General features: G+C 38.3%; 2 protein-coding genes across 7 annotated transcripts; one reads left to right on the top strand and one right to left on the bottom strand.

The window, feature by feature from the left end:
* The first annotated feature begins 583 nt into the window (after nt 1-583).
* Nucleotides 584-20,175, top strand: CCDC66 (coiled-coil domain containing 66). The gene is given in 18 exon segments (XM_051627174.1): nt 584-666; nt 1,506-1,570; nt 2,198-2,220; nt 2,998-3,415; nt 4,211-4,343; nt 4,507-4,610; nt 5,588-5,712; nt 6,875-7,006; nt 9,599-9,852; nt 10,221-10,305; nt 11,037-11,198; nt 11,882-12,029; nt 12,473-12,595; nt 13,206-13,684; nt 14,924-14,961; nt 15,224-15,510; nt 16,212-16,339; nt 19,780-20,175. Coding segments are annotated over 18 exon segments (2,799 nt in total). The 5' UTR covers nt 584-655; the 3' UTR covers nt 19,864-20,175.
* Nucleotides 20,176-21,608: 1,433 nt separating this feature from the next.
* TASOR (transcription activation suppressor) lies at nt 21,609-51,759 on the bottom strand. 6 transcript variants are annotated; one of them, XM_051627167.1, is made up of 23 exons: nt 51,167-51,707; nt 44,051-44,196; nt 41,896-41,991; nt 41,466-41,538; nt 39,996-40,087; nt 39,500-39,658; nt 38,047-38,174; nt 37,345-37,376; nt 36,544-36,649; nt 36,016-36,122; nt 35,800-35,903; nt 35,484-35,556; nt 35,272-35,346; nt 32,915-33,631; nt 30,705-31,156; nt 29,471-29,615; nt 26,292-27,232; nt 25,426-25,548; nt 24,736-24,895; nt 24,008-24,116; nt 23,656-23,834; nt 23,412-23,570; nt 21,609-22,759 (listed from the first exon to the last, which is right to left on the bottom strand). In XM_051627167.1, the coding sequence occupies exons 1-23, from the start codon at nt 51,546-51,548 to the stop codon at nt 22,197-22,199; spliced, it is 5,121 nt and encodes a 1,706-aa protein (XP_051483127.1). In that variant the 5' UTR covers nt 51,549-51,707; the 3' UTR covers nt 21,609-22,196. The 6 variants fall into 6 exon arrangements, with proteins under 6 accessions (XP_051483127.1, XP_051483128.1, XP_051483132.1 ...); XM_051627168.1 differs by having other exon boundaries at nt 26,292-27,109; nt 51,167-51,706; XM_051627169.1 differs by having other exon boundaries at nt 22,280-23,038; nt 51,167-51,711.
* Nucleotides 51,760-52,635: the final 876 nt, after the last annotated feature.

Below are 52,635 nucleotides of genomic sequence, written 5' to 3'. Positions count from 1 at the left end.
CCCGCAGGATCCCCCGGACACCGGAGAGCTGCTGCCAGCCGGGCTGTCCCGCCCGGGTTTTCCCTGCTTTCCGCTCTCCATCTCGCCCCTCCGAGGAGATTCGGAGGCCGCCGCCCCCGGCACCACGCCAGGACACCCGGAGGGCCGGCGCAGCCCCTCTCCGGCCCCAGCCCCTGCTTCCCTACCTTGGTGGTTTTGCCAAAAAACACCACCACAACAAAATAATTGAAAGCAAGCAAGAAAAGGGAAAGAAGAAAAGAAAGAAGGCGAACGAGACGCAGCCACCCTGCCGAGAAGAGAGCCCTGCAGAGGAGGCCGCCGGGTCAGGCGCCGGGCCCGCCCTTCCCCCACCCGCTGCAGCGCACCCATCGCCTCTCCCTCCCCGCTCGGCCTCTGCCCACGCCCCCTCATCCCTCCGCAGCCGCTGGAGCTCCGGGGATAATCCCCCTGTGGTTGCTTTGCACCCTCGGCGAGGCCATCGGCAGCCGCGGCCGGATTTGCGCGCATCCCGCCGGACCCCGCCGTGCGCGGGGAGCCCATTGGCGCAGCCGGCCGGGCGGGCAGCCTGTGGCCTCGCCGCTTCTTGGGCGGAGCAGCCGCGGAACGGCCGTGCTGCTCGTCGCGCCCGGCTCCCAAGCCGCCGCCAGCAGCAGCCATGGATCTGGGGTAAGAGGGGGGGACAGGAGCAAGAGCCGATCCCGGCGGCACGGCCCGGGAGCTTGCCCGGCCTCACGCTGCGCGGCTCTGAGGGGACGGGCGCGGCCCGCCCGCCCCGCGGCCCCGGGCGCTGCCGCCCGCCCGGTGGGGCCTTAACGGCCCCGGTGCAGCCCCGGGCACTCGGGGGAAAGTTGCCTGCGAGGGTTAGAGTTAGGTTTTGGGGTGTTGCTTTTCTTTGTTGTTGTTGTTTTTGTTTTTTAATGAAAGGCAGTTTTAAGGTAAGCGTTATTTTGAACACTAACTTCGTGTTAGGTTTTCTGAACGCATACAAGTGTTTGAGTGCTACACTCGTACATCCGAACAGTGCCAACTGGCCTTAAAAATTCTCACAGTAACATTTGTTCCGCTTCAAAATGCAGTCTGATTTGCATGGAAGCGTAAGTCAAGACTTTCCAGAAGACAGCCCCTCTTTATGATCAGCTCTGGCATTCAGGGAGACTGTTTAACATATTTTTGTAGCACAGTTTGTATTGTTGGATTATTAAGTTCTTGATGGAAGCTTTGTGTAACAATATAAAGTGGCACTGTCAGTGTGAAGATCTACTTTGTAACATCAAAGTCCAAATTTTCCAGTATCAAAAGTATATTCTCTTCAGGACCTGTTGATTCTTTCATATTAATTAGCTTCTCACAAGTGTAGAAAGCAGGAGGTATGAAAGGCCATCTGGCCAACAATAAAGTGTTATAATTAAATGCAGAGGTCCTTGTTATTAATGTAAAAATCTTAACATGATCAGATTACTTAATATTTCAGATTCCACAATCTCTCTCTCCCTCTTATTTTGCAGAGATGGTCTGAAGCTTGAAATGGAAGTTTTGGATGGAAAGCCTAGGCTAATTTTAGCTTCTTCTGGTATTTTTTTAAATCATGTATCTCAAGTAATCTGTAAAGCTATATTTCAAATTAGGAAGAATAGTTGTGCATTGTTACTTACACGTCCTCTTACCCAACAGCTTATTACTGATCTAAGTTGATACTGAACTTATGAGTAGTCTGTCTACTGGTGAACAGCAGGCAAATAGTCTTGGCTTTTTACAACTTGTCTCTCCATTGATAAAAAAAGTTAAGTAGTATTATGTATTGATTGATAGAACTTGATTTGCATTAAAAGACTATTTAAATAGGTATATAGACTATTTAAATTAAAAGATTATTTAAATAGGTAAGGGACACAATAATGGATGGTGTGAGGGGGAGGATCAGATTTGCACAATTATTTCTCAATCTATATAAAGCTGGAAATAGTTACTGCAATATATATCTTTTTTTTCCAACATACTTTTGAAGTGTGTGTACTGAATTAAAAAAAAAAAACTCAAGTAAAATAATGTAATTGAGGCAGATGTTATGGGGAAAGTACTTGGCCCCTTGCCTTAGAAAAATCAGATAAATGTAACAGTTTATTAAATTTCTCAGGATTGTTTTTTAGGAAGTTTGATTAAATACTTCTCTCATATTTTTGCATTTGTTTCCCAAAAGATACATCAAGGCCTGCAACGAAGGTAAGTGAAAATTACTTTAGTGGTGAGAGCACACAAATTAACTAGTTAATTTGTTAAGACAGAAATTGGATAACACATTTGAACTGTCTAAATGCTTGTAATCAGTGATATTTATGCAAAATAAATACGTATTTCTTAGGTTCATAATAGCTGTTAGAAAGGATGAATTAAAAGTTCTATGACTACTTCTACCTTTGCAAAGTGCTTTAGTTTACTTTGCCTAGAAGTTAGTGCAGCACAGAGAATCATCTAAATCAGAATTTTCAGAGACCTTAAGGGGATTCTGGTAAATAGGAATCTGAAGTGCATTTAAATTCCAAATTAGTCATACAGGTTGTCTCTCTCTCTCTCTGAGTAAACTGGAATGCAGAAGGTTGGGGAAGGAAGGAGGGCAGAAAAAGGTCTCAGTATGTAGAAAATAATTAGAAGTGTACATCAAGGACTTTGAAAAGGATAAAACTGTAGTTCAGAATGGAAAAAATCAAGACTGAAATAATACTGGCTGTATGGTGAGAACTGGCTGTACGATTGAAGCCAGGCTTCAGAAGTGTCAAAGAAAAGCAGAATTAATGTTTATTAGTTTTTTTAAATGTTATGAAACATGAAGTTATTTTTCATACTGTCATTTTAAAATATTCAGATTTAGGTGCTGTATTCTCTTCCAAAGCATTCCTGATACTCATGAGGATTTTTACTTGTTGCTTCCATGTTGTTTTTGTTACCCATGCAAATTTATTTCCTTATTTAATATATGTTGAAACCTTATTGCTTTGACAGATGGGTATTAAAACCAGAGCACCAAAACAGCCATTAAGAACAAGGCACGCTGGGCATGTTCTGAAGTCAACACAAAATGCTTGTATCAAGCAGGAAAACTTAAACCCAAGGAGTCAGTCAAGCTTGTCAGTGACAAAAGGTGAAAAACCGCAAGTAATTAAACACTCCTCACATGAAACTGCAACTAAAGATCACTCTTTGATTTTCCAAAGTGATGGCACAAACAGATATCCTGATTCCAAGAATCCCAATGGTTTTAAAAAAAGTGAACAGAAACCTCAAATTGCATGTGTATCAGCTGAAGACCTACGAAGTCTATTGGGTTTAACACAAGAACAGCTTCAAAAACTTTTGATGACTGTAAAAGAAGAAACTAGATGCATCTCTGAGACTTGTAATGAAAAACAAGCAGAAGTGGGTAAGATACTGTCAGTTGAATAAGGTAGTTTCACGGAAACAAAGTGTGAAAGCTTTAATCTAAGTTTATTTCCAGGTTGCAGAGATCTTACTCTTATGAGTTAATGGTCTCAGAAAAAATACTATTTGCTATTATGGATGTGAAATTGCTTGTTGCTGTTAGGAACCACATATTTTAAAAAAAAAAAAAAAATCAACAGTATTCCAGTACTTGGAAGACCAAAACAGCATGCAAAAAAGGAAACATTTTCACATGGGGGAAAAAACATAGTAGGACTGCACTGTATGAGTTTGAAAAAATATTATAGAGGTAGGCCTTTCTGGTTTTATGATGGGTTCAGGTCTTGCTGTGCTTTTCAAGAGCTGTAGTGCCATTTTCCTCTCACCCAAAGATGTACATATGTCTTTCTGCCTAACTGTAATACTACTGTTGAGTAGTATTTTTTCAGTTCTTGTACTTGGAAGCATAAGAACTATTATGTATCTTCCTGTGTTACATTCTTACTCCTGTTTGTAGCCCTATGGAAGTGGTCAGCTCTTTGTCACCAAGAACAGAACACTGCGATTAAGTAATTTGAGACCCACTGTCCAAGCTCTTTGCCAAGAATCGTGTTTGCTGTAAGTCTAGCATTCTAAAAATACCCTTACATGCCTTGACCACACAAGCAGGGCTGAAAAGAGTTTTGTTAAATAGGGGAAAATAGGCAAATTTCTGCTGTTATTAAGGGACTTAATACTGAGAAAAGTTTTGTGGACTTGTAGATATATTTATTTTTTTATATATATTCTACTACAGTTGCTAATGAGACATCAGAGGAAAACACAGTGCTGCTCCAAAAAGCTTGTGAAGTTTCATCTGTTCCAGATGAAGCTGACTCCAATTCAAGCAGGAAACAAGAAGCAAATCTGCAGCCAGGACAGAAAGTTACGTATGTAGATGTGTTTCTGTCTACAAAAATTGTATTCCAATAAGGATTTATATTGTAATTCTTAATGACAATAAGAATCTTTATGAATACTAATTTAAAAGTTACCTTTAAAATTAATGGATTAGATTTTTAGTTAATTCTTCCCCCCCTTTCTTTTCTCTAGAAAGGATTTATGGAAACCTGCCAACATGTTTAGTACCTTGGGTGAAAGAGAAGAGCAGAAAGCCTTATTAGAATTTCAAAAGACCCAATGGAAGAAGGCATTAGGTACTTATGAAATACAAAATATATTTTCAGTCACTTTGTCATACTCAGGATGCCAAGAAACTTTGTGTTCCTTATTATCTTTAAATGTACTTCTATCAGCTCAGTTTCTACAAGTTTCTAACATAGTTTGATTAGTCTCCAACACAGATTAAGATTCTTGTATTTCAGAATTTTATGCAAAGATTATCTATAACTTCTTGCAAAAATACCTTTTAATCAAATAAATATAACAAATACATATATTCAGTTATGCTTCATATTTTAGGAGTTACAATTTTGTCACATTCTTCCAGTAGCTGACAGCCATTAGCATTAACAAATTCATTTGTTTTTTAATGGAAACAGCATCACCCTAATCTACAAGCATGACTGAATATATAAAATTGCAATTTGAATTTGAAACAGTTTGCAGTCCTACCCCATCACCAACTAAGAGGAGTCTCTATAGAAAAATAAAAGTGTTGAATGCAGTAGTAAATTCTGATAAAATAAGCTTTTTTATGGTTCATATATGCAGAAGTGCTGTGTTTTGTTTTCACCTTGGGTGTAGGCCATTTGGTTCAGGATTTGATGCTGCATTGTCATGAGCTTCCCTGTATAGCTCCATTTGTTTTAATATTACATGAGTCCACAACTGGTATGATGAAAAGGGAGAGAATTTACATACTTGGTTATTTCTGTTAGTTTTATCTCTTCCCCTGGGACATTATTAGTCCTTCGGTGTTTTGTAGTTGCCTCAGACATTCCCCAACTACCTCCACATCTCTGGGCATAGACTAAGCCACCATCCTCTTACAAGCAAAGTCATTTTTTAGACTGATCAAATAGGCAATACTGACATACTCTTGTAGTCCATTTTACAATCAAAATTACAGGCTAGACATGTATTGCTGCTTTCTTTAAAAACAAACCAAACAACCTGCTGTATGTCTGTATTGGGAGCTCTTACTAGAGTTTGTTGTTTTTTTTTTTTTAAGATTAACAAGTAGCACTGAAAAAGAAACTGAAAGAAACTTTGGAAGGAGAGGTGGGTTGTTTCTGGGCAACACCTAGCAATAGTAAAGCCCATCAAGCAAAAATAGAAACAGCTGACCAGAATAAGGTAAGGTTGTTCTTCAGCTCTCACCTACATTTGATTGCTTAGGTAATGAGCATTGCAATTTGACTTTTATTCTAACCTGCCTTTTAAAAAGTCAGCTGTCACTCTGAAAATGCTGTGTCAGATAAATATACTGAGACAAGACTGCTTCTCCAGAGAAACTGAATGCTGTTGAACAGAAGTTAGGGTTGTAAAATGCTTTTTTTGGTGGCATATTCTGTATTCCTAGAGAAGTTAGCACTCTGCCCCTTAAGAATGTGTTGCAATCTACATAATTAAGAAGTGATGACAGCTGGGCAGTCTCCTGATTTCAGTCAACTTTACCAGCTGTCAATCAGTCTGCATTTGTTTTACAGGTAAGATTTTAAATTGCATGTGGTATTTATTATTTATTGACAGCAGGTGTATCTCTTCAGTGGATCTTTTAAGCCAGCAGAAGTCAACAGGCCTTTTTGCTCTGTTTACAGAATTGTATCTGAATAAATATTTAACCACAGTATTGATGCTTTGAAGAATAAACATTTTTAAGGCTGATATAAGGAACAGTACTAGAGGTGTGATATGAAGTGCTACTTAGCTTTTAAGTATGCATTAAAGAAATAGAGAAGTAGAAATCACAAATAGAAGGCATAAACATATTCATGGCAGAAGGTTCAAGAAGTAGTTTTTGAGTTATTGCTGGTAGGCACTGATTGAAGAGTGTTTTTTGTTAGATTGCATTGAAAGTTCTCAGTGCCAGTGGAGTTAGTTAAATAATACAGGTATCCATTAAGAAGCAGGAACAGAAGATTGTATCAAGAATTTACTTAAGAGAGATCACAGTGCTGAATCTGTCTGGAACACAGGCTGAGCAGTGAACCGTAGGAGGAAGGAAGGGATTTTTATTAATGATACCTATAAGTAAGGTTTTTTGGAGTGAGAGGCTCGTGATTCAAGTTACAGTAGTATTCAAGTACTGGTTTATTTAACATCTTTTTAACAACTGAATCATTTTTAGGAAGCAGTTGGGCACTTGCTACAGTTAGAAACTTTTTTTTTAATGCAGAAGAGCAGCATGGTTACTCTAACAATTGAAGGCAGTTTTCTGTCAAGTCTTTATTATGTGGCTAGACAAGGTACTGACTTTTTTTATATAAGGAAGTGACTAGCACTTCTCTGATTTCAGGAAGCTGTGCCACAGGAACAACCTTTCAGTGCTTTGAAGCATGAGCAACAGAAGAAGTGGCTTGAAGAGCTGGACAAACAAAAGGAAGAAGCTAAGCTACGAAAACTAGAAGAAAAACTTGAATTATCAAAGGTATCTGTGGCTTAGAGAGACTTCTGGGAGTAAGAGAGGTTTTACTCTCCATTTTTGTTCTAAGAAATAAAAGATTAAATTGTAGATGTACTGAGGTAGCAACAATGATTTAGCAACCTGCAGCATGTCCAGGTTTTCACAGTAAGTCCACAGGACAGTCTAACTAAACATTCAGCCAGTAGCTGTTCCAGTATTTTAGTGGCAGAAAACAGACTACTGTGCCTGGTGTGATGTGTTAAGCATACCTGCTGCAGAGATTAAAACAGTGGTATTGCTATACTGTTTCTTCCCATAATTGTGTGAAAGCACTAGAGTTTGGAAGGTGTTGTAGAGATACTGACCAGACACTTCGTAACAACTCTTTTCCATAGGCTACAAAAGGAAATGAGGAAGGAGGAGAAAACGTACAGACAACTGCAGTGTATCACAGTAGTGTTCAAATCCTTTTTCTAGGAATATTATTTTGATACATATATATACACACACTTACAAAACTTTTTTAAATGCTTGTACACAAAGTATGGAAGAAAATAGCCTTACCTTTTTTACCTTACCTGGTTTTTACAGGCTGTTGAATGTAGGTCTTTTATGCTGGATCTGGAAGGCAAGTGTGGCCAGTATAATTGTTCTGCAGGTGGAATACCCAAAGAGACTTTAATATTGTCACTTCTGGTCAATTTGGTCAATATATCTTTTAGCCCTGGAGGTTCTTCACATAGAAGCTGAATTATTTTCTTTACATGTTAGTATTTCTACTATATTAGTAGTTTTAAGGTCAGTGGAATACTCTGCATTCTTATACAGCCTGATACTGACAAACTCGTGTCTTTTGAAGTGAAGACACATGCAGTGAGACTACTGTCGCTAGAATCCAGATTTCCAATTGACTGTACAATTTAACACCAGGATTATATCTTTCACGATGCATAAGATGTATTCACATCATTATTTCTGAACAAGAATGTTGGTTACCAACACTTGACTGATATGAATGTTCACAGTCTGTGGCCTTCTGGATTCAGAGGCTACAGTTTTTACTCTCAACTGAAGCAATTACACAATTCCTATACAGAAATTCTTTATTTTAATTCCAATTTGTAGTACTAGAAGAGCTTTCCTGCTTCTCACCCCCCCCCCCCCCCCCCCCCAAATGACACTTGTTGCCAAGGTTGGTTACATACCTGCACACAATACAAGTCTTTTACACTTGCTGAGTTGCTGAAGGAATGAAATTTCCTCTGCAAATTGAACTTTATAACTGTGAAGGGAACACAGCTGTGAGCAGTTTCTTCATTAGTTGCCTTGTTTTTTAATTTGATAGCTGTGCTGTGGGAAGATGGTTGCAGTCACCACTGAGTAACCAAGCAGTAATCTCACCTCCAGCCTCTTTTTAAAAGGAAGTTAATGTGCACTTCATCTCATTTTCTTCAACATCTTTTTTTTCAGGTCTTGTGTTATACTCTCATATTGCTTCTCATATACTTCTCATATACTCTGATATACTTCTGCATATTGCACCACAAACTTGCATAAGAATCAAGTAGATTTTCCAACTACTCTGATCTACATCACAGAGTATTCAAAGGGAACAAAATGCAGGGAACAGGAGGAAGAAGAATTTGGATTCTTCTTACTTGGACTATGATTATCTTTTTTGCTTCTTTTAAGTTAGGTGTGAAATGTTTCTGACACAAGGGAAATTTTGTTTTAAGGATAGGATGCCCAGAAAGTTTAATAGATTAGGTTGTTAGGTTTTTCCCCAGCAGAATGCAGGTTTTGAGGTAGCCATTCTCCAGTCCTTCCAGAGATATAGTTGGTTTAGTCAGAAGAGAAAACCTCAGTACCTGTAGCAAAAACAAAGGCCCCTTAGGTAGTGATAAATTGGAGTGTCCCAGTTGCCAAACCAGTATGTCACCTCTCCAGAAGTTGCAGGTATTTGCTAGGATGGCAGAAGTGGCTGGAACTAATACTACGGGTGGAAGAGACTTTTCAATTAGGCTTATTTTATAATGGGCCTGTCTAGCTGAAAATAGGAAGTCAGAGATTAATATCTTTGCCCAAAGCACATTAGTTCTGCTGCCATCCAGAATTAAAATTGAGGGGTAAATGTAGGACAGTGTAAAAGATGCCACTTGTTCATGTTACTAGAGAGAGTATGTACACAACAGGAGGAGAGTATGGCAGAGTGGGCAATGTACTGACCTCTCAATCAAGCCATTCCTGGAACTAATAGAAAAATTATGGAATGGAATAGTAATATAATTTTAAAAAAATGAAAAAGCCTGACTCCATGTTAACTTTTTATTTTTCACTTTCTAGTTTTTAATTTTTTCCTGAAAATAGAGTAGCAATGTGGTTTTGCTGACTAAGTGTATGGATCAGCAGTTTAAGTTCTGATCTGACTTGCATTTTAAGCAACACAGAGACTTGTGTTTTCCCATTTAGGGGATTAATGACTGTACTGTAGCCTCCTATCAGAGTGTTTCCAATGTTGCTGTTTTACAACGTATGTTGCTTGTTTTGTTAACCATAATTTATAGGAACAGTAATTGAGCACATTTCTGGTTTTTTTGTTGCTTTGTATTTATTTAGGCTGAAGAACATGACAGATGGGCAATGCATTTTGATTCTTTAAAGAACCACCTTAACGCTAATGCACAACACACCTTAAATGGAATGTACAAAAAGCAGCCTGAAAATCTTTGCCTGTCACCTGATCCTCAGGAGCTGACTGCTTTTATTCACCCTTTCTCACCTGCAGCTTTAGGCAACCTCATGCCCTCAAAGGTGGGAAATCCAGAAAAAGCTGCTAAAACCAGTACTTTGGAACAGAGTGAGAAAGTGAGGTGAGTGAGCTTTGTAAAGATAAACATCTCCCCAGCTAGTACATCTCTGATGCCTCCTTAGAAATAAAATGGAATATGGTTCTTGAAATCTGAGCTTTGGATCTTACTCATTTTGCTTTTGCCTTTTTTCAGAAATAGCTGTTGTTCCAGTTTAGAAAGACACAAGTGCCTCCTTTGTTCATTAATAAAATGCACTGCAAATAATCTTGCTTTGGTCCTTAGTAACATGTATTTCCTAATTGCAAAATAATAAAATGGGGTAATTCAAACATTAAAATATTACTTTAAATCTAACTGATTCTAATTAAGAAATGCTTAAGGATTATTTTCTTATGATTAAAAACATGTACATGTGTCTTTGTTCACAGTTTTCTCCGGTCAATGACAGCTCTCCTGGACCCTGCACAGATTGAAGAGAGAAACCGGCGGCGGCAGAAACAGTTAGAACATCAGGTAGACACATCCTGTTTTACCAACACTGTTATCATGAGAAGATGAAAGGTAGTGTTGTTCCATGAACAAAACTTGAGATTTAATACCAGAATCCAGTGAGGTACTTGGCTTATATCCCTCATATTACATGTTTACAGTTGCTATTGGTCTTTCACTCAGTTAGACTCTACCGTTTTGTTTTAGCATTTGTGCAGAGACAATTGCATTCCCATAACTGCATTCTTGCCTCAAAAACACACAGTGGTGTCTTTAGAGCTCTAGTAGGTCTATGTGTATTTTTCTTTAGTCTCCACTGTCATCACGAGGACTGGTATTTACAAGTACCCACTCCATGAATCTTTAAATTTTTATCTACTGTCATTTACATTTCTTCTGTGGCATTCTTAATGGAATGAATGTCTGCATGATGATGTCTCTAGCAGAGTGTGAAGAAGTCTTAGTGTAAATGTAATGAGCCTGTTCTGATTAAAATACTAGCTTACAGTACATAAGATAAAAATCAGACCATTTCCTTACAAGAAAAATAGGAGCATTTTTGAAAACAAAAAGAGCTACTTTGCTTTGTCTCTTGAGTATTTAAAAATGCTTCACTGGGCTGGTGGTTCTCTCCCCTGAAAAAATCAAATTCCAAATCAAATTATTCTACATTCATATGGAAGTGTATTAATAAATAGCTTATAATACCTTTAACGTTACGTCTTTTAACTTTCCTTTTTTTCTGATATTTTCAGAAAGCAATAATGGCTCAGGTAGAAGAAAACCGGAAGAAGAAACAACTGAAGGAAGAGCAGAGAAAGCGGGAAGAACAAAAGGAGGAAGAGCGTCTAGCTCGAGAAAAAGAACAAATGAAGAAACAATTTGAAGAAGATATGCTGAAACAAAAACAAAAGAAGGTGGGGGTTTACATTTTCTTTACTCCAGATAGTCTTTAGTAATACTGAGTTTGAGGAAGATGGTTCTTGTTCTTCACCTTCTTAAATGATGTCACCTCATCATTTTGAAAATTAAAACTATCTGAAATTTAGACATTTTAAACCAAAATCTGTTTCCTCAAGTAATAAACTTATAACACCATACAAGTTTAAGGCAAGTTTCTTTTTTTGGACTAAGGCCATTTCAGGAGAAGAAATTATGAGAAGTGGCAAAAATGGAACTGTCATTTTAAATAATGCAGAAACATGCATTTTTTAATGCAAATTTTAAATAAAAAAATACCTCAAAGTGTGTGATCCAATTATTGTTCTTGGTTAGTTGATGCTTTTAAAATGCTTCAGTGCCATGGACTTCATCTGATTGGATGTGTTTTCTCTCTGGATTAAAGACTTTTTGGAATATATTCTAGAAAAGTAATTCTAATAGTCATTCATGTTCTGTAGCTTTCTCCCCTATAATTTTTGCTGAGCTTTACCTTCTCCTTTCACACAGAAGTTAAACCAAAACATTTTGACCTTTGCTTACTGCAAGTTTTGCATTTGCATACATTCTTGCCTGTTAGAGAAGATTCTATAGAAGGTTAAAAGCCTATTAATTTTATTCTAAAAAGAAATTACCATATATATTTACTTTTTTAAAAAAGGAATTCCTGACTCAGAAAACAAATGAGCTTTATCAGACAATGCAGAAAGCTCAAGAGTTTGCACGGAGATTAAAACAAGAACAGCGCATTCAAGACTTGGCTCAGAAAGGACATGATGTTTCAAACCTTCAGAAGAACCTTGGTGGTGGCAAGTACAAGTCTTTTCATACTCAGTTTGCCTTTTCCGTGGGTGTTTTTTGTGCAAGTTGGTGCACGCAATGTTTTTGTTTTAATTTTTCCCCCCTTCTTCATTTAGGTCAGAAATTTCTCCTTTGTTTCACAAACCAAATTTCATTTTATCTTATTTAAAGAGCCTTTCAACCAAGTATTGGTGTTAATTAATACAGAGAATATTGTATTTTAGTAAGCTTCAAATACTATATTACATCAAGGAAGATATATAAAGATATCAGGAATGCATAGGGAATATTTAGACGTTTGTGCTTTTGATTAGATTTCCAGTGAAGAAGGGAGAGTATTAGGATCTGAAGGATAGTTCTGTCTTGCTTTGAATTCTAAACCACAGTAGTCTGGTAACTTGAAAGTGTGGTTAAATGGAACGTTACTAAACTGAACAATTTCACTTCTTAGCGGATCCCAATTTTGAAAATCTTAATACTGACATTTCACATCAAAGTCATAATTCTTCTAATGACATCAAGAGCCACATTGATCAGCAGACTTCTCCTCGGAAGGACGCTGCTGTACAGACAGGTATGCAGCCCTGAAATTCAGTTACTCTGATGTTCCTTTAGACAGACAATAGAACAGCATATTTAATGGAATAAAACTAGAAAGAAGTTTTACTATGAATTTGGAGAGTTTACAAATTAAAGAACGTTTTTGTATATGCCCCTTAGTAAAGAAAGAAACTGGATTGTCAGTAACTTAAAAATTCAACAAAATATTTCCATTGGAAGACAAGGATTAGGAAGGTTATTCCTAGCAGAGCTGTGACTACGACAAAACAATCAGCATGCTGAAAAACTGAAGAGAAGCTGTGTTTTCCTCTTCATCTTTGCTCTTCACTTGTACCATGACAAAATAGAATTCTACACTTTTAATAATATCGTTTCATTTTACATAAATGTTGCTTTATGGTGACTTGATTTCATTTTCCAGTCTTTTTTTACTCTCCTCCTTATTGTGTTTGTTTCTGCTGGTCCTGTCTTTCTTGCATATCAAAAGAATAATAAACATTATAAAACTGTACCAACCAATTTTTGAATAAAATCAGTAGTGGTAGATTGATACGCATACAGAACTTAAGCAAGTAATTTTAATATCTTAGACTCTGAGTTAAAATATTATTATTTTCTTTTAGATTACATTAATACTTCATTATACACTGAGACAGCTGAGGAAAAAACTGTGGGTTGCGGATCGCCTGATATTTCCATACAATGTAAAGAAACCTCTAACAGCAAAAAAAACCAGAAGGAAATGCAGAATATAGATAAAAATATAAATTCAGGAAAAGAGACTGGTGGCATTTATGGTGATCTGCATGAACAGTATGCCAGAAGAGAAAGACAAATTAAACCTTCAGAAAAAGACAGCAAAAGATCCCACTGGAACATAAACAATACTGGGAAAAGATACATTCCAGCATCTGAAAGATACCCTAAACAGCTACAAAAACAAAGGAGAGAAAACAAATTAAGACGACAAATGGAGCTGCTTCAGTTGGTAGAAAGAAATACGTCTGGGAATCTCTGCCCCAAAAAAGGTGGATATTCAGACAGGTCTCCTTCACCTTACAAAAAAATAAACGTGAAGAATAAGGGACATAGAGTCAGTAAGGTAACTATTTGGTCTTTAACAACAATGATGTCTGCTTTTAAAACTCTTGTTCCAGATGGTTTTGCCTGGATGGGAATTCAGTTACATAACTAAAGCATTGAGAATTTTCCTATCACTACCCTTTATGTAAAGAAAGGCATTACAGGGCTGTCTGGTTCTTTGTGATTGGTAGGATATATTCAGATTTTTTGTAAACATGGAACTGGATTGAAAGCAGTGTGCAGGTTAAACTGACATTACTGACTTGTTCTTTTTTATCCAGTCATTGTGGTAGGCTGATGGTTGAGGTACAGGAGGACCCATTCAAAACAATTTTATATTTTTGCAAAGAATTACTGAGGATGTACTGTATTGTCACAGAAAGACAGCCTTTTTAGTGGAGTAGTTTCATCTCCATTTGCAGTGAGCATTTTTCAGTAAAGCTTATGGCTGGGAAAAAAAACAATTTTAATTTAAAGAAACTACTATCAAATATATTAGTGCCTTGTCTCTCCTGCTTGTTCACTGCCTGTATAGGTATATATACAGATGTATGGTTAAAAACCTCATTTTCTCACACCTTCCAGTATTAAAAATCTGTTGGACACTGCAGTTCTGTTGAGCCATTTGCTTACTGTGGCTACGTACACATATCTTAAAAGCTGTCGGTATTAAAAAAAGTATGTGAAAATAACACAGCTGTTCACATAGGTGTCTTTAAAGATTTATTAATTTGTTAAACTGGGTTTTTTGGTTTATTTGAGGTTAATGTTAAATCTAAATTTTGCCCTTATATTATTGAAAGGTAAATATTCAATAATTTTATACATGAGAAATGGGGCAATTAATTTAAACTACATTCTTAATATTAGTAAGCATTTAATTTAAATATAAAACATTTACTGACTGTATCTAGAAACATGACCTTTCCTATAATAATCATTATCTCGAACTGAACCTTTCAGGTTTATAAATGCAGCTTTTGAAGGTCATTGGAAAATACATATTTTTGATAGTGCTTAGAGCTGCCAAAGACACAGACAATTGGAGCAAATTGGCCTGTAATTTATTTCACTTAGTTCAAGTACAAGTAGTACCAGTCTCTTTAATGCAAGTCTTTGATCATTACCTTTCTCCTGAACTCGGGTCAAACAGCCCTTAAGGAATTTCAGAAACAACTTGTCTTGAAAAACGAAAGCTTTTAATATAAAAAACGTGGAGCTTTTTCTTTTACTTTTGACTTTCTTGGTTTTCTTGTAGGAAGAAACATTACATAAGAATCATTTGAATAAAGAAAGGTATGTCAATGCTCTGCATTAATACATGTATAAATACATTAATAGTGAAATATATACATGCTTTTCTTTCCTGATTTTTTTGAAGAGTTTATATGCATCTAATTTTCTACTATTAAAAATAGCCAAGACCAGACAAATGGCAGGTATAAAAGCAGAGTAAACGAGCACAAGTCCAGTCCTCTGAGGATTCTGTGTACTATTTGAGAAAATTACTAACATTATTAAGTACTATGGATTTCTTATATGTAATTGTTTCATACAGAACTGAATCGCCACCTGTTCCAGCAGTTAAGAACAGTCTACACCAAGTACAACAAAAACAGACACATACTTCTAATTTCCTGGTGCATAACAGCAATAGTAGAAAAGAGAAGGGTATCAAGACAGACACAGAGCAGAGGAGCTTCCTTCCTGCCGTGACAGAAACTGGAAGACCTCACTCTCCAGAATTTATTCCCTACATCCGAACAAATGAAGTGTATTATCTGGATCCAGATGCACCAGGGGCCAGCCCTTCAACACATGACCCACAGTATCAACAGCTTCATGGTACGGAAGGGTATTGGAAACTGATTCATGTAATTCAGTTCAAAATGCTACAGTTTATTCAATTTGGTATTGACAGGCACAGAGCAGAGGAGCTTCCTTCCTGCCGTGACAGAAGCTGGAAGACCTCCCTCCCCACAATTTATTCCGTATGTTAGAACAAACGAAGTGTATTACCTGGATCCAGATGCATCAGGGGCCAGCCCTTCAACACATGACCCACAGTATCAACATTTTAATGGTACTGAAATGTGAACTGATTCATGTAGAAGAGAAGTTCCAGTGATTTAGTTCAAGATGCTACAATGTCTGCAATTTGATATTTGTTTTTACTGACATTTGCAGTAACCCCTTTCTGCCACAGCACTGTACAGAAAGCCTGTGCAACCAAATGATACTCTGTGTTACAAAAAAATAAACCACCAAATTTTTTTAAGAAAAATCAAAAAAGCAACAAATTCTCTTATTCTTTTATCTGTCTTTTTTGTCTGCTTACCTTTAATGGAGTACGATGGTGTTTCTGTGGTATTATTCTATACAGGTTTGGGTTTAGAAATCTAGGTGTTGTTGACTTAAAAATAGCTAACAGAATCTAGTAGCAACCAAAACTTCATTTTCACAAACTGTGAAAACCTACTGCTTCAAAATTAAAACACAACTGATAAAGAGCATTGTTAACTGATTTGATGTACGTTTCCTTTTAGATTCTTACCAAACACCACGACAGCTTTGTAGCTTCGATCATGCTGCAGATCCTCTTCTAAATCCTGATGTTGTTAAAACCAGAGAGAGACAACAAGCAATACTCAAAGGATTGTCAGAATTACGCCAGGTAAGTGAAAAGTTAATTGGATAAACATTTATGTATTTATGTAGTACAGTCAAAATTAACATTGCAAACTATTACACAGTCATAAGCATTAAATCTTTAATTATTTTTATCTATCATATGTGAAAAGTTTTGCGTCGTGTCCTCTACTTCTGTTCCCCCTCTTACCAATTTTTCTTTTGATGTATTACTTCCACCTTTGGAGTGTCTGAGAGACTATGGACTCCCTAGTCTTTAGATTACCTATGAAACACTGGAGCACCTCATAAAAATTGAAACCAAGAGGAATGGCTTTATTTAGTCTCCAGGTTTTGATATTTAGTGTTGCTTCTATTCAGAATGTTTCCATTTCAAGGGGAGAAAGAACAGTATTTTAACAGAACACTAGTACCCTTGTTAATGAAATGTCACTTCATGGGTAAGCCAGTCATGACAGAGCAGTGTGGTTGGTGCAGAAGAGTTAGTGGGGTAGTACTCCTGTCAGACCTGGAAAAATACTGTAATTCGCAAATTTGAAGTGTGAACACTTATAAAATTCTTCTAAGATAGCTATTCTTTTGTTAACATGTAAAATTCAGGATTTGTCAATCAGCCAGCTATAGTGAGCAAACATAAAATGAAATTTAGTTTAATCCTACACACACAAGAGCTTCTGAGCCTGTGTATGTTTACATGCATTATTCTATTTATAGTAAGTTACTGGTAGTGATTAGACCTACAAGAAGGATTTTTAATATGGTGAGACTGTCTTTAAGCATCCTTGTTGCAGTAAACTAAAGGAGCACAAAAGACTATAGATGGTAACTGTGAAGTTACATATTTTCCTAATTGTAGTCAGAATACCAGGAAAAATACCATCAGGTATCTCGTTACTAAAACATGAGTGAATTTGAAACTTTACCTGTTGGCAACACTGTGCAGCCCATCCCATAGCAGGTTCAAACCACAGGTCTGGCTAGTCACACAGCTTCCTTTTATACCTCAAATGACCTGGCAGGGAACTGCAAGACAAAAATAAGAACAATTACTTTTAGGTTTGCATTTTGTCGTGAAGAACACTAAAGCTAAACATCAGTATCTGCTTTGTTTTTGAACAGCCCCATACCAAAAGGATTTTATTGCTAGCAGTGCTGTTTATTTTTCTTTGCCTTAAGGGAGAAAAATTGTGTAACTGATCAAAATAAGGGAAGAAAATCTGACATACTTAAGTACAACAAGACTTCCAGTAGTTAACACTGCTAATTACTTGCTGTGCTTTAGAAGGCTCTAGAAAGACAGAAGTTCTGCCATGCGTACATTGTGCTTCAGTACTAGGTAAATTCTTTGTGCAGGACGTGGGTCTCCCCAAGTTAAATTAAAATCTGTAGAGCTGTAGACAATGTAGACATTTTCTAAATGTCCTACCAGCTGCAGAATGCATGTAGGACATTAACTGTTGAATTTACATATATCTTGTATGCCTAAGTAGTGCATACTCCTGCAGAAGGCACCTGTTTTGCATCAGTTATTTCACTGAGAAAGGAAGAGCAATGCAATATTTTGTATGAAATTTAATTTACACAAAGACCAAAGCTGTTTTCTATGTCAGAAGATAACATAGTATTGTTTTTTTAAAATTATATATAAATTCTTACATATATTGGATTGATCATTTCAGAACATACATATATATATATATATATATTCACAACATATTTGGCCATTCTTTAGCCTTCTTTTGTCCAGGGGGTGCTCACAGCATATGTGACCAGTCTTTAGCCTTTGAAATACACCCTCACCTAGAGTGACACACATATACAACCAGGCTGATTGAGTAACAGTCCAGTTGAACTGGCTGAGCCCTGGCAGACACCAGTGAAAATGGAGGGAGATGAGGGTTTTCCTCTGCCAAAGAGAGGGTGATTCTGTCAGTGCATGTGTTACAAGACCATGTCTCTTCCTGTATTTCAGGGAACAGCAGTAATAGGAGCCATCAACAGACTTTGTTTTCTTCACTGAAATCAAGTCAGTGGAATAAGCCCAAGTCTATTCATCCAGCAAAGTGAATTACGCATTTGCGAGAAAGAAGGGCCTAAGTTTAAGAAAAAGGACAAACACCCCAGCTACAGTCAGTACATACCAGAGCAGCTTATTGTAACTAAGGCAATAAAGCAGTTGCCAGCAGGTTGTAGCCTCCATCAACTAAGCCATCATGCCAGCCACCAGCAGGTTGTGCAAGGACATGCAAAGGCATGTCCTCACTGCTTGTCCCTATGGAGGGATTTCCTGTTACTTTTCCCTAGGCCCTTTTTAGGACCTTTGCGAACCATGTGATAGACTTTGGTTCCAGTTTTCAGTGTTACTAGTTTCTCACATCAGTTCTGCATACGTTTACAGCAAGTTGTTGCATGAATGTGTAACATGCTACTAAGCACACACACAAAAAAAGCTCTAATTCTTAACAAGTCCCCTGACCCACTAAGAGAGACAGCAGATACTGTTGATCAGTTAAAAAGCAATTTATCAAGTGATCAAAAGTAGGCAGCTGTTGCTCTTGGAAGGATGCAAAGTGAAGGCTTCTTCTCTGAGGCTTAACTCCCCTTCTGTGCCACCAGGAATACTGCATCTAAATCCCAGTACCTGCGGGCTTGTTTGTGCCAGCAGCCTCTGACCCCTTACCTGTGAGAAGGGCTGTGTAACTCTGAGGGCAAATACCACTATGACCTTATTTTTTTTAGGTAAACAAACATTCTTGTGCCAAATTAACTTGACAGGTCTAAAATGGATAGAGACCAAGGGGCCAGATATACCCATATATATGATCCTATTAATTACAGTAAAATGACATTTCAAATTTATTTATGTTCCTGACATAGTTCTATCATATTTTACTTATCACACAGCCAAGGATAAACTTCCAAGTGTTTTTTATTACAAGTTTTCTTCATTGTCTGGTACTTTCAAGAGCCATTAACAAAGTAGGAACATTTTACCTTTTAAGGGTAAATATGCATACCCTAAAGTGTCTAACACGGTTCTTGTTCAAATGGTGAATGCTGTTCTTTATCTTACATTTATGTTAAGACTAAAAGCTGGTATCTGTCAAGGTTTTGGGTGCAGCTTCATACAAGAATATGTTAAAATACCACAAATGTAGAGACAATGCACAGATGAGCGAGCAAATTAAATTTAACATGATCGAAAAATCCTTTTTCCTCTGCTCAGTCATCCCTGGAAACTGGACTGGTTTCCACTTCAGTCACACTTCAAGTCTTTTGCAAAAGACAGAAAATCTTGAGTCCCCTCTAATGAATGTATTATGTTGAACTGTTCTGAAGTTGTTTATTTATAAAGCATTGAGCCTTGACAAATAAATTGTTTTAAAATATGAAATGGTGACACTTTGTTAGTTCAGGCTGCATAAGGAAGACAGAACATTCACATTTCTTTTCTGTTTATTTCAGGGTCTCCTGCAGAAGCAGAAGGAGTGGGAGACCACTCTGATTCCTGCTGTAGCTCAAGAAGAGAACTTTACTTCGCCATTTTGAGAGGTACATATGAATGTTCTGAATTCTTAAAATGTACAGGCACAGCCCTTCGCTTGCTACTGTATTATGAACCACCTTTTTTATGAAGTATTTAAATTATGTGAATTTTGATACATGATACAGGGTCATTGCTTTTCATATTGAATATACATTAAACTAAGGATGGTGTGCCTGTTTAGAATGGTTTTCATGCCACTTGAAGACATAACCATTAATATAAAGTTCCAAAACTGCATAAAACTGCTACATTGTTTTTTGTAGAAATCAGTCTGTATTTTGATAAATAAAAATATTAAAATGTATTCTGAAATAGCTTGGATAGACTTTTTTGGTATTTTAATTACATGAAATTGCTTGTACGTAACTATTGAGGCAGCTTTTAGGTTTATGAACATATATAAATAATACCAGATTTTTAAGACCATAGAAATGCTTACAATGTGTTTTTGCCCCCTCTCAGTTAAAACAGGATAGCAGCACTTAACAGGGTAGGGGGCTGGGCCCAAGGCAGCCAAACTCAGTTTAAGGAAGTTAAAGACAAGGTCAGTGCTTCCAGCCAGAATTAAATGTTTACTTCAGATTTACCTGCTTTTAGTCTTCAAAAGGCAGGATAATCTGGGGTAAAACTGTTTCTCCTAGATCTCTGCAGATGCATAACTTGCATTCATGGGAGTTGGCCTGTGGGATCACATCTAGTCAACACCACAGAACCTCCAAACTGGGATTCCTCCCAGTGGCAGCTCTTCTTAGGCAGAACCTGGATCTGAAGGTATCCCACAGCAGTAGCCACGGGAAGCAGGGTGCTGCCTTCCTCCTGGTGTGCGCCGCCTCCTGCAGGGGAGAGTCTGCACTCCATGGTGCAGGTGGTAGAACAGAGCTTCACAAAATCCCTTAGGAATTACTGACACAAGGGAGTTCTTTTTTTGAAAAAACATGTATTTGTGATGTAACAACTGATACTTGTCTAGTACCTTTAAAACAATTAAATCAAACAACTGTTTATAGGAGGAAAGACATTAAACTCAGACAAGTGTATGAGGTTGGTTTGTTTTTTAAAAAAACCTTTTTTTTAACTAATATTTGTCCCAACTAATTTTGTCAGATTAGTCACGTAGTTTCATACACGGTCATCTAAGTACTAAAGTGGTAAACGGCACATCCTACATAAAAAGACAAAATGGCAAACAGGAAAAAATGTATGACTTCAGACATGCTGAAGACAAGAGCAGTAAACCTGTGATCAAGTTCTAGTAGATGCAAAACCAGCAGTGCAAAACCAAGGGCAGTCTTGAGCAGCTGCAGCTGTTTGCTGTCAGCTGCTGCCTTCCAGAAGCCCGAGCCAATGTACAAAATGATCCAATTAAGAGAGAAGCACTGGGGAAAAGTAAGGTTATAAAGCAGCAGATGTGAAATTTAAAAGGGTGAGATTAAGAAAGACAATGCTCATTAAACAAAACAAAAAAAAAACAAACCAAAACTAAGCACCAGTAATCATTATGCTAAAGTGGGAGAGGACTGAGGTTTTTCTAATGCAAATTGTACTACATCACAGTTACTAAAACCAGGTTTGTCCTTCTCTCATTACAGTAATAACAGTGGCAAGATAAAAGTTTTAAGATCACTCTGACGCTATAAAAAACACAGAGTATCAAAATTAGACACAATTAATTGCTATTCATGAAATAGAACCTGAATCTGTTTTCTCACGTGCTTTGAGAACAATATAAAAACCACAGACAATGCAATGTGTTTGCAAGTCCCTTGTGCATTGAGAGTTTATTTTTGTAATGGAACTGCACCATTGGTTACTCTAATTGAGGTATTTAGCCAAAATCCAGTATATTGTCACGAAAATAACTAGACTGCCTTAGACCTAGGTAAAAACATTTGTACAAAAGTTGTGTCAAACGTCAAATAAATACATAATTTTTATATTATGTAAAGAAAAGTGATTTGGATACTCTTACATTTAAAAAAAACAACAACCAAAACAACCAACCTTGCCCTTTCACATATTTTAGGCAAACATTCAGTTTTACATTAATAAAACAGACCTCAAACTGAAGCCCAGGTACAGGTCAAATACAAATGTAGAAACTTAAAAGTGCCAACAAACAAGATAATTCAAGTACAGTAAATGTTAAAAAATATATATATTTATTTCAATTTTCAGATGCTTTCAACAGATACAAGCCATTAGGATTTAAATAAGACAAGAAAACATTTGAGATAAAGGACAAGAAACATTTTGTTCCAGAATAAAATAGAAATTGTTAAACCACATTTTAGAAACAGAAAAGTCCACAGCAACTTATAAAAGGAGACTTAGGAGTTTATTTCTGCTTTGAATATGGTCTTGAAGAATCACAATTTATATCCCAAGCACCGGGCGTCGATGACTTTTCTGTATCCATGCTCTGACTGTAAGCAGATACAAAATAATTGCCCCCTTCTTGGTTTTGACTTGCAGAAGAAATTGAGTATGTGGTTTGCAGAAAAGTCTGATGAGTGAGTACATTAAAGTGACTGAACTGATGGGACATGTTTAATTGTCTACTATAAACCTGGAAGTTACTGAAAGGAGCTTGTTCAAGTGAACTGTGTTTTTCTCCTTCAGAAGCACATGTTGTAGAAACTGGAGTAACTGGCTGTATCTCCTCCAAGTCAGTTTTAGAAGTCTTTTCCATCGAGCCAATTTGTGCTTCAGGAGATAACTCTGTAACTGATAAGCAGCTTTCTTTTGCATCTGCTCCATGTGAGCCCTTGGCCCCTGTCTGCAAAGCTTCCAAACGAGTATCATACTTAAAGGCATCATTGCAGATTTCTATTTGTGCTGTTTCATCCCCTGAATCCAGAGACATGTCCTCCTCATCCTGATCATCGTTTTCTACAAGAACTACATTAAAAAAGAGAGAAAGTCCTATTCTATTGAAATACAAAATTGATGTTAGAAAAGCTATACACTACTCACAGAATGTTATGCTTCAGGTCTGCAAGTCCAATATCACTTAAGTCTTGGTCTTCTGCCACTCTTGTTCACTTACTCAACACACACACTTAACCCTGTGTGAGGGTCCAGTTATTCCGATGCTAAAAGCTTCTGCGCATTGTGTTCATGTTTAGTGTTGGGAAATCCCAACTCCCAGCTCCAAAGGGGTTAATGTCAAAACAGCATCTAAAGTTACACAGTAGGTGAGTATTTGATCAGACAATTAAAGGAGTACAATTACTGACATCTCAGTCCTTTCCTTATGGTTTCTAGAAGCTATCATTAAATGGATCCTTTCCCTGAACACAGATGGTTACACCACTTGGACATATGTCTAACTAATAACACATTAGCCTACAATTCTGTATTTCAGATCTCCTTTGGTGCTCCATCCCAGCTGCTTTTCCCCATCATATAAAACAGAAAAAGAGTAGCTTGAGAGTTGGGTTTTCCTTGCCATCTGTAGTGCTCATTTACAAGAGTAAAGGCACACTGTTTCAAGGACCTCCACCCCACATATCTAATCAGCTAAAGAAAGCAGAACTGTGTTTAACATTACCTGATTGTCTTCTGTGAGCATCAGAGGGAGGGAGGCTGTTTTCCTCAGTAGCTGTGTGGTGATATCCAACGAGACTTTGAAAATTCTGCATAAAGTCATCAACAGTAGCAACCACTATTCCATTATCAGCATAATTAGAAAGTGTTTTGACATTCTTTTCTAAATACATAAAAGGAGACTGTGTATTAATATTAAGCACCTGTTACCAAAAGAGGGAGAGAAGTATTTGTAAGTTTTCTTTTACCTGTTAAGAAGACAACATGTCTCTGCTGTATGTTTTGAGCCTGGAGCCTGATAAGACAGTCTAATTCTGGAGCATTTCGAGTCTGAGAATCACAATTATGGTAAGACAGAATCTCAACCAAATGCTTCTTTTGGTAAGTATTCAGATGGGTCAGCAGACTCAGGGCATTAGCATTCATTCTGTAATGGGGGGGAAAGCACACTATGAGGAAGATACTTGATTTAGGGTCAGTCTGTATGTTTAAATTAAGTCGAAGGACAAACATATCAGAAAATTCTACTTCACTGGGTTTTGGAGAGCATAATTAAAACTGAAGCATTTTAACAAGTGCTATTTAAAACACATTACTTACCTTCCCAGCTCTTTAAGCTTTTTTAGTATTTTGCAGTGGACTTTCCACTGCCATTTCCCATCTGGGGTATTGAGATCCTCCAGAAACCTTAAGAACTGTTTTAGTTTATCTGTTTTGAAGATAAGGAATAGAGGTTAAATTCTGTGGTATGTAAACTGAAAATACAGCTTCAGTATACAGAGGAAGCTTTCAGTTTTCATCACAGCTATGAACATGTGCCTCATACTTTGGGTTTTCTTCCCATGAGTCAACAACAGCATTCCAAAACTGAGCTGCTTTTTTATAGGTCAGATGCCAAACAGTGGCACATGCTTACATAAAAGCTGAATTCAGCCATATGTGACCTCCTTTACTAAAATATCTCATTAAAAACTGGTAACTTCATTAACTATTCAATTGGAAATAAAGGAAAAGTGAAAGAATGTACTTTTTCAGTGTTTTCTTTTCCTAGCATATTTGTGGATTGAGTATTAAGGCATATACATAACTACACAATCTAACATAACTGAGAAAGACAAGATACCCATGTTAACGTGTTCCCCAGAAACGTGTTCTCTAAAAAGTCCACTGAGATAATAAGAGAATGAATTAGCTGAAGGTCTTCAAAAAAGCTTCACGAATATTAGAAGACTTGATTCTTCACTGCCATGATTATGGCACCTCTCGTACATACTAACATTTCAGGCCTTTTTTGTCTGTCTTTTAAAACTTCAGAAAATATCACTTACCTGTAGTGATGGTTTCTGGATTAAGCACAGATTCGTCTGACACAACAAAACCACCAGACACAAACAATTCATTGTATGTGTGATTTTTCACGTCATCCAAACTGTCAACACCCGCAAAGCTGACACAAGAAAGCCTCTTCAAAATTACTAAGCCAGGTATCTGTGTAAAAATGTTACCAATCAGACAGGTACACCAAAGATCATCCAACAACAAAACCTACAGAATTTCCCTACTTAATAAGAAATGAAGTGTAACCACTTAAAATCACATTTTCAATTAATTACTATTTTTTTCTCTGGCCTGGAGAGGTGCTCTCTCAAAAACATTACAGGAATGACACAGTGGAAGTTGAGCACATAGAATAATTTTACTTTCTGTCCAGCACAAGTTCATAAACCACAGCTGTCAGGAACATCTCAGGTAACTCGAGAGCTGCCTTTGCCTGCCCTTGGAGCACCTCAGAACTACTCCAGCCTCCATGTAACTTCACTCCATGTATGGAGAGGGGAAAGAAGTTACAGGGATATGATGTATCCAGACTAGGTATTTACCACAACCATTTTTGTTTCTTCAAACAACAGCTAAACATAGGACACAATTTAAATGCTATGTTGCTGTGAGAAAATGAGCTCTTCTCAAAATGTTTTAACAGTGGCTTTCTATAGCACACATTTACTCAGGTGACATACCTTATGGATGAGGTTGGCGATGTCTTCATTTTGAATAATTATCAACAGTTTATCTAAAGCAGCTCTTCTTCTAAGGAACTGTTCTGGATGGCACTCTGTATTGCCTAACTTTGTAAGATATTCCTAATGCCACAGAAAGAGAGGATGGTGAAGGAAGAGTGAGTAGATAGTTTGGCCAAAACAATCCCCACACCGTGACCACATCATGTAATGTTACCACTCATATGAACCTCGGAGGGACTGGTTTCCTTCTCTTTCCCATCCATGAATCGGAAGGGTGTCAGCACAGAAACAGGCTGTTTCAGCAAGTCAGTCGTTCTTACAGAATCACACAAAAGTAGCCAACTGACAAATCTATCAAAACTGCAGGAGTTTTCAAGTAAAGCCAGAAGTTCTTACGATTTCACTTTCAAATTTCATCTTACACATTTAAACACAGAAGAACAGTCATCTCCAAAAGTTACCTGTGTTATTAACTGAAGGGGAAGAGAAAAAAACCCCAACACCACCCGTGTCAGCTTTTCATACATTCTAAAATGGTAAACTATCACGTTTGACCTTGTTATCTTTTTTCCATGAGGCCACCCCCTAGCAGTATCTTCAGAAGGACCCAAACTACAACCTGTACTGCTTTCCAAGTATAAGAAAAAGACTTAGGTAAAAGCTAAATATAAACGAGACTACCACAGAAGCTCAAACAAGGAATGGGACAGGACAGCTTACTTTCTCAATTCACTTTCACAATTCCATCTTTTCTGAAACAAATTCTAGACTACCTTATGTTTGCAAGTCCAGTTTCATACATTCTGATTTGAAAGGCACTCTGTTCTATTTTAGCACTAAAGAGAGGATGAAATGGAACATACCTTGATTTCTTTGCCGAGAACACTTTCCTCTTCTTCATGAATATAAAATTTCACAGTGTTTTTCCGCACATCTTTAATAATTTTGACCAAACTGTTAAATACTTCAGGTTTTAACTGGCTTATAAAAGCAGAAAGGGCTGGCTGGGTTGAAACGTGTATGTTCTCTGGGGATTTCTGTGTCTTTTCTGGTGGCTCCATCAGATCCCCACTGTAAGAGGTCCGATCAGAAGTCAACTCATCCGCCGTTTTAGCATTCGCATGATCAATTTCCTCCGTCACTAGGGTTACACTTGACAAATGCTGCTCTTTAGAATCTGGATCTTCTGCCATGTTATTACACAGTGGCTCTGATGACAAGGCTGTGTCAGTGTCCCTGCAGGCAGGCACCATGTCGGGTGAAGGATTTGGTGCAGTGTCACTGGCCACTTCTGCTGGTTCAGGACTAGCAGAAATTGGTGGAGTATGCCTAATGCTCGAGGACAAAATAACACTATTCAGCTTTTCACTCAGTGTCTCTATATATTCTTGGACAGAAATCTCTGATGCTTGTAAACATATGTATTCAGAAAGTCTCATTATCCTCTCTCGGGCAGAGAAGACCGGTGTGGACATGCCACTAACATAAGCAATATTCTTTTGCTGCAAAATTTCCTGAATCTTTCTTGCAAAGAGATTATATTCTTCTAATAGTGTAGTCTCTATTATTGCACTAATGGAATGCTTAGTTGCAAAAGGTTGATCTGCTAGCCCACACTGATCTTCAAGATTCTCCACTTGTCTTGTACAAAGTCCATCTTCTGCTGTCCCCTTTTGTGTGTCTGAAAATGGAGAGTATGGAAACTGATAATCAGAACTTCTCTGTCTATTTATTACCCGGGGGTCATTAGGAAAGGCATCCTTTGGCGGTAAATACACCAGTGGTTCTTCTGGTGATTTCAGACCTATGTAGGAAGAGTTAATCATCATCATCATCTCATGTTTAAAATGACTGATACACCCAAACCTACTAAAACCAGTTAGTAAACAACATTCCTGTTGCGCCTCCCCCCACCAGCCAACTTAACTGAAGAGTTACTGTCTGCTGAGGTACAGAAGCACAGAAAATTTAATAGTTCCTAAGACAGTAGAACAGTAAAGTTAAAGTCTGCTCAAAAAGCAGAATGCCAGTAATTCTCTCAGAGACAACATCTGATTCAGTGTAACAGGAACTGCCTTAATTACAAAAAAAAAAAAAAAAAATCAGAAATCAAGCAAGGTGACAAATTATTGAAATATTTTCATTTGCTACTAGGTTATAATCCTCAGAAGGCCTATTTTAGCCACACACTGCCTTGCAGGGTTAGGCTGCAAACTACAGATGGCACATCTGATCTCACAACTGAGAACAGAAGTCTTCTTGCTTAAAAAGGCAGAATGTAAGTCTCATGGCAATTATTGATATATACTAACATGTGCTTCACCATCTACATTCAGAACAAGTTTGGTTTGAATCCAAATTTAACACTTTGTTGCAATTAAAGGTACATACACAGGCATTTCAGATACATACAGGTATTTCAGGATAAATCTCTTCCATAAATACTTCAAAGGAGATTTTCTCTGTTGGTTTTATTTGAGGGTGTCCTGGTTTGAGCCAGGATGAAGCCACTTCTCCTTTTACTGATTTTTGTTTTCCTTCAGTAAGCTTTCTTTTAACTAGCAGTAAGTGTTCCAGCTTGGACTGATAACAAACGCTATAATGTTTATACTATTGCTGGGACTCCAAGGTCACATCTTTGCTCTGCCAGCTCAGAGACTACTGGGAGATCTATGACCACCCCGATATGGGAGGCTGAATTAGACAGACAGCAAAATTGGCCAGAGATATTCCATATATCTACATAAGCTCAGAGGAAGGTCAGAGATCACAGAAGACAACTTCCTTCCTTCTTCTTCTTCCCTTCTCTTCCGTCCATGGCCGGCGTCCAGGGAGGACTCCGTCCACCCATCACCGTCGACCACCCGGCTCAAGCTCTCCTGACCCTCATCACTGTGCTCTCGCTGGCAGCTCTGGGACTTTTCAGGATTGTTCACAGTTCAGGAGATGCTGTGGGAGTTGCTGGGGGTGGGGGAGGCAATAGGGGTTTGCACACTACCTAAACATATTTGTATATAATTGTATATATTTTATTTTATCATTTGTGCTTTATTAAAGCTGTGTAGTTTAGTTTTCAATCCAGAGTCTCTCTCCTTCTCTACCTGGGTGGGACGGGGAGGGCATCAAGAGCATTGTTGTCAATCCCGAGTCAAACCTTGACAGTGGGTTTTTTAGGTTTAAGTGTTACAGAATCATGGAATTGTCAGAGTGGAAGGGACCTCTAGAAATCATCTGATCCAACTCAAAATTTATCGAAGAATCCTCTTTCTGGAGTCACTGTAGAAGGACTTCTCTTAAGCAGTGAAGAATTTGACTCTTAGTCTGCAAGGATAACTACTTCAGCAGCTCTTGAACAGCTGTTCTTTCTACAGTTGTTGTCAGGCAGTTGTTTTTGGTTTCTTTGACCTATCCAGTTACAAGGTACTACCAAAAAAGAGTTATGTCTGAAATCAAAAATCATACTTTAATAGTTTAAGTGTTTGGATAAATTTTGAAATCAGAAATTTAAACACCACCTGAGAAAGCCTAGAATCCTAGCCAAGATGAATGTCATCAAAAGGCATCACCTTAAAGATTGTCTACACATGCATTAACCTTCTCTTAGAAGAGAAGGAAGAAACAGCAAGAACAAGCACTTGTGCTTCATGTCTAAAGCCAAAGAAAAGTCTCAATTTCAAACCAAGACTACTTTCTATAAGAACACTTTGATTCCTAGTTGCAATTTTCCACCTGTCCAATCTTTCAGTAGAACCTAGCAAGTTCAAACACTGAATTCAAAACAGTTATGTACCTCACCAGAAAAAACCTCAAGCATTCCCATTTCTAAGTCATGTTACTATGTACCCGAAGCAAAATTCTCCACCAGTATCTGCTTTCATGCGGCAGTTTCTGTATTAATCAAATATCAGAAACAACTACATAGGCTATATACATGCTTGTGTATCAACATGTCACCCAAGAATGGGCTCTATGAAAGATACCAACCTTTAGAACATGTTTTCATTCACTATTTGTAGCAAGATAAGAGTTAAACCCATCTTACCTGTAATTGGAATAAGTTTCCAGCGCAGTCCAACTTCTCCTATATTATTTGAGGTGGAATGCTGCCTGCGATAGGCCTGCTTTACAGGTGTGCTACCACAGGGACTGCAGCCTTCAAAACTGGTTACACTTCCAGTGCTTGCTTTCTAAAAAACAGTAAAAATTCTCAGCTCCAGGTTGTTGGTTTTTTTGCAGCAGCCATTAAGTTTTTACATTCTAAACAGCTGACAGTAAGAACACACCTGAGTTCAGAATCATACAGGTAATTTTGCCATCAATCAAGTCAAACTTGGAAATGTTTACATGAGGTACTTAAGATTTCTCATCTACCTGTTTGATAATTTCTGAGACAGATGTCTTAGCTTATAATCTATCATTAAGTTAATAAGGCAATTCTGAGCACATGCCTTAGAGTACAGAAGCTGGGTGAGCCAGGAAAAGATGCAAAAAGCTTTTTTCAGGCTGTTGTCTTGATAGCTGACTAAAGCCATGAGATGTTGGCATTACTGAGGAACTGCCTGCAACTAGCCTTAAACCCTTGGACAATCCAATTACATCTGACATTCCAGATGGTCACAAGCAAAACAGCACCGAGATTACAGGTAGGACAAACTCTTTCCTGCTCCATGACTCAGAAACTGGGCTTTGTGTTGAAGTATCAATAACAGAACAACCACTCTGAGTAGTAATGTGATGGAGCAAACACCTGGGGCACTCTGAACCATAAGCACAAAAGGTGCTTCAAAGGGTATTCTGCCAGTTACATGCTGCCATGGAAAGTATGCATGGAACATGTATCCACCACTGCACCAAGAAGCCTAAGCATGCATGTAAGTGCTCAGAATTTTTCAATTCTGCTCTTGACAAAACCAAATGAAGCCAATTCCCCAACCATCTTTAATATCCATAGAGGATTTAAGACCTTTCAATATGCACATTTCTTAATGCTTTCTCACTCAGACACTGCTAAAGCAACAGAAACAAGCTTATAATATTTTCCACCATACAAGACTGAAAAATGAGGACTGCAGGGTCATTTGTCCACACAAGTGATGGGCATTTTCCTGCCTTAAAAAACGCCTGCTACTGTTAAGTAGGAGAGAGTATAAATACACTTGGAAGAGGCTGGACCAAGACCAATTCCCAAATCTGAAGCACTAACTACAATTAGAGTAAAAGGATGCTTAATGATTTAAAGAATTAGCAGCATCTACCTAGATGGCAGTTTCACTTACTTTTACACTGAGTGTGTGTTCAAGGCCTACATCGTTAGCTGAAAGTCGCAGATCAATGTCAACAGGGCAGGGTAAACACTCTGTGTCAGCTTCCAGCATCACTGGGCTCTGTGGGTCCTTAAAGTTAACATTTTCAGCCTGAGCAGCATTAGGAAGCTCATGATCATCTTTGTCCTGTACTGGAATGGTTTCATATTCATATTTTTGTCTTATATCCTCTTCAATGTCATCAGTGTTTAATCCTAAAGCATTTAATCCTTGATTTACAGACTGTGCCAATGATGAATCCAAGCGTCCCCCACTGGCCAGCATTTCAAAAAGCAGCTTAACGAGGCCATGTGTGTCAGTCAGAGCAGGGTCAGGCACATCTTGATGCCTCAAGTCAGTATCATGTCCGCCAAAACCGGTATTTATTGAGAAAACTGAGTTGGACGAATCCGATGTTCTGACACCTTAGAGTGGGGAAAAAGACTCCATTACTAATATTAAATGAAAGCAAAACAATACACACATTTCCCCAAACACCTGCCACATACCCACAGTTACACTCCTCAGCATCAATTCATACAGTACATACACATTTGTTATTTTAAAAAAATATGAACAGGTAGATGTTGATAAAAGGGCAGTTTTTAAAGCTAACAGTCTTCCCCAAGTAATTAATTTTTTTAGGTCCCTCAGTATCACACTGTTTTATATCTTAATAGAAGTGACCTGCTATGATCTATGTATTTTACATAATCCTTGTAAAATTCTCCATCACTTGCTAAGAGAAATGGATTAGTTTGAGCAAAATATTTACTTCTCTCCATTCCATCACTGTTGCTTCAGAAGCTGATGAGTATCTTAATGCTTAACCTCTTAAGTTATTTTAAAATAGGTGTAATTCTAAAACTTTACCATGCCTATTTATACTAAACTAACTTCCAAGCAGTGTTATTACTCTTCAACTCATCTGCTTGGATGGGTAAATAAATACCATAGGTATTCATTCTTCTTGGGAAGAGACAGGACAAGGAACTAATTTAAGAAACTGATGAACTTGGTAAGTCATTTATCTGATTTGGAAATACAGAATTCCTTAAGTGCTGTTTGACTAATAAAAATCTAAACATCTTTAGATACTTAAGCTCACAATATTTCAGGGTAAGACTTCTTTCAAGAAAAACAAATTACTTCTAGAGTTATATAAAAGCATGGAGTCCAAATCTCAAATAGATGTTTCTGCCTTGGTACCCCTGAAGGAGTTAGTCAAAATTTCATTCTAAACAGAAACTGTTCTTATTATGGCCAGGCAGAAATGCATTCATATATTTTATATTGATCATCAGTATAAAAAGACTCTGAAGGTTCACAGATTTCCAAGCAGAAATCCGAAGATCTATCATGTAGCCAACCCTCTGTCTCCTCCATCCACACATACCAGTATCTGTTGTCCCTCTCAAAAGGGAAACTTACTCTAAAATCAGTCACTTCATCTTCCAAAGTGATTCACATACACATGACAACAGTGATTGACACAAATACCCCCTTCCTTTTTTGTGCTACCTTCTTCCCAATTTTCCTCCTCTGGAGGTGGCCTGTACCATTGCTTTAAGAAAAGGGTTAGGGAATCAGAAATCAAAGGGGGGTTTTATTGGCAGATCTTAAATAAGCATCAGATAACATCTCGGATAATTACCCAGTTCAATCTTAATAATACTGGGTTGTTCCTCTGTCCCACCACACACATTACCGGCTACTTCAAAACTTAACTATGCTTATACTTAGAAATTTCATTCTCCACTTCAATCTAAATTTACTAGCATTATATAGGGTATTGGAACCATAAAAAAAACTACAGCAGTGCCCAAAATTAAACTGTGCAGAAGACATGACTATATTAAGGCTGCTTAGTACTCTATATTAGAAATTCTGTCTTCAGACAGTCCCACAGCTAAGCAGGCTCTCTGGAACTCTGCCTTCTCTCTGTAGAGGTAGAATCAAAGCAGCTTCTGTGACAGCTGCTCTTACTTTGTCTCCTAGAAAGAGGAAACCTACAAAAAAGTAAACTCCATCTCTATCAATAGATCTGAGACCAATGTTTAAATGAACAACTGTGCATTAAAAGAACCAGGGTGCAAAAATATTCCATCTATAAAGATTACATGTTAAGTACGTTTTGAATTACAATGTTTAAAGAGAAACTCAAAATATAAAGACTTTCTTACCTTCATACTGACAAACATTCTCTGAAGATTCACTCATTTTTGAGTATTTCCGCAAACTTTCAGACTGTTTTTCCAGCTTCCTTTTCAGACCAGTTTTATTCCGAATGTCTCCAGAATCAGAATCTCCACCTACATTTTTTTTCCTACACTGGATTAAATTAATAAGTTCTTTGAGTCTAGCTGTATCATAGTCTCCAGAATGATGCAGTTTTCGCTTGGCAACAGTGGCTTCATATTTTGCACGGATTCTTTTCCCACTTTTTGTGTTGGCAAAATCACAGTCATCTTCTGTGGCTTCACAATCTGAGATGGGACTGAACTGTTGAGGTTTCCGATTTGCCTCCATCAGTTCCTTAGCTCTAGAAACAGGTAGTTCATATGCCTCACAACCAAAAATATAGTTTTGCAAGGAGCTGTCAACATGAGTTTTATTTTTTGGAGCAGGATAAAGAAATTTTTTCTCATCCAACCGTGGCTCATACTGATACAATACAAATTCTCTATATTTTCCAGAGCCATTACAGCTTCTTTTCAAGTACTCATTTATGTACTTCTCCACAACAACATTGAAATCTGCAGTAGCGTCTTTACGACACTGGATTAAAGCAAAATGTAGAGACTGAATAAACTTTGTGAATTCTGGAATGATTTCCCGATTTTCGTGCAACACCATGGTGGTTGAATTTTTCTGTGTTCCAAATGGAACATTTTTTTGTGCTGCCATAGGAGAAAAGGGAATTCACAATTAAAACCATAAAGCTATAAATAAATGACAACTAGTTAGCAATATTCTGTACTATACGTATTTGGTGAAACAGAGTTTGGAACGACTCTGGAGAAATAACCCAAAAGCCAGGAAGGGATTGTTGTGGGTTTTTTTAAAAGTAACCACCTTTAAAACCTACTTAAAAGTCAACTTGCTCATAGACATGATGAACGGCTCATTCTGTTAGTTCTGTGATAAACTGTATCTAGATATACAGATATTTTCCAATTTACATCACTTTACTGACCCTTCTAGAAGAAGGCCACTTCAAAGGCTCATTAAGGCTTACTAAGCGTAAGTAGCAGCCTAACAGCTCCCTGCAAGAAACAGGGCAAGCATAACTCCTTCCTGTGCAATATGGGACTTTCAGTGTGCTGCTTCTAAGCTCATTGGACCTTTATAAAATGATTCAGCTTAGTAACCCATCAGAAACCCACAGTTTTTTCCATTCCTTTGCAAAACAATACAACTCACTAAACTGAAGTGATGCAGCAGGAATATGTGCCAAGAGCAGGATTTCCCTGTCCTAGAAAGCTGCCAGATCTTTTTACTACCTCCTTGAAACAGCAGCTCAAGGAAGCTCTAAGTTATATCCTTCTTTTATTTATTTATTCACACTCTTCCCCCCTTCCCAATCATAGACTGAAACTTTTCTCCATTCAGCCATTTAAGCACTTCTGAAGACTCAATCTAGTAATTAACCTGGTGTTTGACAGAAAACAGAGCTTACAAGTCTTTAAAATGCCACAGCAGCAAGAACTGGACTACTTTTAAGGAACTGGCATGCACACACTTTGTGTCTTCTTATATAGTATCTCCTCTTACCCAATCTACAGCTGAACTTTCACAGTTGTTCCCTAAATACGAAAAATGTAAGCAGTTTATTAAAATAAGAAACACAGAGATAACAATCTAGGAAGCTGCCGAGACTTAGCACAAGAACTTGGTAAAAGTGAAATGCCTAGAAAGAGGCATTTCATCTGTTTTGACAAGATCGCTTCTAACTCGCATCAGGCCCAAAGGACTTGCATTCTGCTGCTAGCACTACATACCACAAATTTCAACTGTAAAAGACTAACTTAAATGTTTCACCCCAAAGCATTGAAGTTATACTAAAGCCAAGTCCTTTCAATCACCCTTTATTACCTGGTTATATCAGTATTTTCTCATTTACTCAGTTTTTGGTGCATATCCCCACGCAAAAAAAAATTAAATAATTAATTGCAGGTACATAAAAGACTTTCAGATGTTTTGCCCTTAATGTTTTGATGGTTAAAGAAAACCCTCAAAACCTCTGAAGTGCAACATTATTACTAATGCATAAGTCTATTGGAATACCGATGCTCCATTTTTTATAGAACACGGAATCAAGAAATGTGAATTAAGTTTTACTTTCTAAACTGCAAACAACCAAACCTAAAGTACGTAGGTAATGACTTTGTGACTGAACTCTTTCTGAACACCATAATCACAACCAATGCAAACTGTTACTCCTAGTTCACTGTGACAGGCTGTAACAAGTCTTCAACAAGAATTTAAACGACATTTAAATAAGCACATACACAACACTCTCAACAGCAAACAAACTTACTTGAGCTCATTATATCTCTAGGTTCTGGAAACAGAAACAATGCATTTAGCATGCGAGGCCGTCCAGTTTGATGGTCTAGAACACAAAAACGTAAGATCAGTTGAGAAGGAAAAGACCACTATCCTTCAGAAGCATTCAAAAACCTACACCCTAAACAAACAAAAAACTCCACCAAAATGAACTCAAATGCAAAAGCACCAGAGCACACATACCATAAGGGGTCATCATTTGCCAAGGAGAAAGAAGAAAAAGAAATCCTCTGTCCAGAAGTGGTTTCACAAGAACCTGTTTTCAAACAAAAAAAAAAAAAAGTGTACCATTTCAAGCAATCACAGACATTTGCTCACTATGAATACTCCTAATGTCTGTAAGCTAAATTCCATCATGGGAAGTGCCCTGATGCAATACTTGAGAACATGGCAGCTAAGGAATTTCAGCAAGATCAGGGATCTTGTAGAAAGTACACCTCAATTACTAGCTAGTAAAATTATTTTTAAAACCAGGAATAGTCAAATCTCTTGCACTCACGAGTTTCTCCTTTTCTAGTTTTTGAAGTAAACTCTCCAAGTGACTACCAGAACGGGTTTTCTCCACAACTTCATAAAGGCTGCAGTACATGCCTTTCTTCAACACTGACACAATACAAAGGGTAGAAAGAGAAGATAAGAAAAACAGAAACAAAACTGTAATTCAGAAAACTTTTTAAAATTCTGAATTTATAAAAATTAAGCTAGAACTATTTACCTTCTTTTTCTTCTCCTACGTAAGTTTCTTTAAAGAACAATGCTGGTGAAATTTTTTTCTTCAATTGATCAATGCTCACAACTTTTTCAATCTCAAGCTTCTCAGGACTGGAGACAAAGGATTGGAGGAGAGAGGGAGAGAAATAATATAAAGATCTCTTTTCCCCCCACAGTCTACCCTCATGGATCAAATAAAAACCATCAAATACATGCCCTTAAAAAACAGTTCAAACAGTTTCTTGGACTATCTCATGAGGCAGTGGTGTTCATTCCTGCAAAGGAGTGTGTGCCACTTAAAAGGAATAAACCAAAAAACAAATAAACAAAAAAGTGATGCTGACAAAGTTGTATGAACTAAAAGACAACCTAGACAGGCATGACTCAAGAGTCTAGTCTGACAAATTTAAAGTGTCCAGTCATTGTGCATTTTAGATTTTCATCTTAATATATTAAAAATTCACCAGCCTCCACTAGAAGCAGTGTTAACATAAAAGTATTTTAAACTTATTATTTAAATGGTAATACTCACAGCTTGCACGGAAGGAAAGGACATGCTGCTGATTTCAAGGAAACATGGCACAAAAGTTTGCCGTTATTCCAGAGCTGCCCCCTCCACAAGGTACAACTCAATTTATCTAAATTGAGAAAGAAAGACTAAGTGAAACTACTTGTTGGGCAGGACTGAAAGAAAATGGCAGTAAAGAGGCTGCCAAATCTCCAAAAGTAGCTTAGGGAACATTCCATGCTAATACCAAACCAGACATTAATGTGTTAAATAGTAAGTTAAAACGTTACAGGGTGTCTATAATCCTATTTTGGTTTGACCTGCTCTGAGCAGAGTAGAGAAGGTTGGTATGTTACCTGTACCTGTCTATATAAGCATGACTTTTATACCAGCATCTATGGAATGCTATCATCTTTCCTCACCTTAGTGGTCAATCACTTTCATACATATTAGTATTTTGCTGGAATGAGATTCAAAAGAATAGCAGGACAAAGGATGATATCACTTGGGAGTGTCTCTGAACAGAAGATTCAGGAACAGAAGTTCTCACTATGCTACAAGTAGAAAAGGAGGGGGTAAAAACTTCTTAATTTTTTTCAGTTCTAGTTTGTTCTGATAAAAGAAGATACACGTGAAGGTGTCTGATCATCCAGTATCAGGACAAGATGCTTGCAATCAGCACAGTACAAGATAAAACTCAGGTATACAGTCTGCATAACTAAGCAATCATTCTGGTCAGAGACAAATAAAACTACATAGGGAAAAAAACCTCCAAAATGTTCCATGTCTGTATCATAAAAAGCAATAAACTTCAATTCATCTTACCTGTACTTCTGTCTGTGTTGAAGCTGTTTGATCTAACAAAAAGAAAAAAAGAATTACTAGGTTGAGACAAAGTTCTGGCTCTAAATCGTACCTTATGGATACATTATCAATCTAACAAAACAGCAACTCTGATAATTCGCTTTCTAACCTCAAACTATCACTGCTGCAGCAACTTGTGCTATTTTAGATATATTGACAATTTTTTTTAGCACTACATAGTACAGTTTTCACCTCTGGATGCCTTCCTATCAGCTTCAGGATCATATTTTATCTGTAAATCAACTACCCATTTACATATTCTCTTCCCAAGCAATGACACCACCAGTGAAGAGTCCAGTGACAAACTATACAGAATATTATTCTAGAATACCAAGCAAGATAGTGCACTAGGTATTTTTATGTCTGTAAATTTCCTCAGTTAAGCAAAAAAAAAAAAACCACACTTCATACATGGATTCCATTTTGGCAGAAGGTGAGTCAGTGAAAAGAGCAGCAGAACTTGCTTCCTACAGGTGTCAGCCTGCTGCACAAAACCAAGTTTGTCACCTTTTGCTTTGCGTGAGAAGTTATTTATTACACTAAGTTGCTGTGACATGACCATTAATTTCAGCACGGTTCATCTACACCAATTCTAAGCTACTGCCAAGAGCTATGAATTCTTCATACTGCATGAAGTCTTTTTGAAACTCAGTCCTAGCTTACCTTGATGGGGGCAAGAATTTTGGCACTCGCACCATTTCATCTTTGTAAGTAAACGAAACCACAGCATAAGGACAAACATGTCTTGGTCTTCGCCTTATCTCATCAAAGCCATACTCATAAAAATAGTACTAGAAAAAGAAGTTAATACAATATTAAACTAGACATCTGGTAAACTGTGTTTTGCAAATGTATTAACAATCAATGCCCTTTATTCTCTGAAAGCTGTACCCTATTTCACAGGAATAACCTACAAAATATACCTCATTTAATTATTTAAATATACAATAAGGGAGTTTGTTTGAAAACCATTATGCCAAACATTAACTGATAGTTAAAAAAAGTTCTAAGTTACCATAATAAATCATATTTACATTCCTTTTACCAACTGTCTATTTCTTCAAAAGCTCACACGTTAAATAAGGAAGCTCTTAAAAGCTGCTCTCTTGTGTACTTTACGGAACAATCAATTACGGCAATTTTTTCACCTTCTCCTCTCCCCTTTATCAAATACTGACAGGATGGACATTACTTCAGGGGCTAATCAAGAATGCAAAAATAATTTTGCAATGCTTATTTGAAAATATGTTTATTGATGAGGTAAGGGACAATTAACAAAACAAAAAAAATTCCACCATGGAATGTAAATATTGGTATGAATTTTGGAGTCCGTCCTTAGTTCAGTCACAAAATCCTAATGTTTAAGAAAATTGTTAATTAAGGCAAGTTCATAATGAGAAATTAAAACATACATTAATTTTCTAGCCATCTGATTCAGTGCCCAGCTCTGGTTTACAACAGTCAAAAGAAGTTGTGATACTGAAGAGAATGCTTTCAAGGAAGTATCCTGAATTCTGCAGACTTGATGGAATAATCTGACTGCAACAGATTACTGCAGGAACAGAGATGCAAAAGCTAGAAGAACGGAGACACTTGGAACTGACTGCATTCTCTCCTCTCTCAGCATGTCCAGAACTGAGACTTTGGTAAGGGAAATAAAAGAAAAAAAAAGAAAAGAAAGAAAAATGCTGTTCCTTCCTAGCCATTTTTTTTCCCTCTTAGGAGCCTTATTTAATGCCCATTAATGAGTTCTACTTTTACACTTCAAATTCCACGTATCTCCTCTCCTCCCGAACTTACATTCCAGTCCCCAACTTACATTCCAGTCCCCAAATATATTCCCTAGCTACCTCCTATTCCACCTACATCCTGCTCTGAAGGAGATAACCTCCATCAGGTTCAGGCATATGGAAAAGAAATAGGAAAGCCTGACATATCATTCTGTAATTTCTCATACAGACATCTGTGTCCTACTGCTAAACAAACACCCGACTGCAGCTTTACAGGACACGCTCAGTAATCGTTGTATTGTCAGTGATTTTCTCTCCATCATTTCTAAAGTTCTGTTTGTAAAGTTCTTACATAAGAAGGTAACACACACATAGCTTTCCCCTACCTGAGTAAGTTCATAGGCTCTGTAAGCCAACAAGGAGGTTACTTTATTTGCATTCTTTGAAACATGACACTCATGCTTTGGTGTTGGGTCTAATGCACTCTTTACTGCTGACTCCATTGCTTTCATACCGATGTGGTCATAGATGCTTTTCATTTTTCCCTGTAATAAAGCAGAAGAATTGTCAGCACAAGTTTTTTCCCGAAAACTGACAAACTGCTTCAAGTACCAAAGGAAGTAAGAGTGGGGAAATGAAAACAGGCCACTAAAAAGCCATTTATAGAAGTACATTATTTTCATACTTTCAAAGAAAACAAGACATTTTTGCCATGTATCATGCTTTATTCAATCTCAGCATCAACATAAATTTTTCAAACCTAGCATAGTTCTAGTTTCTCTATACAAAGATAACTGTGTAAATGAAAGTTCAGTAAGATAGTTAAAACCATCTTATTTTATCAGTAATATCATTGTTCAAGAATAAGCAAGAAAAATTTACCTTTATCACTTTAAACACAATCAAATCTCCAGTAGCTCCAGCTTCTAGAGGATTAGGCTGCAATAAATCAGCATACCTGGAGAGATATACACCTGAGAGGAGTATTAAAAAAGGAAATCACATGATGCTGAATGTTAAATTGTTAGAAGCTTAAGAAGCATTACATGGGATTAAAGCTCACTGTATAACAAACAATAAAGATACAACAGGGTTTTTTTGGAGTATTGTCAGAGAAAGTTGTATGGGCATGTTCACAATTTGCAAATTCAAAACATCAGAATAAATGTTTCCTTGCACTGACTGCAGTATGAAACACCACAGCACAATATGGACACTAGTTCAGTTTGAAAGCAGCATGCCCCCATTACTGAAAGGGTGGTGACCAAGACAAGCCCTGCCCAAAGGCTACACAGATACTGCTTCCAGGTGTTTGTTTTTTTAAAACAGCTAAGGCTCTTCTACACAATGGCCCATTGCACAATGTGGAGATAAGCACTGAAGGGTATGAATGAGAAATAAAGCAGGAAAACAACTGACATCTTGAGCAATATTTCATCCCACACTGTTGACAAAAAAAATCATTTTGGAATTGTGAAGTGGCACTCAAATGGAAAGGTAAAGCAATTTATTGTTTTCATGACTTCAAACATAACTTCATAGCTTGTAAAGCCTTAAACATACACTGCCATTTGCTGGTTCAGCTGACCACCTCAGATCAAGTAACTCTAACTGAACTCAGTTATATGGCCACAAAAGCATCCATAAAAGCATCCAGTTTGCTTAGGTTCCTCTCATTCCAAGTGTGTATTTAACTGCTTTGATAAATTGTGCCAGAGCTTTTACTGGCTAAAACAGAAAAAAATTATACTCTCATATACCTTTGTTCTCCTCTCCCTTGCATCTGTCCTGCTTTCAGCATTCATATTGTCACTTCTGTACCTTTGCTCTTATAGAGCACAACAAATTTTTTTAATTCCCTATTTGAAAAGCTTTGCACTTTCAGTTCTCTTAACACCTTGTGAGTCTTCCAAGTCTCAAATTTATCTGTGCTCTTCTTGTATTTGTGGATTCAAGAACTTTAGTTCTATCTAAATCAACACTAAGATGAGCTGCTGTTTCCATTAGGTATTTCGGAGTGCATACACAGACATGTCTGCAGGTACAAAGGGGCACAAAAGCATAGATTGCACCAGTTCTTTGGCCTCTGAATTTTTACTGTGAAGACATGATATACTGGTTTTACTTAAGCCAAAATGAGAATTAGGTCTTTCCTTTTGGGAAGGAATTCAAATGAACTAGTCAAAAACAGTTATGAAATAATGTTCTGATGTCAATCTATTTTGCTAAAAATACTCAGCTGTGATGTCCCTGCAATAAGTGACAGAAAGAGGACTGAAAGTTCACACAACTGCATCACATTATCTGCCAACTCACAATAACACCAGCACATAATAATTAAATGATAGTTACCCATAGAAGGGCTGCCAAGAATTGCTATTTTGGAGTGGCCCACCTGCAGCCCCTTTTCGCAAATGCTTTGGATCTAAAGAGAAAAGACATTTTTTTTAAGCAAGTCTATCAGCAAAGCCAGAACACGAACAGAACAGTGAGAAACAACAACTATAGAATTTTGATTGAGAAAAAACAAAAAACAACTCCCCTAAACAAGGTTACAAACAAAACCACCCAGAGCTAAGACTAGTCTGAGTTGCTATATAAACTGTTAAACTGTCAAACACTCAAGGATGAAGCAGTTAAACAGATTCATCCATACCTTAAAAATGAACCAAAGCCTCCCTTAAGAACACTCAGTTTAAAAAAAAAAACAACACAAAAAAAACACAAACCAAAAACCTTTAAGTGAAATAGAAAGCGTTTACATGCAGCTGTGCTGTCTTACCTGAAGTCGATCAACCATCAGAAATGCATAAGATTCAGAAAGCTCTTTTTCGAGGCGACCATCAATTTTCTTCAGCTCTCTGCGTTTTTCTGTGAACTATTATTACAGAAAGTTCTTAGCAGGTGTAGACAGATTACTGCTGTCACATTAGTGTCAGTGTTTTAAGGCCCCATCTATGTTATCAGATCCAAGTGTAAAAAAATTATAAAAATATTTTTAAATTATTTTTAAATAAATATTTGATGACACCAAGCTGGGAGGAGTGGCTGACACACCAGAAGGCTGTGCTGCCATTCAGAGAGACTTAGACAGGCTGGAGACTTGGGCAGGGGAAAACCTGATGATGTTTAACAAGAGCAAGTGTAGAGTTTTGCATTTGGGGAAGAAAAACGCCATGCACCAGTACAGGTTGGGGGCTGACCTGCTGGAGAGCAGTGTAGGTGAAAGGGACCTGGGGGTCACGGTAGACAGGAGGATGACCATGAGTCAGCAGTGTGCCCTTGTGGCTAAGAAGGCCAATGGCATCCTGGGGTGTATTAGAAAGGGTGCGGTTAGTAGGTCAAGAGAGGTTCTCCTCCCCCTCTATTCTGCATTGGTGAGGCCACATCTGGAATATTGTGTCCAGTTCTGGGCCCCTCAGTTCAAGAAGGACAGGGAAGTGCTTGAAAGAGTCCAGCGCAGAGCCACAAGGATGATTAAGGGAGTGGAACATCTCCCTTATGAGGAGAGGCTGAGGGAGCTGGGTCTCTTTAGTTTGGAGAAAAGGAGACTGAGGGGGGACCTCATCAATGTTTACAAATATGTAAAGGGTGAGTGTCAAGAAGATGGAGTTAAACTTTTTTCAGTGAAGACCAGTGATAGGACAAGGGGTAATGGATCCAAGTTGGAGCATAGGAGGTTTAAGATGAATATCAGGAAAAATTTTTTTACTGTAAGAGTGACAGAGCACTGGAACAGGCTGCCCAGAGAGGTTGTGGAGTCTCCTTCGCTGGAGACATTCAAAACCCGCCTGGACGCCTTCCTGTGTGATGTACTCTAGGTGACCCTGCTCTGGCAGGGGGGTTGGACTAGATGATCTTTCGAGGTCCCTTCCAACCCCTAGGATTCTATGATTCTATGATTCTATGATACTATATTATGCTACAAGTTCAAAAACATTATACCTGTGGAAACTATCATTGGCTTAATCTGCCCAAAGACTTCTATATTTGTTTTTTTTAAGGAAGACACACTCTTCATACAAACCTGTGAAGTAATGTTTTAGCGTTATCTTTGTAGCATAACTATCTAGAGGCATCTAGCTCAATGCCTTCTGTATTTATCTTTAACGTTTCAGAAATAAGCCTTTTTCTCTTTTTAGGAGACAGACCATTATCTCTTGTATTGTGCATGTACTTGTGCAGTTGCACTTCACTGCTACTGAGGTGGTTTTCATCAGTTGCAGTACTCCTTAAGCGTAACCACAACCCATACATGATATAGTAGCAGAAAAAAAATGCTTCAGTTTACCTTATAGTTCCAAGGTAACAATTATAGCAAGCAATTATGTATTGTGTTACTTCATACATAAGGCTTTTTGGCACTGGGACTGAAAACTTATTTCACAGTTATAAGAGAAAGCCAATGCTGGATTTAAAGAGACACCAGGTAAGGTACAGCAGAAGTGCTTCAACCAAGCTACTCCACTTACTAGTTCAAGTAATCAACCCTTTTAGGCAGTTCTCGGAAAACAACAAGTTACAGAGACTACATAAATTTAGTATCAGAAAAATATTTTAACCTGAAGCTTCACAAGAAACATCAGGCCTTTCAAGCAGGACACTATAACATCTTTCCAGGTTACTAAAAATACATAATAATCAAGAAATTTTTTGAGAACTAATCTTGCAGAGAGACAGGAGGTGCCACATAAAATTCTTCATTCAGTCTTCTCTGAGTATCTGACAGGCTAGATTTTATGCAGTAACAAACTTGACTCAAAAACAGCTGGGGATCAAAAACATTTTTGGGGATGCGAGTTTGCAATAATTTATCAAGAACATAAGTTGCAAATAATCTCCAGGTCTTTGCCTCAAGTCTCAGAAAAGATACAAAACACATTAAATGTCATTTGACTTGTACCTTACTCATAATGAAAAGCCACAAACATACTCACTTCCTTTTCCAACAGTTCACTATGAACTAAGCTTGCTTTCTTGTAATTAAAACTGGACATTGAATTTGGTTCCAAGTAAGATGAATGCAGAATCTTCACAACATCCTCAAATTCTCGAGAGCCTACAGCTACTGGCTGAAAGAGTGCTATAAAAGAGAAGGAATAAAATAATCAACTCCAATACACATCTGAAAAAATGGCAAAATTTTCCGGTTCAATGATAGTTCATGCAGTAAGAGAAATGATTCATGATTCAATTTAGAATACAAAACACCTAACATATTCAAAATTGATGGAATTTAGGCTATGAAATTTAAGTTGCCTTAAAGCACAGCATCTTAAAAAAAAAAAAAATCCCATTTCTTTATGCTTCTTTACTATTACTCTTGAAAATTTAGTTCTCAGAAGTGAATATGTACCTCAAATCTGAATGTACTACCCTTTGAAACCATCTGATATGTATTGCAAAACACTTAAATTAAACTTTTAGTACTTTAATTAAACTAATTAGTTGTTTTAAGTAAGAACCAGGAACAAATTGTTCTAATAATAACCTCAACAAAAGTTTCATAGCTTAGCCTCTTTAGAACAGTTACAGGGCTGTTTGTTTGTTTCTTCATGGTAATTAGGTTAAATATTAATAAATTTAGTACAGTCTTAAGAAGTCAAATAAGCTCCTGTTATTAAAAAGCACATTGCCTGGGTTCCTGCTTTCTGATCTTATCCCTTATGAGAACTGCTTTGAAAGGAAAGCCCTTAATTTGCTCAGAACATGCGCATGTCCCCAAGATGCTTTATCTCTATTTGGGTAATGAAAGTGACAAACTGATCAGAGGAGCAACCCCAGAGTGGGCCAGCAGAGAACCTAAGTGCAGATTTTGAGACTTGCATCTAGGAAAATACTCCTGGGGGAACTGAACTAGTTCAGCATAGCAAGCATTTTCCTCCATGGGATTACTTCCAAAATACTCCCAAAAAGTATAGTATTTCTGTAGTATCCGCAGACTTCAAACAAAAAGTATTCCCAACAGGTATTTCTGAGATTGCTTTTGCTCTTTTTCTAAGAGGGACTATTTTTCTCTACCAAAATAAACCCCCAGATCACCACCACCTGAAACAGCTAGAAGTTGCAACGGTTCGGAACGAACTACAATAGTACTACTCTCATGTAAAAGAATCTACCATTATTCTAACAGCAAGTTAAATTTAATTACATCTTTAAAGTGTACCTCCAACTCCATTAAATATTGCAGTAATAGATGAAGACAACAATCTTTGCTCCATTTGCAGGAAATACTTAATTGCATTAGCCTTAATATAAAACAAACGTTCTAAATTACAACTGAACCATTCTGTGTTACCTAATAAAAGCTGCATTTACAAACACTTGATAATTTAATGCCACATTTGCAAACTAAAGTACAGCAATTATTTCAACATCAGCGATCATGAATGAGAGATTTTTTTTTTTAAGAGTGGAAGTTAGGCAAGTGATTAAGAAACCACTCTTATGTAACATCCTTAAGTCTTCATTCTTGAAAGGCTGACAGCAAAATGGGAGGAAAGATAATTGCAAGTGAATGAAATTCTCAACTTCGTATTACCAAGACTGAATGTAACTGCACTGAAGAAATACTTATTAGTAAAATACAAAACAAGCCTGCAATAGACATACACACACTGGGAAAAGCACCTCCTGTGCCACCCCATCCCCAAACACCTCTTAGATCTTTCTGACTAGGCGTTATTAAACCCTAGTGTTGTAGTGCCTGAGTTTCACATATTGCCTGCTCCTCTTCTGCCTGAAATGACTACCCAAGGCAGAAGGTTCAGCTGTTCGTCCTCCACTGCTTCTTAACAGTGATTACTGTACCCTTCCCCTTCTCCTTCCTTTCCCCAAAAAACACATGCTCAATTCCAGCCTATTTCTTCCATTTCAGTACAAGCAAGTAGAAAACCCCATAGGAGTAGCTAGTGACCACAAACAATGTCTCACCTACTTCCCAGATGCAAATCTAGGAAGAGGCATATTATTACATTAGTTAAGATCCTGCCATTGGTTCAAATATTGTCAACTGTGTTCCCATTTGTGTTTAAACATTTCCTGCTTTGTGCAAGTTCTGACAAGTGAGCCAAGACAGAGCTGTCCAAGAACAGTAAGTCCCCCTGTTCTTCAGCTGGGGAGGACCTACACAAACTACAATTAGCTCTCAACAGATTTATGGAAGAGCTCTACCTAATGCCTTAAATGAGGGCTGCTGCTACCTTTGTAGCAAAGACAACTCAAAACGGAAATAATTTTAGTACTCGGGCACAAAAGTCACTTTTGAGATTCCAATTTTTCAATTTGAGAACATAACATTAGAACAATACTGATTCCTCCTAACTGATTACATCAGTTCAAGAACAGGACCTTGCATCCACTTTTTAGTAGGAAAATGCTTAATAATCCAAAAAGTTAATGGTAAAGGACATTCTATTCCTTTGATGTGCACTGTCCACTCGATATGAAGAAAACAAACTATGGCAAGATTATGTGTGTGCCTGAATTCCTGCATAAATTAAGCTACTGGCTTCATGATCAGCCATTGACTGAGAAAAAAGAAACAAGAATGAAATTTGTTCAACATATAATCCTCACAGAACTAACACACTACTTATGTTTTGAAGAGTACTTACAAAACACTAGATTTGATCCTGTCTATCTGATACCTTTTCACATATGGTACTGGCAGACAACCCACACCTGAAGAACGGGCAGCCTGCTAACTGCATTCTGAGTTGCCCAATGATGGACAGAGCAAAGAAAATGTGGTGAACTAGCTGCAGGACAGCACTGTGATCATAAAGTAAAAAAAAAAAAAAAAAGTTACTTAGAATTTCAGAAAAACTACCTTATACAACACTAAAAAAAAATTAAGAGGGCACGGCATGAGCTTTTTTTCCTTGTTGGAGTATGACTCCTAAAACACATTAACCACATGCATGCTTCATGACAGGCTCCAATTCACTTTTGCAGTTTTTCCAGAACTTGAGGCACTGCAGGCTTCAGGTGCTTACTAAAAACCTGAAATGCTACTTACTGAGGTAATCAGCAAGGAAACACTTTTCAATTTGTCATCGAAGCGTTGGTGCTAAAGGGCCGCTATTTTCTAAACGGACACTTACAAGGGACTGCACCTCACTTAACAAAGGATTTCAGAAGCAAGAAAAGAACCTGAATAGTACTAAGCTAGACATTCTACAGCAGTCACCCTATCCTATGATCACAGGCAGAGGATGAGCTTGTTAAGCTTATCTCCAGTCCTACACCACATCAAAGACCAGCAGAGTGTGCATATATATATATATTTAGGCTCACTATACAAACCCTGTGTTTGCTTGGACTTGTGTAAATTAAAACTTTTCAGTGTAAGAACGTGCAGCATCCTTTTAACACGTGCAAGTCAATTACTGTGGTTTTTGCTGGCTTGCTCTGCAGAACGAAAAATAAGCCAATAAATACTGGTTTTCTTTCGTTTCTACCCAGTGTATTGAAACATACAGAAGTATCTTTCGGTGGAAGCTAAGGCTAGTTAATATAGTACCTAGTCTAGGGACTGACATTAGACTGTATGTTCAGAAGCATGCAATTCCCTAGTAGCTTTAAATTTCTCTTTCACAGCTGTCCAGTGCTTCAACATGAGAATATAAAATCTGAAGTTAGTGGGCTTCTGTTACTTTTTTTTTTTTTCCTTTAAGTCAGAATGTAAAGAGGAAGACAAGAGGCATTCTCTTTAAGGAACTCTGAACTATCTTTCAAGTGAAGGTAAATAAACTACCCTTTTATTACCAGGTAAGTTGGCAGAACACTAGCACTCCTGAAAAGCACATGCTCCTTCTACAAGAACTCCACCGAGAATTATGATTTTCTTTAAACCTTATTTTTTTAAGACTACGATAAAAAATTCGTGGTGCTAATGAATCATAATGTTGTTACTTGTGCGATTTATTTTTACCCAAAATGTCTTTCACTCTCAGAAGGGCTTGTATCTATCAAGTTCAAGGACTGCTTAATGAAATGCCAGTGTAGAAACAGCAATAGAAAACAGCAGATACACAACCCTTCCAAAGATATGGAAAATTAGAGGAAAAAAGAAAAGGTAAAATGAAACATCAAATACTAATAAGTAGAAAAGAGACAACCTCGACCTTCAAGAATTTCATGGACAAAAAACAAGACTTTTTTTTCCACTCAGCCAGAGAAACAGCAGTCGTTTGTTAACTTGGTAGACTACAGCAACTGATGTTCAGCCTTTAACAACAAGCAACCCTTTAAGTCATCGGTTACTTGAGCATGTTTTTTGAAATGGCCTTTTGGTATGAGGACCACTCAGAGTTCAGTAACTCACAAAAAAAGAGTCCTTCCAGTACTTTATTGTGAAAACTTGTTTCCTCATCCTATTAAACAAGGATCTTTGAAGTTTCAGGAAGACTTGGGACACCTGAGAAGATCTGAAAATCAAATCAGAAGAGGCCAGGACAACTGGCTATAGTGCTAAGATTAAAACAAAAGACATAAGCTAGTCAAAAGAACACCACACCACTACTACAATGTATGTACCAAGAAAACAGAAACATTCAAGACAATTTTGAGTAGGAAAACTCAAAAGAGGCTATAGCCAACCGCTTCCTTTTTCACTTTGGTTTCCCAAATTCTTCTGCTAGGAAAAAAAGAAAAAGAAAAAAAAAAGGAAGGCAGAAGAAAATCTTTGTGACAACTATCCACAGCTAGTTTTAAGTATGTTTCCACCAGATCCTTTTCTCCACATTAACAAGGTTCTTTCTGTTGATTTTCAGTCCCTCATTAATCTCAAAATAGAGGTGGAGATAAATTCCAGAAAGGCTAAATGAGCAGCTGAATCCCAAGTTACCTAGGATTCTCAGCTTACATTTTTGTTTTGCAGATTCAATTTTTAATTCCAAAACACAGTTTGGGGCTTGAAAAAAGAAGAAAGAACTCACAAAAAAATCCCCCAACCCAAACCCCACCCAAAGTCATTCTGTACAGATTTCAGAGTTTGCACAAAACAAATGAGTCTTCATAATCAAGACAGCAGGGATCTCTCAAGATGGTATGTTCAGGAATAAAATCAAAGTTGATAAACAAGGACAAGTAAGGATGGAGGAAGCTTCTGTGTGTGTTGTTTCATGCTGGAATTCAGAATCTAATCCAGAGTGCTCTTTTGAGAGTGACAGATGATATTCAGATTATTTTGTAATTTAACAAGACATTTGAACACCAGAACTAAGCATGTTGTAAGCATATGCCACTACAACATCAGATGATCACTGCACTGCTGTTTAGTTCCAGAAGTGATTTAACAGCATCATTTCTCAAATGCCAATACCAATTCCTATAGCAATTTGATTGTCCTTAAAGATGGTGCTGCCAGTTTCCACGCTAGTGCACTTTTGCCAACCTTGCCTATAACATGTGCTCTCAAAGCACTTTGCATTACGGTATCACATGGCGCAAGACCAACGATGAGAAACCACTTGCCTGCAAGCAGCATGGACAAAATGGAAAAGGGCCTGTTTTAAGAATTGTGGAAACTGTTGCCAGTATGATTAAAATGTCCAAGAAGTATTCATAAGCTGAAAGAAAAAAGAACAAATACACTTAAAAGTAAGCGCTTAAGAATAGATCAAATTACCTTGCCATTAGAAAGTGAATTTTAGAAGTAGGTGGAGAATGGCTTTCCCTTCTACATTAGAAGCCACAGAAGCCTGATGTTTGAACTGCATCATCTAAAATTTTTTTACACATTGTCAGAGAGGGTTCTGCACAGGCTAGTGATGAATTAGATGGCCCAAAAAAGTATTTTGCAGATTTTCATTCACAATGGAACCAAATGCTACAGAGAAACTTCAACTGTCTGTGATGAAATAAACATTTCTGAGATATATTTAAAGATATTCAAATGTAAACACACTTGGATCTGTCATATGGAAGTGCAAGAGGCACCGTGTTTTATCCAGACATCCATCAGACGAGTAAGAGGCTGTTTTTTTCCTCCAAATCAATCTTTTACAACAAATCTCTGCCAGACTTGCATCACCCCTCATAGGGTGGCAATGGGAAAGGGAATAAAAGAAAAAAGGTGGCATTTCTGCCAAAAATGGAAGGAGGGAAAGGGAAAGACTGGATAATGAAATAAACCTACCTTCATCTCTTCCTTACAGAAGAAAGCATTTCAAGAAGTTGGATGTTAGACTCTTCTCAGAAGAACTAAAAGCCTAAGAAAACAGTTATTTCTGTGCTACATACTATGTTACTGACCCCATGTGACAAAAGGTCAAGAACTGAGGTAAATTTCAGGGAGAGAATCAGACATGTCTTCAACACCACTTAACAAAATCAAGGATAAGCAGAAGCCAATGGAGTCTCGCGAAAAGCAAGAAATCCCACAGGCTTTCAGAAGAGTTACTTGAATACCAAAAAGCAAACCCTGGAGACTTGTAAGAAGAATGCTTCCAAGGAGAGGCACGTGAACGTGGGATGCTCACTTCCTCCCTGCAAAGTAAGGAACTTTCACTAGATAAGAAGTCTTCTGCGTCTCATCAATGAAGGACAGCTCTGTGCAGTGTCTGCTAGTCTACCCTGAACAGAATTATACCCCTCTCCTTCAGAGAGGAGATCGGGGAAAGAGAAAAAGAAACCATCTTCTCTGCATATCCGTGTCCCAAAGAGCCATCTTCTCTGCATGCGATTGCATCTCCAGAAGCAAAGCCAGGTCCAAAACTCAAGCCCACCCTGATCACATCCAGCTTTTTCGTCCTTTTAAAGCAACGGTCTGAAATTCAAGCCGAGTTTCGTTTCCGCTCTTTGGTTTCTTTCTCTCCTCGTGACAAAATAAATAAACGAAAGAGAGGGAGGGACAGGGAGAGGAAAGAATGTAAAAGCCTAACACTAAAAATCTTATCCCCAGCAGCCTGGCTAGTCCGAGCTATGCCACAGCCTCCTCCACACCCGCAGGATTTTGCATGCAGCTGTGTGAGGTGCATAGAGCCTGCCTAATGAATAAGATGAAGAGAGGAGTGAGGGAAAGAAAGGAGGGAAAGGGAAGGAACAACCTTTCTTTTCTCTGCTCTTCCTGGGGATCTGAAAGTTCCTCCTAACGGGCAGGTCTTCTGGGGGCTTAGGGAGAGGGGGAGGCCCCCCCAACACACCGCTGGGCGGCTGCTGCTGGTCATTTGCCGTTGAGATGCTGCTCCTGCGCTGGCTGCTGCTAGTGATGCTGAGGTTTTGGGGGACCTTGTCCTCTGCAGCAACAGCAGCCACCAGCAGCGCCTCCCCTGAGCTACTGCTCTCAGAGCGTCCGCCATTTTGTGTGGTGTCCTCAGCGGCTTCTGCTCTATTACTCTCCACCCCGAGGAGGCCCGCGCTGCTCTTCTTCGTCCGCTGATGCTGCTCCGACTCCATCTCGCCACCACCAGGGATCACAGCATCCGCCATTCACTTCTACCGCCGAGAAGCGAGCACGATAGCCCACGTCTTGTCTTCTCTTCTCCCACCGAACCGTGCCTTCCCCGGCTCCATGCACCACCCGCTGCCGTTACTGCTCCCCCTCCGTCCGCTCGCTTTATGGCAGCCCCGCCGCCCCCTCCCCGCTCTCCAACATGGCGACAGCGCCCGGGAAGGGGGCGGGGCCGAGCGGCCCGGCGGAGCCAGTCCCCGCGCAGCACAGCTGATAGAAGCGGAGCAGCCGCCACAGCGCGGCGGGGCGCGGAGGCTGCGGTGCGGGAGGTGGAGGCTCCGGCCGCGGAGCCGTGTTTAAAACGGTGGCAGCGCCCGCGCCGCTTGCCGGGGTAGTCTCCGGGCTATCGGCGGCGCCTGAGAAACGTCCCTTCGCCCCGCTTGAACGGGGCGGAAGAGGCAGCTCACTCGTTTCCCGCTTCCCTCCTGCCGGCGGGGTGGACGAGGGCAGCCCGCATCTCCTTCCTGCGGCGCTGGAGAGGCCAGAACGAGGTCCCGGCGCGGCCCGGAGGAGCGCTGGGCGGAGCAGGGCTCGGTGCCCCCGCCGGGCCCGCATCCGTGCGCTGGGGAGGAGGGGAAGGAGGATCTCACTGAAGGACCAGGCCACATGCTTCAATCTGCCGCTGGCAGGCGGCAGGTCGTTCTTGCGAGGCGGCGATGGGCGCACGGGTTTAGTAGTGTGTCTCCCGGGAAGTGCGATGGGTAAATTAACCTTTGCGCAGGCAGGAACCCCAGGATAGCATTCGGGTCAGGTAACGTTCTGCCAGCTGCGTCCTGCAGGAGGGTGACACGGGGCAACCAGATGCAGCCTGCACGGCGAGCGCGTCCCCCGTCTTGAAGCAGCCCAGCAACTTACCAGGTCATCTCAACCAGCTCCCAAGAACAAAAAGCAGTGCACTAAGAGTGCCTGCTCTTACTTCTTCCTCTCAAATTTCAAGGGTTTTTTTCCAAGATGTTGGCAAGTGACAAAAAGTCAAAATACTGCCTTTGAAAAAACAAAAATTCATAACCATAAAGGACAGGCATATATCACTAATAATATTATTATTAATATCATTATACTTAG

Source organism: Apus apus, chromosome 9, assembly GCF_020740795.1.
Source record: "Apus apus isolate bApuApu2 chromosome 9, bApuApu2.pri.cur, whole genome shotgun sequence".
In the NCBI taxonomy this organism is placed as follows: Eukaryota; Metazoa; Chordata; class Aves; order Apodiformes; family Apodidae; genus Apus; species Apus apus.
Note: the sequence above shows the minus strand (reverse complement) of the source record. Positions and strands in the feature narration are given on the sequence as shown.

Coding starts and splice junctions, on each gene's coding strand:
- TASOR (XM_051627167.1), bottom strand. CDS start 51,548: ATGGCGGATGCTGTGATCCCTGGTGGTGGCGAGATGGAGTCGGAGCAG. Junction 35,347..35,483: donor GCAAATGATGACCCCTTATG/GTATGTGTGCTC, acceptor TTTGTGTTCTAG/ACCATCAAACTGGACGGCCT. Junction 23,835..24,007: donor AAGCTTAAAGAGCTGGGAAG/GTAAGTAATGTG, acceptor CCCCCATTACAG/AATGAATGCTAATGCCCTGA.